Source organism: Vipera berus, assembly GCF_964194415.1.
Source record: "Vipera berus genome assembly, chromosome: 2".
Taxonomy (NCBI): domain Eukaryota; kingdom Metazoa; phylum Chordata; class Lepidosauria; order Squamata; family Viperidae; genus Vipera; species Vipera berus.
In genome coordinates, this window is record NC_138203.1 from 93,588,388 (window position 1) to 93,660,476 (window position 72,089).

The 72,089-nt window shown below is 40.6% G+C and overlaps 2 protein-coding genes and 1 long non-coding RNA gene across 5 annotated transcripts in view; all 3 read right to left on the reverse strand.

The window, feature by feature from the left end:
* Nucleotides 1-3,789, reverse strand: part of LOC308661830 — a 9,577-nt gene extending 5,788 nt beyond the window's left edge. The window contains exons 1-2 of the long non-coding RNA XR_014025026.1: nt 2,512-3,789; nt 2,229-2,431 (exon numbers count right to left, since the gene is read on the reverse strand). This is a non-coding gene — a long non-coding RNA (uncharacterized lncRNA). The remainder of the gene's footprint in view (nt 1-2,228; nt 2,432-2,511) is intronic.
* A 9,262-nt stretch (nt 3,790-13,051) lies between these two features.
* TMEM38B (transmembrane protein 38B) lies at nt 13,052-54,093 on the reverse strand. 3 transcript variants are annotated; one of them, XM_081321324.1, is made up of 7 exons: nt 53,966-54,093; nt 45,099-45,255; nt 34,727-34,911; nt 32,976-33,063; nt 18,439-18,556; nt 16,454-16,707; nt 13,052-16,051 (listed from the first exon to the last, which is right to left on the reverse strand). In XM_081321324.1, exons 1-6 carry the CDS (start codon nt 54,072-54,074, stop codon nt 16,495-16,497), a joined length of 870 nt encoding a protein of 289 aa, XP_081177450.1. In that variant the 5' UTR covers nt 54,075-54,093; the 3' UTR covers nt 13,052-16,051; nt 16,454-16,494. The 3 variants fall into 3 exon arrangements, with proteins under 3 accessions (XP_081177450.1, XP_081177449.1, XP_081177451.1); XM_081321323.1 differs by having other exon boundaries at nt 13,053-16,707; XM_081321325.1 differs by lacking the exon at nt 53,966-54,093 and adding an exon at nt 53,789-53,944 and having other exon boundaries at nt 13,053-16,707.
* Nucleotides 54,094-71,642: 17,549 nt separating this feature from the next.
* On the reverse strand, nt 71,643-71,996 carry TAL2 (TAL bHLH transcription factor 2; the record flags this gene model as incomplete). Its single annotated transcript, XM_081318904.1, has 1 exon — nt 71,643-71,996. One exon carries the CDS (start codon nt 71,994-71,996, stop codon nt 71,643-71,645), a length of 354 nt encoding a protein of 117 aa, XP_081175030.1.
* Between the last annotated feature and the right edge of the window lie 93 nt (nt 71,997-72,089).

Here is a 72,089-nt window from a genome sequence, read left to right on the forward strand (position 1 = left end):
CTCTGAAGATCAGAAAAAGATAAGATACGTCGGGTACGCTGGCAGCGAGTTAAAGCAATGGCGGCACCAAAGTCAAGGAAGGGAATGAAAGCATCAGAGAGTTGTAGTGCCAGAAGTGAGGCACGCAGGCTCTCTGAAGATCAGAAAAAGATAAGATACGTCGGGTACGCTGGCAGCGAGTTAAAGCAATGGCGGCACCAAAGTCAAGGAAGGGAATGAAAGCATCAGAGAGTTGTAGTGCCAGAAGCGAGGCATGCAGGCTCTCTGAAGATCAGAAAAAGATAAGATACGGCAGGTACGCTGGCAGCGAGTTAAAGCAATGGCGGCACCAAAGTCAAGGAAGGGAATGAAAGCATCAGAGAGTTGTAGTGCCAGAAGCGAGGCACGCAGGCTCTCTGAAGATCAGAAAAAGATAAGATACGGCGGGTACGCTGGCAGCAAGTTAAAGCAATGGCGGCACCAAAGTCAAGGAAGGGAATGAAAGCATCAGAGAGTTGTAGTGCCAGAAGCGAGGCACGCAGGCTCTCTGAAGATCAGAAGATGATACGGCGGGTACGCTGGCAGCGAGTTAAAGCAATGGCGGCACCAAAGTCAAGGAAGGGAATGAAAGCATCAGAGAGTTGTAGTGCCAGAAGTGAGGCACGCAGGCTCTCTGAAGATCAGAAAAAGATAAGATACGTCGGGTACGCTGGCAGCGAGTTAAAGCAATGGCGGCACCAAAGTCAAGGAAGGGAATGAAAGCATCAGAGAGTTGTAGTGCCAGAAGCGAGGCATGCAGGCTCTCTGAAGATCAGAAAAAGATAAGATACGGCGGGTACGCTGGCAGCGAGTTAAAGCAATGGCGGCACCAAAGTCAAGGAAGGGAATGAAAGCATCAGAGAGTTGTAGTGCCAGAAGCGAGGCACGCAGGCTCTCTGAAGATCAGAAAAAGATAAGATACGGCGGGTACGCTGGCAGCAAGTTAAAGCAATGGCGGCACCAAAGTCAAGGAAGGGAATGAAAGCATCAGAGAGTTGTAGTGCCAGAAGCGAGGCACGCAGGCTCTCTGAAGATCAGAAAAAGATAAGATACAGCGGGTACGCTGGCAGCAAGTTAAAGCAATGGCGGCACCAAAGTCAAGGAAGGGAATGAAAGCATCAGAGAGTTGTAGTGCCAGAAGCGAGGCACGCAGGCTCTCTGAAGATCAGAAGATGATACGGCGGGTACGCTGGCAGCGAGTTAAAGCAATGGCGGCACCAAAGTCAAGGAAGGGAATGAAAGCATCAGAGAGTTGTAGTGCCAGAAGTGAGGCACGCAGGCTCTCTGAAGATCAGAAAAAGATAAGATACGTCGGGTACGCTGGCAGCGAGTTAAAGCAATGGCGGCACCAAAGTCAAGGAAGGGAATGAAAGCATCAGAGAGTTGTAGTGCCAGAAGCGAGGCATGCAGGCTCTCTGAAGATCAGAAAAAGATAAGATACGGCGGGTACGCTGGCAGCGAGTTAAAGCAATGGCGGCACCAAAGTCAAGGAAGGGAATGAAAGCATCAGAGAGTTGTAGTGCCAGAAGCGAGGCACGCAGGCTCTCTGAAGATCAGAAAAAGATAAGATACGGCGGGTACGCTGGCAGCAAGTTAAAGCAATGGCGGCACCAAAGTCAAGGAAGGGAATGAAAGCATCAGAGAGTTGTAGTGCCAGAAGCGAGGCACGCAGGCTCTCTGAAGATCAGAAGATGATACGGCGGGTACGCTGGCAGCGAGTTAAAGCAATGGCGGCACCAAAGTCAAGGAAGGGAATGAAAGCATCAGAGAGTTGTAGTGCCAGAAGTGAGGCACGCAGGCTCTCTGAAGATCAGAAAAAGATAAGATACGTCGGGTACGCTGGCAGCGAGTTAAAGCAATGGCGGCACCAAAGTCAAGGAAGGGAATGAAAGCATCAGAGAGTTGTAGTGCCAGAAGCGAGGCATGCAGGCTCTCTGAAGATCAGAAAAAGATAAGATACGGCGGGTACGCTGGCAGCGAGTTAAAGCAATGGCGGCACCAAAGTCAAGGAAGGGAATGAAAGCATCAGAGAGTTGTAGTGCCAGAAGCGAGGCACGCAGGCTCTCTGAAGATCAGAAAAAGATAAGATACGGCGGGTACGCTGGCAGCAAGTTAAAGCAATGGCGGCACCAAAGTAAGGGAACGAAAGGAAAAAAACATTACACTTAAGGGAAGCTGTGCCAGCTTTCCATTCAAAAAAGCCACCCCACCCAATTTCTGCTCTGTTCTCCTCCATCTCAATCGTTCTGGGCACGTGTCAAAGCTCTTTCCCGGGGTTCCTTCGTAGCAGCAGCTGCAGCAGCGTACAAGTAACTCCATCTGCGATGACGTAGGGGGGGGGGCCTTCCTTCATCCGGAAACATGCAGGTGCAATGTCTTCTGAGCAGGATGACTCCAGCTGAATACATTTACTCTGCAAAAAAGTACAAAAAACATAAGAAAAAAAAAAACAGTGCCCATTAAGAAATGTGACTCAAATCACCCTCTCCTTACCTGTAAACTCCAAGCTCTCACTGTCCCGCCACACAAAGGCAAACGTGGTCTTCTTGGTATCTCTCTTCTCCAAAAGGCAGGCTGATGAACGGTCTTCGCAGAAGGGCTCTACGTCCATCCATCGAGCAGGCTAATTCTAGAAAGAGGGAGAAACAGGTGGTTACAGACTGCTCCTTGTCCCAAAAGAGGGCTAAATGCAAATTGCTAAATTGCTTCATGCAAAACAGCTACTGAAGTTGACCCTATCTATGCTCAGAAAAAAGAGTGTGAACTGAATATTGGAACAATTCTGCATTTCACCAGCCACTAGCTTGCCACAAAGCTACTCAACTACCTTGTCCTATCTCTTTGTTTTGGATTTTGTTGCTAAGATGGACCCTGGAGGTCTTTCTAAATCTCTCCTCTTTACCCAACCCTCAGAGGATTTGAGAATAGGATAATCGTACATCTCTTTGACCGAGCTTCCATCTGAAACTTATTCCCAAAGCTTAATTTGAACTAATTTCAATGGCATAACATTGCTCCAATTTTCAATTGGTATTTTTTTTAATCATGGTAGGCACCTTGATGATTTAAAAAAACAAAAGTACTGGTGCTGCAGGCACAGTGATGGTTACATTTCTGGTTTTTTTTTATGTTATAACTGTGGGCAGCAATTAACCTTAGCGATTTTAAAAGTTTAGGTTACATTTATTCCTATTGCTTAGTAGACTAAGGTTTAAGGTATAACCTGTGTTTAGAGCTATTTCTAATTTTACATTTGTACGTTTCTAAGTTGCTTTATGTCTATCCAGCTTTTGTTTCTTCTACCATCTAAGTGCCTCAAAAAATACTAACAGGTAATCTATAAATAATGCAATTAAAATTGCTCTTAAAATTACACAAGAGAACCGTTCAGAAATCAAAAGCTCGGCAAAAGAGATGCGTTCTTACCTTGTCTCTAAATACCTGGAAAGTGGGGCCCACAAGCACCACCTGGCAGGCAAGCTAAAGGGCCCTTTGCAGTAGACTGCAAAACTCCGGACCTGGGCTGTGGGAAGACATTTCAAAAGGTCCATATCCTGCTATTTCCCACCCAAACTGCAATATTTAGAGTGGAAATTGAGTATGTTTGGGAGCCAACTAAAAGCTGCAACAGGCAGTAAGAAATACAGTTATTTCCCACTGCCTGTTACAGCTTTTAGTTGGCTCCCAAACACATTCAATTTCCATCCCCATCACATTAAAAGGAAAAAGCCTGAACCTCAGTGAAACTGGGAAAGAAAGAAAGACACCCCAAATTCCCCATTGACTACTTATCCTCTGTAACAGCCTGCAGGAGAGATCACCATCCAGCAGTGCTTCTTTCCCCCAAGGCTGGCTCCAAAAGACTGAAGCGCTCAGCTCAGCCAGCAGGCTTTTATAGGACTGGCCCCACCCTTCTACCTGGGCCACACCCACTAGATCAGTGAATGCACCTGCGACTGGGAGAAATTTGCAAAATTGCCAGCCAGACTCTGCAAAGACTCAAGTCTCCTGTTGCCTCCAGTGACCCGCTTTTCATTCTGGTACATCTGAAGCAATTACCATTGAGTTGGTCTTGCCATCTCTAAGTGACCTACACGTGCATTGGCTGTTCCCATTGACTTGCCCTCTCCGCCACTAAGTGAAACAGGTCACTAAGTGAAACACATGTCTTGTCTGTTACCATTGAGTTGGTCTTGCCATCTCTAAGTGACCTACACGTGCATTGGCTGTTCCCATTGACTTGCCCTCTCCGCCACTAAGTGAAACAGGTCACTAAGTGAAACACATGTCTTGTCTGTTACCATTGAGTTGGTCTTGCCATCTCTAAGTGACCTACACGTGCATTGGCTGTTCCCATTGACCTGCCCTCTCCGCCACTAAGTGAAACACGTCACTAAGTGAAACACATGTGTTGTCTGTTACCATTGAGGTGGTCTTGCCATCTCTAAGTGACCTACACGTGCATTGGCTGTTGCCATTGACTTGCCCTCTCCGCCACTAAGTGAAACACGTCACTAAGTGAAACACATGTCTTGTCTGTTACCATTGAGGTGGTCTTGCCATCTCTAAGTGACCTACACGTGCATTGGCTGTTGCCATTGACTTGCCCTCTCCGCCACTAAGTGAAACACGTCACTAAGTGAAACACATGTCTTGTCTGTTACCATTGAGGTGGTCTTGCCATCTCTAAGTGACCTACACGTGCATTGGCTGTTCCCATTGACTTGCCCTCTCCGCCACTAAGTGAAACACGTCACTAAGTGAAACACATGTCTTGTCTGTTACCATTGAGGTGGTCTTGCCATCTCTAAGTGACCTACACGTGCATTGGCTGTTGCCATTGACTTGCCCTCTCCGCCACTAAGTGAAACACGTCACTAAGTGAAACACATGTCTTGTCTGTTACCATTGAGGTGGTCTTGCCATCTCTAAGTGACCTACACGTGCATTGGCTGTTCCCATTGACTTGCCCTCTCCGCCACTAAGTGAAACACGTCACTAAGTGAAACACATGTCTTGTCTGTTACCATTGAGGTGGTCTTGCCATCTCTAAGTGACCTACACGTGCATTGGCTGTTCCCATTGACTTGCCCTCTCCGCCACTAAGTGAAACACGTCACTAAGTGAAACACATGTGTTGTTTGTTACCATTGAGGTGGTCTTGCCATCCCTAAGTGACCTACACGTGCATTGGCTGTTCCCATTGACTTGCCCTCTCCGCCACTAAGTGAAACACGTCACTAAGTGAAACACATGTGTTGTCTGTTACCATTGAGGTGGTCTTGCCATCTCTAAGTGACCTACACGTGCATTGGCTGTTCCCATTGACTTGCCCTCTCCGCCACTAAGTGAAACACGTCACTAAGTGAAACACATGTCTTGTCTGTTACCATTGAGGTGGTCTTGCCATCTCTAAGTGACCTACACGTGCATTGGCTGTTGCCATTGACTTGCCCTCTCCGCCACTAAGTGAAACACGTCACTAAGTGAAACACATGTCTTGTCTGTTACCATTGAGGTGGTCTTGCCATCTCTAAGTGACCTACACGTGCATTGGCTGTTGCCATTGACTTGCCCTCTCCGCCACTAAGTGAAACACGTCACTAAGTGAAACACATGTGTTGTCTGTTACCATTGAGTTGGTCTTGCCATCTCTAAGTGACCTACACGTGCACTGGCTGTTCCCATTGACTTGCCCTCTCTGCCACTAAGTGAAACACGTCACTAAGTGAAACACATGTGTTGTCTGTTACCATTGAGGTGGTCTTGCCATCTCTAAGTGACCTACACGTGCATTGGCTGTTGCCATTGACTTGCCCTCTCCGCCACTAAGTGAAACACGTCACTAAGTGAAACACATGTGTTGTCTGTTACCATTGAGGTGGTCTTGCCATCTCTAAGTGACCTACACGTGCATTGGCTGTTGCCATTGACTTGCCCTCTCTGCCACTAAGTGAAACACGTCACTAAGTGAAACACATGTGTTGTCTGTTACCATTGAGGTGGTCTTGCCATCTCTAAGTGACCTACACGTGCATTGGCTGTTCCCATTGACCTGCCCTCTCCGCCACTAAGTGAAACACGTCACTAAGTGAAACACATGTCTGTTACCATTGAGGTGGTCTTGCCATCTCTAAGTGACCTACACGTGCATTGGCTGTTCCCATTGACCTGCCCTCTCCGCCACTAAATGAAACACGTCACTAAGTGAAACACATGTGTTGTCTGTTACCATTGAGGTGGTCTTGCCATCTCTAAGTGACCTACACGTGCATTGGCTGTTCCCATTGACCTGCCCTCTCCGCCACTAAGTGAAACACGTCACTAAGTGAAACACATGTGTTGTCTGTTACCATTGAGTTGGTCTTGCCATCTCTATGTGACCTAAACGTGCATTGGCTGTTCCCATTGACCTGCCCTCTCCGCCACTAAGTGAATCACGTCACTAAGTGAAACACATGTCTTGTCTGTTACCATTGAGGTGGTCTTGCCATCTCTAAGTGACCTACACGTGCATTGGCTGTTACCATTGACCTGCCCTCTCCGCCACTAAGTGAAACACGTCACTAAGTGAAACACATGTCTTGTCTGTTACCATTGAGGTGGTCTTGCCATCTCTAAGTGACCTACACGTGCATTGGCTGTTGCCATTGACTTGCCCTCTCCGCCACTAAGTGAAACACGTCACTAAGTGAAACACATGTGTTGTCTGTTACCATTGAGGTGGTCTTGCCATTTCTAAGTGACCTACACGTGCATTGGCTGTTGCCATTGACTTGCCCTCTCCGCCACTAAGTGAAACACGTCACTAAGTGAAACACATGTGTTGTCTGTTACCATTGAGTTGGTCTTGCCATCTCTAAGTGACCTACACGTGCATTGGCTGTTCCCATTGACTTGCCCTCTCTGCCACTAAGTGAAACACGTCACTAAGTGAAACACATGTGTTGTCTGTTACCATTGAGGTGGTCTTGCCATCTCTAAGTGACCTACATGTGCATTGGCTGTTCCCATTGACTTGCCCTCTCCGCCACTAAGTGAAACACGTCACTAAGTGAAACACATGTGTTGTCTGTTACCATTGAGTTGGTCTTGCCATCTCTAAGTGACCTACACGTGCATTGGCTGTTCCCATTGACTTGCCCTCTCCGCCACTAAGTGAAACATGTCACTAAGTGAAACACATGTGTTGTCTGTTACCATTGAGTTGGTCTTGCCATCTCTAAGTGACCTACACGTGCATTGGCTGTTCCCATTGACTTGCCCTCTCCGCCACTAAGTGAAACAGGTCACTAAGTGAAACACATGTGTTGTCTGTTACCATTGAGTTGCCTGCTGCCTTGGCCCTGGCCCAGAGACCCTCCTTCTGCCAGAGACCCCCAGATCTGTCCCACTCCTGCCCAGGCCCCCATAGGCACCCTTGATGATGTACAGCTGGCCACGCCCATCCAGTAGGCCATACGCACTCTAGCCACGCCCACCCAGTAGGCCACGCCCACCCACCCCCCCAGAGCAACCACAATGCTGATGTGGCCCTCAATGAAATTGAGTTTGACACCCCTGTGTTGTCTGTTACCATTGAGTTGGTCTTGCCACCTCTAAGTGACCTACACGTTCACTGGCTGTTACTGTTGACTTGGCCTGACCGTCACTAAGTGAAACACGTCACTAAGTGAAACAAGTCTTGCCTATTACCATTGAGTTGGTCTTTCCATCTCTAAGTGACCTACACGTGCATTGGCTGTTACCATTGACTTGCCCTCTCCGCCACTAAGTGAAACACATCACTAAGTGAAACACATGTGTTGTCTGTTACCATTGAGTTGGTCTTGCCATCTCTGAGTGACCTACACGTGCACTGGCTGTTACCGTTGACTTGGTATAACCGTCACTAAGTGAAACACATCACTAAGTGAAACACATGTGTTGTCTGTTACCATTGAGTTGGTCTTGCCATCTCTGAGTGACCTACACGTGCACTGGCTGTTATCGTTGACTTGGTATAACCGTCACTAAGTGAAACACATAACTAAGTGAAACACATGTGTTAGCTGTTACCATTGAGTTGGTCTTGCCACCTCTAAGTGACCTACATGTGCACTGTCTGTTACCATTGACTTTGGTCTGACCGTCACTAAGTGAAAAATGTCACTAAATGAAACACATGTGTTAGCTGTTTCCATTGAGTTGGTCTTGCCATCTCTAAGTGACCTACACGTGCATTGGCTGTTCCCATTGACTTGCCCTCTCCGCCACTAAGTGAAACACGTCACTAAGTGAAACACATGTGTTGTCTGTTACCATTGAGGTGGTCTTGCCATCTCTAAGTGACCTACACGTGCATTGGCTGTTGCCATTGACTTGCCCTCTCCGCCACTAAGTGAAACACGTCACTAAGTGAAACACATGTGTTGTCTGTTACCATTGAGGTGGTCTTGCCATCTCTAAGTGACCTACACGTGCATTGGCTGTTGCCATTGACTTGCCCTCTCTGCCACTAAGTGAAACACGTCACTAAGTGAAACACATGTGTTGTCTGTTACCATTGAGGTGGTCTTGCCATCTCTAAGTGACCTACACGTGCATTGGCTGTTCCCATTGACCTGCCCTCTCCGCCACTAAGTGAAACACGTCACTAAGTGAAACACATGTCTTGTCTGTTACCATTGAGGTGGTCTTGCCATCTCTAAGTGACCTACACGTGCATTGGCTGTTGCCATTGACTTGCCCTCTCCGCCACTAAGTGAAACACGTCACTAAGTGAAACACATGTCTTGTCTGTTACCATTGAGGTGGTCTTGCCATCCCTAAGTGACCTACACGTGCATTGGCTGTTCCCATTGACTTGCCCTCTCCGCCACTAAGTGAAACACGTCACTAAGTGAAACACATGTGTTGTCTGTTACCATTGAGTTGGTCTTGCCATCTCTAAGTGACCTACACGTGCATTGGCTGTTCCCATTGACTTGCCCTCTCCGCCACTAAGTGAAACAGGTCACTAAGTGAAACACATGTGTTGTCTGTTACCATTGAGTTGGTCTTGCCATCTCTAAGTGACCTAAACGTGCATTGGCTGTTCCCATTGACCTGCCCTCTCCGCCACTAAGTGAAACACGTCACTAAGTGAAACACATGTCTTGTCTGTTACCATTGAGGTGGTCTTGCCATCTCTAAGTGACCTACACGTGCATTGGCTGTTCCCATTGACCTGCCCTCTCCGCCACTAAGTGAAACACGTCACTAAGTGAAACACATGTGTTGTCTGTTACCATTGAGTTGGTCTTGCCATCTCTAAGTGACCTACACATGCATTGGCTGTTCCCATTGACTTGCCCTCTCTGCCACTAAGTGAAACACGTCACTAAGTGAAACACATGTGTTGTCTGTTACCATTGAGGTGGTCTTGCCATCTCTAAGTGACCTACACGTGCATTGGCTGTTCCCATTGACTTGCCCTCTCCGCCACTAAGTGAAACACGTCACTAAGTGAAACACATATCTTGTCTGTTACCATTGAGGTGGTCTTGCCATCTCTAAGTGACCTACACGTGCATTGGCTGTTGCCATTGACTTGCCCTCTCCGCCACTAAGTGAAACACGTCACTAAGTGAAACACATGTGTTGTCTGTTACCATTGAGGTGGTCTTGCCATCTCTAAGTGACCTACACGTGCATTGGCTGTTGCCATTGACTTGCCCTCTCCGCCACTAAGTGAAACACGTCACTAAGTGAAACACATGTGTTGTCTGTTACCATTGAGTTGGTCTTGCCATCTCTAAGTGACCTACACGTGCATTGGCTGTTCCCATTGACTTGCCCTCTCTGCCACTAAGTGAAACACGTCACTAAGTGAAACACATGTGTTGTCTGTTACCATTGAGGTGGTCTTGCCATCTCTAAGTGACCTACACGTGCATTGGCTGTTCCCATTGACTTGCCCTCTCCGCCACTAAGTGAAACACGTCACTAAGTGAAACACATGTGTTGTCTGTTACCATTGAGTTGGTCTTGCCATCTCTAAGTGACCTACACGTGCATTGGCTGTTCCCATTGACTTGCCCTCTCCGCCACTAAGTGAAACAGGTCACTAAGTGAAACACATGTGTTGTCTGTTACCATTGAGTTGCCTGCTGCCTTGGCCCTGGCCCAGAGACCCTCCTTCTGCCAGAGACCCCCAGATCTGTCCCACTCCTGCCCAGGCCCCCATAGGCACCCTTGATGATGTACAGCTGGCCACGCCCATCCAGTAGGCCATACGCACTCTAGCCACGCCCACCCAGTAGGCCACGCCCACCCACCCCCCCAGAGCAACCACAATGCTGATGTGGCCCTCAATGAAATTGAGTTTGACACCCCTGTGTTGTCTGTTACCATTGAGTTGGTCTTGCCACCTCTAAGTGACCTACACGTTCACTGGCTGTTACTGTTGACTTGGCCTGACCGTCACTAAGTGAAACACGTCACTAAGTGAAACAAGTCTTGCCTATTACCATTGAGTTGGTCTTTCCATCTCTAAGTGACCTACACGTGCATTGGCTGTTACCATTGACTTGCCCTCTCCGCCACTAAGTGAAACACATCACTAAGTGAAACACATGTGTTGTCTGTTACCATTGAGTTGGTCTTGCCATCTCTGAGTGACCTACACGTGCACTGGCTGTTACCGTTGACTTGGTATAACCGTCACTAAGTGAAACACATCACTAAGTGAAACACATGTGTTGTCTGTTACCATTGAGTTGGTCTTGCCATCTCTGAGTGACCTACACGTGCACTGGCTGTTACCGTTGACTTGGTATAACCGTCACTAAGTGAAACACATAACTAAGTGAAACACATGTGTTAGCTGTTACCATTGAGTTGGTCTTGCCACCTCTAAGTGACCTACATGTGCACTGTCTGTTACCATTGACTTTGGTCTGACCGTCACTAAGTGAAAAATGTCACTAAATGAAACACATGTGTTAGCTGTTACCATTGAGTTGGTCTTGCCACCCCACCTCTAAGTGACCTACACATGCACTGGCTGTTACTGTTGACTTGGTCTGACCGTCACTAAGTGAAACATGTCACTAAGTGAAACACATGTGTTGCCTGTTTCCATTGAGTTGGTCTTGCCACCTCTAAGTGACCTACACGTGCACTGGCTGTTACCATTGACTTGCCCTCTCCGCCACTAAATGAAACACATCACTAAGTGAAACACATGTGTTGTCTGTTACCATTGAGTTGGTCTTGCCATCTCTGAGTGACCTACACGTGCACTGGCTGTTACCGTTGACTTGGTATAACCGTCACTAAGTGAAACACATCACTAAGTGAAACACATGTGTTGTCTGTTACCATTGAGTTGGTCTTGCCATCTCTGAGTGACCTACACGTGCACTGGCTGTTACCGTTGACTTGGTATAACCGTCACTAAGTGAAACACATAACTAAGTGAAACACATGTGTTAGCTGTTACCATTGAGTTGGTCTTGCCACCTCTAAGTGACCTACATGTGCACTGTCTGTTACCATTGACTTTGGTCTGACCGTCACTAAGTGAAAAATGTCACTAAATGAAACACATGTGTTAGCTGTTACCATTGAGTTGGTCTTGCCACCCCACCTCTAAGTGACCTACACATGCACTGGCTGTTACTGTTGACTTGGTCTGACCGTCACTAAGTGAAACATGTCACTAAGTGAAACACATGTGTTGCCTGTTTCCATTGAGTTGGTCTTGCCACCTCTAAGTGACCTACACGTGCATTGGCTGTTACCATTGACTTGGCCTCTCCGCCACTAAATGAAACACATGTGTTGTCTGTTACCATTGAGTTGATCTTCCCGTCTCTAAGTGACCTACACGTGCACTGGCTGTTACCGTTGACTTTGGTCTGACTGTCACTAAGTGAAACACATCACTAAGCGAAACACATGTGTTGTCTGTTACCATTGAGTTGGTCTTGCCGCTTCTAAGTGACCTACACGTGAAATGGCTCTTACCGTTGAATTGGTCTGACCGTCTCTAAGTGGAATACATCACTAAGTGAGACACGTGAATTGGCTGTCACTAGTAAGTTGGTCTTCCAGTCACTAAGTGAGCTATTTGGCCTGCTGCCATCAGGAGCATTGAGTGTGTGAGGGCAGTACCATTAGTTGTATGGTATGAAGCCCTTTGACTGCTTGTATGAAGCCCTTTGACTGCTTGACACGAGCCATGCAATATTTTGAAAACAAAGGCGGTCTGAGAGATTTTGATGGAAATGGCAGCTTTACAACAGTGAAATGTTTTGTTAAAACACACAATAAGCAAGTGTACTTCTTCTTAAAAGTCTGCTGCCTCAGTCAGCTTCACAAAAGTACTGACAGTGGCATAAATAAGGAATAAGGCAGTCGGATTGAAACACTCTTCTTTTTAAAAAAAAGTATGAAAAAAGTATGAAAGCAAAAAAATATATATGCTTATATCTAAGGCAGGAGTGTCCCACCTTGGCAAATTTAAGCTTGTGGACTTCAACTCTTATAATGCCCCATACTGGCTGACGAATTCTGGGAGTTGGAAGTCCGTAAGTCTTTTAAGTTGCCAAGGTTGGATACCCCTGATAGGTTTAAGACGCACAGCTGAACCCAAAAGAGCAAAGTGAAGTGCTTAAGTGGCAGCCTCATAAATGGAGAGAGATAAAAAAAATGGGTAGTTTAATACTATGTGCTAGGAATGAAGGAAAAACAGCCTGACATAAGTGAAGCACAGACTACAGCATCCCAGCTGTTCAGTTCAACAGGCTGGTGTGAGCATTACTCTTTAAAAATCTTTTTCTTCCCTCAGGACACTCACAACAGTTCAAAGTTTCTGCCCTGGTATTCAAGCTCACTGAGATTGGTTGTTCCAATCAAAGGCCCTCTTTTCTCACTCCCAAGACCATGGTTTCTTATACTAGCAGGAGGGGGAAAAAATGTAGTTGCCTAAAGGCAGAGAAACATTGCATGGACACGATGTTAAACTTCTGAAATAAAAAATGAGCACTCAAAACTGCCTTTCCCTTTGCTTTTTATTCAATATCTATTGACATGTATAATTGCCTCATGGCCTTTTATTAAAAAAAATTAAGTAATCCAGGGATAAACAGATCTCCCGTGTTTAAAATCCCCCTCTACTGTCCGTGGAATAGGCTTTCAGCCAATTATTTAGCAAAATGATACCAATTATGACGGGCAAAGTAAAAAGTGGCCTATAAAATGTTGATGCAAACAGTGCTAAATATCAAGTACTGTTTCCTTTATACATGAGATTTTGAAATGAAATGGAAATTTGGAAATCTCATGGAAAAACTGGGGTCGCCAAAGACCCCAAATTATCTATGTTTCTTCCTTGCTTACTATAAACCCAGACTTCTTAATCTAGCCTCTGTTGTTTGGAAGTTGGAAAGAGACCATTTAAGTAATATCACTTAGCTTGTCCTTAATAGCCGTCTGTTAAGATGAGCTTCACTCATGCATGAAATTATGAAAAAAAGATTACTTAGGGCAGGGGTCAATGTCAAAAACATAAAAATATGGGGCAGAAGAATACAGGTCTTTTGCCTTCTTCAGATTCCAGGGATTAACCAAATGTTTAGTGATGGATCTCAATGTTTGTTTGTTTGTTTATTTATTTATTTATTTATTTATTTATTTATTTATTTATTTATTTATTTATTTAATAATATTTATATACCGCCCTTCTCCCGAAGGACTCAGGGCGGTGAACAGGGCAAGAATAAAAAATACAAAGTTACAAAAGTTAAAAAAGAATTAAATATATGCCCACTAAAAACAGTAAATACAAATATTAAAACAACAATAAAAAAACCCCACCAATCCCCCATCAGGCCAGGCCGGCTTGTTCGAATAAGAATGTTGACTTCCCCATCAATGTTGAGAGACCAGAACTGGAGAAGGCATAGCAGAAATCTTTCTCCCTGCTATCGTTCTTATTCCACATTTAAAACAGATGCCTTGTGGTTAGATGGCAGCTCTTCTGGTTTTACCAATGCACCATTGGGTGCTGAATAAATGTTCAGAACAATCAAACTGGTCAAAATCAAAGAGACTTCAGTCCCATAGTTCTCATAGTCTAGGCAAGCTGAAATGTTGTGCTATGCAAAAACTGGTAGCTAAAGTCTTCTTCAGCTCCTGGTGACTTCAGGGAAATATCCATGTAGGTGTTTTTTTTTTGTTTTCTGGCAGCAAGACAAAATGACTTACCAAAGCTTACCTGGATCAATGGCCCTACAAAGTAGGCCAGGCCAGGAAACCAAAAGCAAACATACTAAAATACTGTTGCCCAAGTTGTAGCTCTTCCTCTTGTCTCTCAAGATTATTCACACAGCCCGTTACAAGCCCTGGTAGTCTCTCATCCATGTATAAAACAGATCCAAATTTGATTAGCTTTATCAAAGTTTAATTGCCATTTCAATTAAAAATAAGCAAATGCAAATATTTTAAATGGGACAAAATGTGCTTCCGGTCCTGTAGAGAAAGAACATAAGCTTTTCTGGGTAAAGAAGCAGAATGTGTAAGCCACTAAACTTTTCATGTCCATGTATTTGCTGATCATATTATTAGCACACTAAGAGCCAAACTGTTTCCATTGTTTAATAGCAGGTTTTTTAAATGCTGAATTCAAATGCAAGGCATACCATCTTCTAACTAAGTATCTTACAGTAATTTTAAATACATTTTCACATTAATGTATGCTATAAAGCCTACACTGTAATTACTGTGAGATGTTGACAAGAGTACCAAAGGCATTTCACAAAAAATCTTGGACTAAAAAACATCAAGACATTTGTTCAGCCCAATCATACAAAAAACATCAGTGATTTTACCAGCATGCATTAAAAAAAAATCCTCTCATAAACATCTGAAGCACATTGGCTGCTGGTGTCTGACTCAAGTATTTTCCAAGTTCAAAATAATGCTACAAGGACATTTTAATACACTTTTTGGACACTCTTGTTCTAATCTTCAGCAATAGAAGATTTAGAATGAAAACTGCCCTAAATGATATGACAAATAGTTATTCTTTTTTTAAAAAAAATTCCCTGTTTCTGCTTCATTTTTGATCTGGATAAAAGATTTTTAGTAGTTTATAAAAGACAGATTACAAATGTTAGCCTCAAATGCTTGTGAACAATATCAACCAAAGAAATGGAGGCACTTTGATTGAGACTAGGGTAGGCCACTGTCTGTGCATTATAGGCTGTTAGGTGATTAGGGAAAAGGAGATTTCCAATCTTCCTGGCAGATAAACTGCAATCCCTGTCTTGTCTTTTTAAATCTCTGATAAGATTCCAAATAATACTCTCATTTTCAAAATTATGCATAAACAGTGTCTCAAAGTTACATTACATAAGAAGTTTGGTCTCAAAAAATTTCATTGCCCTGCAAAAAAAATGCAGCAGAGGTATTTACAAATCATTTAATGTCCAAAAATCTTAAAATTTAGTATGAAAAATTGGTGGAAAAATATATAAATTAGCTTGTGATGCAAGCCAAGTGTGAACACTTAAGAAATTGTGCTTTCAAATCAGGTCAGTAGTATATCTAAAATTAAGAAGTGTCAATGTCAGAAAAAGTATACATCCCACAAACCCTAAATAAAAATATTTGTAAATTAAAAGATCGAAAGAACATATTTTTGTCAAGAAAATATCAGTTCAGTCATAAGAAAGCAATAAGGAATATGCAGTCCAAACATACATATGGTGAAGCTTCTCCCAGTGCTATTTAAAAGTGCCCAACTTTGGAGGAACCATACTCTAAAACCTGGCTCTTACGTATTTCCACTATGGGGAAAAAAGAGAGAGAAAATACTTTGACAATTTTTTAAGTTAGGCATTATTTTCTTAAATAAAAAACACAATAAAAATGAGAAAACTCACAGTATTTGATCACAGTATCTTTATCATTCTTCGATGTTCTATGATGCTTTATGTCTTTTGTATTTTGATTTTAAATGTGGTTAGCTTCCCAGTCACTATAGCGAGACGGTCAGCCATCTAAACTGAATAAATTTAATTAGGAAAAAAAAAACCTGACATGATGCATCTTACTCAATTATGAATTTTAGTTTAAAAAACATAACCAACTTCCGAAGCTACACAGAGCCGTAGGGCAGGAATAGCCGCCAAGCTTTCTCTAATCTGGTACCCTTAGGGCTGTGGTGGCTAGAAAGCATAGGAGCTGTCATCCTAAAATGTCCAAATGACAGCAGGATGGGAACTGCTGCAGTAAACAATACGAGCAGTTCATGGACAATATAAGAGATTCACTGAACTACTGTTTGCCCTGAAAACTTCTCTGAAGGACCAGTGCAGCAATCTTCTTGTCACAGAAATTACGTCATGCACAATAGTCATTTCACATCATCAGGAAAAAGAAATACTACATTTTTATGGGCACACACAAAACAAGCCATTCTGGCTGTCCTTAGCACTTTTCAGGTTCTCATTGAGTTTTCTTTGCCTGTTTCTTTTGCACTGCCTCACTCTTCTCTCCATCAAGAAGACAGTCACAGGCTGAGGAGATGCCATTCAAGGGTCCTTTGATCTCATCCATGGCTTGTGAACCAGTTGGCTTCTGGCCAAAGAAGAGGCGAGCCAGTGTTTCCTCCAGGGAAGCAAATGGAGAAGTGGTGCATCCTGTCACCATCATGTTTATCTGCAAGAAAACACATAGTAAGTGCCTCAGCTCTGCAACTAAAACTGGATAAACTCAGCCTAAATAATACCTTTCTGAATTTTTACCCCACTTCTCTTGAAATTCAGCAGTTTGCTTTTAATAAACAAGGTGGGGGAAAGCAACCGTTCTAGAATTCTTTCCAATCTTTTTAGCAGCACTAACCACAGGAGGAGACTATATTTTCTCCTGTGTAACAAAGTAATGAGCGCGGTCGTGTGTCTTTGCTCTCCCCTTGTGTTGCACTTGTATTTGCGGGGGGGGGGGGCGTATGGGCACACTGGAAAGCACATTGAATACGTTCCACTCTGGATGACTTGATTAGGAAACAGACAAAAGAAAGGTTTAGATTAAAGCAGTCAGCAACTTTCAGAGCCACTGCCCGACTTGCCTCTCCCCTAGAGATTCATTGGGCAAATTAAGTCTGGAATAATTTCCCCTGAGATCTCAAGCCACACCCAAGTCCTTTTCAAATGCAATCTTTCTTTTGCCAGTCTCTTCCACCATACCAAAGTGGGGCTCATTCTGTTTGGTTTTTCCAAAATTTACCCTGCTGAGAGGCAGAGTTCGGAATCCCTTGACATAATTTCTTTCCAACGTTCTGTTGAGCTGGTGGAATGAATGAAGAGGCAGGGATGCTAAAGACACATTCTGGCATTGAAGGTTTTTCTTCCCAGGGAGGATTTTATTTATTTTTATTTTTTTTATTTTAATTCCATTTATATCCCGCCCTTCTCCGAAGACTCAGGGCGGCTTACAAGCTTAGCAGTAGCCTTCGTTCTATGTATATGCCTGCTTATTAGGGCTTTCACACACACACCCCAAGCGGCATTATTACAAAGTCAGCTTAATTGCCCCCAACAATCTGGGTCCTCATTTTACCTACCTCGGAAGGATGGAAGGCTGAGTCAACCTTGAGCCTGGTGGGACTCGAACCTGCACTAATTGCAGGCAGCTGGTGTTACTTAAGGAGGCATTAGCCCACTGCTCCACCAAGGCTCATTTTGCCTATTAGTTCTGCTTTCCCAAAGAAAAGAAGATAAATAACTGTAGGAGGGGGGGAAAAAAACTGATTCTGGCAAAAGGAAATACGGGTTAAATGGGTTCTGGTCCAAGCTTGGCTTGTGATCAAGTGGTCAATCATTATGGCCCAATAGAAAAGTAAAGTACATTTACAGATGGGCACTGTCCATACATAGTAAAAAGCCAGCCAAATCCTTAGCAGATATTGTCGCTGGGATCCCAGTTGTGCTGAGAAATACTAAGCCAAGATATGAATTGTCATTAGGAGAAAATATAGTTGGTTTGGCAGTGAACAGAAATACTGTGCAATAATCATACAATACAGATGTGAATCACTCCTTGGAAATGCGAAATTGTCTCACATTAAAGTTATGGCAGTGATGATTTTCTCACACGTTCCTGACTGGTTTCCCTTTTATTCTTTAGGTCCTAATAGAAGACAGATGTGGAACATGCATATGTATAAAAAACGGAATGATGACAGCTATAGTTCAACACATCTGGAGAGTACTGGACTGAAAAAGGCTGACATACATAATCAAAGCGGGAAAGGATCCTATTAGTACTATTATTTAATGTTCAAACTATTGTATCTGCCATATGAAGGTGCCTAATAGATGTTATTATTGTAACACGATAAAAATATGTTGGAACACACATCCACAGAAACCTTAAACCAAAAAAACTTACCTTTGTGATCACCAAAAAGAGGGTGTAAAGTAACATGAGATTGTGCTTTGTTATTGGAAGATAAAAGTTGCACTGCATTGTGAAGAGCACTGCTCCCATCAAACTTACTTTCACAGGACTAGGGGGGGAAAAAAGGAACATACAAAAGGCAAGATGTATTTTTCAATTCTCTATTCTCAAAATACATATTCACTCATCATTGCTGTTAACGGCAAGGCTCATTAACAGGGCTTCCTTCAGACATTTAATCTGTTAACTTGTTTATAGGGACCAATGCTCATTAGCTGGCTGGCAATTCAAAATATGTTTGTTGAATTTTTAATGCAGCAAGAAGTTAAGCCCAACTGATCTCAAAAATACTTATGCCCAAGAAGATACGGTATTGCCATCCAAGATTCTTGGTTCTCTTAGGCCAGGGGTAGGCAACCTCGGCTCTTTTATGACTCATGGACTTCAACTCCCAGAATTCCTGAGTCAGCTATGCTGACTCAGGAATTCTGGGAGTTGAAGTCCATGAGTCATAAAAGAGCCGAGGTTGCCTACCCGTCTTAGGCTATATACTATTAAGAAATAAAGAAGAAAAAAGGGAATTCACATGGACTTCTCTTCTAATAATACACTGTTTTAATTTCTCTTCAGGTTTTTTTTAAACCCTCTATGAATATGTAGAGTATTACGGTAGATAATATGCAGACTTGTGAGACTTCTATACTACTCCAGGCAACAGAACACACTTAAAGTGACACATCAATTGGATAAAATTAAATTTAATCATTAAAAACAAATTAAAAATCGAAACAGTAGAAAAATCCCCAAGGAATGATAAAACAACTTATTTATATGGAATTTTCTCGTGTAGATTAAGATAAGGAGATAAATGAATCACTTGAAAGCAGATATGCTGAAAGGCTTGCTTCTAGTGGTGCTAATCTGGTTTTCCAGACATGTAGGAACTAGAAAAAGAGATCATACAACATACAAGAGGACACACTTGCTGAGATATCCTAGACATTTTTTTTTACATCAGAAGTGTGCGATCTGTCTCAATGATTGTATGTGGTATTGAGTTTGGCTTCAATTCACTTGATCATGCCATGCTTTGGAGCAGGAATAGGGAACTAAATCCAGCAGCCCCAAGCTCTGTTGAACCATGTTAGGTTTTGTGGCTCTGAACCATCTTAAACAACAAAGCTCATATCCATGGTTTAGAGTTACATTTAAATCAGCACTAAATTGTTGCGTTCTGTATCTGCACAAGGTAAAATCCTTTTTAAAATCCTATTAAATTTGTTGTGTTTATTAGAATTACAGTATACCCAACTCACGTAACTGCAACTCTGAGCCATGTACTTCAAACAGCACATACAGGCATACCAACAATATATTGCAAGTTAAAAAAAAAACCCACATCAACAAAACAAAAAAAGAAAATCCATAAAACAATGTCTTGAGTCCATAACATTGCAACAAAATGAGCTCTTTTAAAATATTTCTCTTTTCATCAGCTTTACATCGCTGCTTGTAAATATTTAAAGCTGCTTTTTCTTGGCCAGCATATATTTTTAAAACAGAAAAAAAAACCAACACATCTGTGGTGAATTAAACTGACAGAAATTATAATGTTCATAATAGCTGAAGGATTTAGCTCATACGCCCAAGCATACTGTCTTCCTCTTTTTCTTCCTCTACCTGAGCAAAGCTTATTTCTGGCAACAAATCTGCTTGAATTTCTCCATTTCTCTCTTGTCATTCTTTATTACCAAAGATAGTGCCATGGAAGCAGGGTGCCTAAGTGCTTCAATGCCCCCGCTGCTTTTATCACACTGGAAGTCACAGCCCTGTTTTCAAAATAATCATTTCCACAAAAAAGCTCGTCTGGAAGTCAGACAGACAGGGCAAAGGGACCTTAAAATGCCCACCATGAGTTCATTTACCTCTTCCAGCAGTAGGCCATGGCCGGCCAGCCACTTACAGCTCTGGCTTCCTATGGCAGAAATAAAAGTGGAAGCAATTTAACATTCCCAATTTAGTTTCTGTGAGGCCAAGCTGGATGCTGCAACTCAAGCAGTATGCCCTGTGTGCTAGGAATGGGTTTCTCACAGCACGTTAATATCACTCCTGTAAAAGTTAGGAGGAGCCATTTAGCCACTGAATCCAACTCCCAGCTCTGAACAAGAATTGAAAATCAAGTATCCGTGACCACTGGCTCTCCTGCCTCTCATCCAAAGAAAGGGAGTCCACCATTTCTCTGGGGTAACAGCTTCTACTGTCAGATTGTTCTTACTATTAACCTTCCATTAAAATATGCCTTCCTGTGACTTAAATCCATTAAAGAATTGGTCTTCCAGTCAGCTGCAGTTTCTTTTTCCTTTACCTGAAATTTTTCTTTTAATTGTAAGCTGCTCAGAATGACTGAGATTTGAAATTCAATAGAATAAAGTAAAATAAATGACTATGATTACATTTCCCCCTCAGTCTTCTCAAGGCTGTACATTCAATCCAGATTGTTCAATCCTTCTTCACTGAACTTCATTTCAGATCAGGTTCTCGGATCACCACCCTTCTTGGACCCTGTTTCAGTCCAATAACCTGCCCAAGGCAGGAGTCCTTACATCATCCTGGACAAATGATTAATCTTTTCTTGAAAACTTTCAGTGATGGAATGCCCACAACTCTAGGAAGCAAGCTATTCCACTGATTAATTGTTCTCACTGTCAGGAAATTACTCCTCATTCCAAAATGTGGAATCTACCTCAGATGTGCTTCTTGTCCAGCCCTCAGGTGCTATGGAGAACAAATGAAATCTAATGATCACTAGATCAGCTAGATGGCAGATTAACAATCTGTTCTGCAGAAACTGTAGATATGCCCAATATCTCTCATGTATATCAGAATCCCTTTTTTGAACTCTGAGAAAAAAACCTGTATGGGCTGTACTTCCGGACTGCACAAATCCAAGTAAGTAAGACCAGCTGCCTGCAATTAGTGCAGGTTCGCATCCCACCAGGCTCAAGGTTGACTCAGCCTTCCATCCTTCCAATGAGGACCCAGATTGTTGGGGGCAATAAGCTGACTTTGTACTAATGCCGCTTGGGGGGGGGGGCTGAAAGCCCTAATAAGCAGGCATATACATAGAATGAAGGCTATTGCTAAGCACATTGATTTGTGCTTAGATTGTAAGCCGCCCTGAGTCTTCGGAGAAGGGCGGGATATAAATGGGATTAAAATAAAATAAAAAAATAAATAAACTATTATGTTGTAATTAAGAGAGCAGTCGTCAGGGTGATGGATCATTAGTCCTTTGGGGAGAAAAAAAAACAACTTGATTGGACAGAGTACGCAGAACTTACCATGCCACTCCGATTCACTTTCTGAATGATAACCAAATGTGAGTTTTCCCAGTGTTAGTAATTTTAAAAATTTCAGTCAGGGGAAACTATGCATCATGGCTCTTATGGCATCTTACATTTTATCAGGCCAAAACCCAAGAATGATACGTGGCAATTCTTCCAAGTTGAGTTCTTTATTGTTGCACACCTATAGACAAAAGTCCTTGCCAGACTGAGGGCTCTACTATCTGCATACACGGTATGCTCTTAGGGAAGGGCTGTCTTCACCTTCGTTCTCTCATATAGGGGATCTGAGATGAGTTGCCTGTTGCTCCCCTGGAATGCACACACACACACACACACACACACCCTTCCTGGGGATGCACTTCCTCACTACATGCCATCTGACATACAAAGTCTGCAGACAGCAGCACAGCATGCCCTGTCCCAAATGCCAGTGAAGGAGATTCTCTGAGTGCGGTGTAGTTTTACATCAACATCCAACTGGAGGAAAGCACAGCAAAGCAGCTGTGAACGCACTTCTTCCATATCTGTTCTTATTTTCTTCCCATTACTCTAACTCAGCTCCTCATTAACTTTATTTCCGAAGCATGAGTCATCCTATCCCAATTCTGTATTGCCCACAGAACTGATTAGCTTTCCTTCCACCCCTTTATCCAAGTCATTAATAATAATAAAGAATGTAAGGTCCAATGGTGAAACCTCGTGGCCTCTCACTTGACATTCTAGGTTGATGAGGAAGCATTGATAAGCAGGCTTCAAGTACAATTCCCAAGCCGGTTATATTGATCCAGTTAATTGTCATGGCAAATATATACGGCATTCTCTCATTTAAGATGGTTACCCAATATAAAAATAAAGTATGGTCTGGGCCAACTAGCATGTAGATCACTGGATGCTTTTTCTTCTTTTGAAGATATTAACCGAAAATGTTCCTTCATTTCCTATCAGCTAGCATTTCACCCATTCTCCAGTTTCTTAATGATAATGCATAAAGGGGGTTGTCCAGTCCATCAGCAAATTCCTTCAGTACTTTAGGTTGCAATTTATCTGGCCCTGAAGATTTATACTCATTCAAAGTGAATTCACAGAATAGAGAATGACAGAATTGAAAGGGACCATGAAGGCCTTCTAGTCCAACCCCCTGCTCAGGCAGGAAGCCCTATACCATGGGTCCCCAACCCCCAGTCCATGGACTGGTACCAGGCCGCAGCATGCCAGCAACCAGGCCGCACGAACAAGTAAAGCCCCATCTGCGGGATGCAGGCAGCACACAAAATCACATCCCTTCTGGTCCATGGAAAATCCTCTCTCCATGTAACCAGTCCCTGTTGCCCAAAAGGTTGGGGACCTCTGCCCTACACCATTTCAGAAAAAATGGTTGTTCAATCTCTTCTTAAGAACTTCCAGTGTTACTTCTAGAGGCAAGTTGTTCCACTGATTAATTGTTTTAACTGTCAAGAAATTTCTCCTTAGTTCTATGTTGCTTGTCTCCTTGATTAGTTTCCATCCATTGCTTCTCATCCTGGCTTCAGGTGCTTTGGAGAATAAGTTGACTCCCTCTTCTTTGTGGCAACCCCTTAGATATTGGAACATTGCTATCATGTCACCCTTAGCCCTTCTTTTTATACCCAATTCCAGCAACTGTTCTTTTTTAGACTCCAGTCTCCTGATCATCTTTGTTGTTCTTCTCTGCACTCTTTCTAGAGTCTTAACATCTTTATTACATTGTGGTGACCAAAACTGGATGCCGTATTCCAAGTGTAGTATTACCAAGGCATTATAGAGTGGTATCAACACTTCACATGATCTTTATTCTATCCCTATGTTAATGCAGCCTAGGACTGCATTGGCTCTTTTGGCACCTGCAGCACACTGCTGGCTCATATTTAAGTGACCGTCCACTAGGATTCCAAGATCCCAATAATTTTTTCCTCAATGGGATTCTATCAATCTTGTTCTACTTCTCTACCCAACTTTTCGCAATTGTCTACAAGGACCTCTTATATATGAGTCAAATAAGGAAACGTTCAGACTTTTCTTAATTATTTATTTATTTGACTGGGCCAGTCTCTCTTAATCCTCAACACACAACCGTTTGTTTGGCAACCTTTTGAAATTGCAACAGCACTGGAAAAAAAATAACTTACAACCAGTCCTCACACTTACGACCACTGCAGCATTCCCCACGGTCACACGAACAACCTTCGGGCACTTGGCAACTGGCCTGTACTTACGACAGTTGCAGCGTCCCAGGGTCATGTGATCGCCATTTGCAATCTTCCCAGCCAGCGTCTGACAAACAAAGTCAATGGGGGAAGCTGAATTTGCTTAATGACTGCATGATTCACTAAACGGCAGTGATTCACTTAACAACCATGGCCAAAAAAGCTCATAAAATTGGATGAGACTCAATTAACAACCACTTTTTTTAGCGACAGAAATTCAGGTCATAAGTCAAAGTATCTGCACCATCAAGTTCTTTTTAAATTTCTAAGCAGGAATAAGACACTTTTAACACCTCCTTCCTTTCTGTTGCTTCTGTTTCTTTGATCAAATTGTGCCCTTCAACCACAAGGACTGGACTGCAATCCTGGTACTCATCCCCACTGGCACTCTCACACCTATGGAATCGCATTCCCTAGAGTAAGAATTATGTCCGTCTCGTGTATCTTCCACACTCTGAGCATTAATGTACAAAGGACGTTAACTTTTATGTTCTCCATTACATTTCACCGAGTGGTTTAATAGGTCCCATCATGGCAGCATTCCCATTTCCTTCCAATCTTTCCTGGAGGTCTATAGTAAAGGGTGTTGGTGAGATGCAATCCGCTTTGTGCCAGCAATCCATCATCCAGATAATTCAGACCATGGTACCAGTAACCAGATGGCTCCCATCTGCATAATTTCCAACGCTTGTCATACTCCTGCAGTATTCTTTTTTTTCCCCTTTCTGGGTTTTTTTTCATAGACTTAAAAGTATGAGGGGGGGGCTGGGGGAGGTAGGGGTATTGGGTGGGTTAGGGTATAGGTTAGGGGTGGGGGGGATGGGGTTTATGTTCAAAAATGTACTTCAAAACTTTTTAATTTGGGTATTGTTGTAGATTGTGATACTAAAGAAATTAATCTGATGTTGAACTTGATAACAGCAGCACGGTTACTGGTGGGACAATATTGGAAGAAGGATAGTTTGCCTTCTATAGAAGAATGGGTACTTAAGGTATCGAATCTTGCAGAAATGTCTAAGATTTCTGCTTATTTGAAGGATCATTCGCAAGAAAGATATATTTGTTTGGAGGAGATGGATAGATTATATTCAGAATAAATATGGGACTAAAAAGTTCCATTTAGCTTATGAGTAGATTTTAGATTTTTATTAACTTTAGTATTAGTATTGATTATATTTTTGTTTAAGTTATTATTATTATGTTTTTAATAATTTGAATGTATCAATGTTAAAGGGGAGTTAAAGCACATTATGAATTTGGTTAATTTTATGGATAATTTTAGTTAGAATATGATTATTATATTTATGACCCTGTATTCAGCTCTGGGAAGTGGGGGGGAGGTGGGGGTTGGGGTGGGTGGTTTTTGGGGATGTTTTGTAAAAAAATGTTTTTGTAAAACTCTTTAATTAAAAAAAACAAAAAAACTTTTTAATAAAATAAAAAAGTATGAAAACATCTGCGGGGTGCCCAGTTTATGAATCCTCATCCTAGAGCTTCAGAGTCGTGCTGATATAGTTGTAGCTGCTCTTGACAGTGCGATCGATTCCCGAAATGGATTAGCAAGGAGAAATAACGATAAGCTAGAAGCTAAAATTTGGCAATTCATTGCTCAAATCTTCATATATTTTCTTCAAATGAAATTGTGCTCTTGCACTTGCGGCCAATATACGCCGATTTTTATTTCAAGGCAATGCACAAAGTTGACGCAAGCATTCTAGGTCATGCCCGTAAACTGCAGGCATTCGTCTTCACTTCGGTTTATTAAGACATTCACCAAATAGGAAAGGTTTTCTTTCCTTGCTCTCTTCTGAAGTTAGCTAAGCACCAGCTGTCAACTTAAGAAGGAAAAGAGATTTGAGATTAAAGATTCCCCTTCTTAAATTTCCCTGCTGAACTCCGCTGCTAAGTTCCTCTTACTCTCAATTATTCTTAATATTGTTCTGAAGTTGGACCTTCTCCATCTCCATCCTACTTCCTCCTACAAAGCAGGATGTTCATGGATGGCAAAGATAAAGCCGGACTACTAAAAAGCAAGATGTTCGGAATCGAAGGACAGATCATCTTTACCTCCCATTGCAATTCCTTCCCCAAAGTGAAGCTTACACGTTCATATATTTCACTAATATGAAAGATTAAGATCCTTTTGCAAAAATGCTCTCCATACATAAGTAAAGGTAAAGGTTCCCCCGCACATGTGTGCTAGTCATTTCCGACTCTAGGGGCCGGTGCTCATCTCCGTTTCAAAGCCAAAGAGCCAGCACTTGTCCGAGGACGCCTCCATGGTCATGTGGCTGGCATGACTAGACGCCAAAGGCGCATGGAACGCTGTTACCTTCCCACCGTAGTTGTCCCTATTTTTCTACTTGCATTTTTACGTGCTTTCGAACTGCTAGGTTGGCAGAAGCTGGGACGAGTAACAGGCACTCACTCTGTTACGCGGCACTCGGGATTCAACCCACCAAACTGCCGACCTTCTGATCGACAAGCTCAGCGTCCTAACCAAGAGAGTGTATTGTTCCAATAATCTTTTCCTTGCAGGCTATCTGCCAACGTCCCTTGAAAAGAAATCATTGACCTATAGGAAAAACTTAACGCTAAACTCCAAAAGCAATCTAGGGGGGGGGAAAAAAATTGTTCAAAGATGAGGACTGATTTCATAAACTTTAAGTCTAGGCTTAAGATCTTGCTTCCACCTTGCACTCAGATGATAGCTTTGATGCTTCTACCAGGGATTAATGCAAAAAAAAGGGGGGGGAATACTTAATGTCTCTACTGAAAGATCTGGATTTTTCACACTTGTTTACCAAGCAAAATTTAAGAAGTTGCTACAGTATTAACCTTTCAAGTGGTAAACAGCTCAAGGCCAATCTCTCCCACTGTGATCTTAGTCGATCATTCAGCTCTTCAAGGGAGGTCTTTCTGAAGATGCACCTTTCTGAAGTATGTAGTACTTCTCTTGCAGAGCTTTTTCGTGGAATTGTGTTGGGCCCTCACTCTCTTGGTGCTCAGGAAAAGAACATTTGTAAAGATACATCTCTTTCTCCATATTAAACCATTAAGTTGATACTAACGAAATAAAAAGTTAACAGTGGGTTAGGATGCTGAGCTTGCCGATCAGAAGGTTGGCAGTTTGTCGGGTCGAATCCCGAGTGCCGTGTAACAGAGCGAGCGCCTGTTACTCGTCCCAGCTTCTGCCAACCTAGCAGTTCGAAAGCACGTAAAAATGCAAGTAGAAAAATAGGGACCACTACGGTGGGAAGGTAACAGCGCTCCGTGCGCCTTTGGCTTCTAGTCATGCTGGCCACATGACCACGGAGACGTCCTCGGACAAGCGCTGTCTCTTCGGCTTTGAAACGGAGATGAGCACCAGCCCCTAGAGTCGGAAACGACTAGCACGCATGTGCGGGGGAACCTTTACTATATTAATATTAATATTTTAAGCTTTTAACATTTTATATTTTGTTTTAATTTTGTTAGCTGCTTTGAGAATTCCCTAGAACGGGCAAGAAATAAAAAGAACCACATTCTCCATAATAACTGAATTAGAAACTGCGGTTTAATCCTATTTCCTAATCAGGATCTGATACTAATCACTTATTTCTGTTATGATCCATCAAGTCAACTCTGATTCCTGATGACTAGCCCCTGCACTTTTCTTGACAGCATTTTCAAAAGTGGCTTGCTAGTACTTTCTTCTAGGACTGAGAATCACCAGGCTGTGCCTAGGGCAGAATTAGAATTCACAGTCTCACAGCTTCTAATCCAGTACTTTACCTACCAGATGAAATTGGCTCTGTATCAGTATATCACAGAAAATGAAAGGCCCTTTGTCACTGGTTCTGCAAACTGATAAAGAATAGCAGCAGTGGCTAAAAAGAAACACCGTCCCCTCCAGCAGAAAAAGAACAGCACATTTGATCCCCTTAGGATGAGTGTAACTTGGTTAAAACACTAACCACCTATTAATAATAATAATAAGTAAGTTGGAAGGGACCTTCAAGGTCATCTAGTCCAGCCCCCTGCTCAGGCAGGAAACCCTATACCATTTCAGACAAATGGCTGTCCAGTCTCTTCTTAAAAACTTCCAGTGTTGGAGAAATCACTGCTTCTGGAGGCAGGTTGTTCCACTGGCTAATTGTTCTAACTGTCAGGAAGTTTCTCCTTAGTTCTAGGTTGCTTCTCTCCTTGACTAGTTTCCATCCGTTGCTTCTTGTCCTGCCTTCAGGTGCTTTGGAAAAGTTGGCTCCCTCTTCTTTGTGGTAGCCCCTGAGATATTGGAACACTGCTATCATGTCACCCCCTCACCCTTCTCTTCATTAAACTACACATACCCAATTCCAGCAACCGTTCCCTATATGTTTTAGCCTCCAGTCCCCCGATCATCTTTGTTGCTCTTCTCTGTACCCTTTCTAGAGTCTCGACATCTTTTTTACATTGTGGTGACCAAAACTGGATGCAGTATTCCAGGTGTGGCCTTACCAAGGCCTTGTAAAGTGGTATTAGTACTTCACGTGATCTATTCCTAGATTAGTCACTACTATAATCCCTCTAAACCATCTTGTATGGATCAAGACTACATCCGGCCTATGACTTCTTTCCGACTACTTTCTGAGAATATCACTGTACTTAGTAGCATTGCGTTCTAGTCCCCAGGCTTTGACGAGAATAGAATTGTCTTAAGACACGTCCCTCTAAGTGGAGTAGTATAGCTGTGGTGGAAGATAATTAAAAGGCCAGCTGAATATAGAGAGGGGTTCTACTCACAGCAGGCTCTATCGGGATTTTGCCTACAGAAATTCAGATTCAAGCAGGATTGCTTCTTAGCTGAGCTCTCTGCTTTAAATGTCATAGCCATCTACAGTATTCTTATTATTGTAATCAGTGCTGGACTGATTTTATAGTCTTAAAACCTTAAAGCAGTAGTGGTATAAATACTTTTGGTGAGAGTAATTGCATCTTCTCCCCTTCTTAGCAAAGTAGGCAATGTTAAAACAAATTCATAGTGATGATTTTCTAACTATAGTTTTATACTTGTTCCTTGGACATAATATTCCTGAGGGGGGAAAAATCATTCAATGAACTATTCCAGCAGTTGTCTGATGTCAAGTGTAAATTAGATCTAGGGATAGATTCATAGGTATGGTATCAAAATACTAAGGACAATTTTGAGATATTTAAACAAATCAGGGGAGCATGCAAAAGAGAGATTCTTGTAATAATGATGAATTCCTTCACACAGACTGGCTACATTTTCAAGTCATGATTTCTATATATCCTAAATAATTCTGTCTTAGAACCAACCAACCTTCAGAACTGACCAAGGAGAGACAACCCTAGTCTTAATCCTAAGTAGCAACCATGATCCGCCGCACGATATCATTGTTGCAGAAATAAGAGGATACAATAACCGTAACGCTACCGTATACTTAACATACAAACAAATGGGAAACCGCCAGCAGGCTCAAAGAAGAGTTACATCTGATTACAAAAGGGGGGAACTTCTCAAAAATGAAACTAGAAGAAAAATTTGTTTAAGAAAGCCGCATCTCTCCATAATCTGAAAAAACTAGAAAACCAGAAATCTAGAAAATCTTCCACAGAATAAAAATACGTCAGCCAAATCTAGAAAAAGGCCAGCCTTTCTAGTAGTATGCCTGAATCTATGGGAATTTAGAGGCAAGGAAAGGAAACAAAGAGAAATTGATTGGAGAACCATGCAGGGACTGACTGGCTTCTGGAATTCTTTCTAACTTCTTCACCAGCAGTGGCCATAGAAAGTGTCTATTACTTATTCCATGTTACAAGATTGTGTGTGTGTGTGTGTGTGTGTTTCTGCTGTTCTTGGATCGCAATATTGCATATTTCTATGTATGTTTGCTTTGGGATGCAGAGTTTCAGATCTGGGTTACATGACCAAGAAGAAGCAGCTTCCCAATTCCCAAGTAGGATTTCCCCCCCACCCCGCCCTGGAATGTATTTCTCTACATCTCTAGCTGGATGCAGCTCATTTTCAAGCGGTTTTTTTTTCTTCTGAGATATATATATATATGTGTGTATGTATGTATGTATGTATGTATGTGTGTGTGTATATATATATATATATATATATATATATATATATATATATATATATATATATATATTCACCATAGCACATTGTTCATCTTCTGGAAAGTTATGCTGTGGACAGGTAGATGGAGAGACAAGTTCAAACCTTTACATAACTTCATCTAACATTCCATTTGGCTTGGAACAGACAGAAAATGTGCTATGAGATAAGGAGAAAGAAGAGGAAGCATTTAAAAGGTATATGACAAAAAAAAGGAAGGGGGGAAAATAAGATGATCTTTAGATGTATCTGAAGAAAAAAAAAACTAGGAAGGCGGTCAGACACTAAATGATAAAGGAAGGAAATATATCCTCAGAGAGGACATGGTAATTACCAAGAAGCTGAATGAATTCTTTGTCTCTGTGTTTACAGATGCTTGAACAGAAGCCGCTAAATTTTAGTTAAAAAAAAAAAGCATAGCAGAAACTAGCAAATTCAATGACCTGCACATTCTATAAAAGAAATGAATATGCCAGCCAAGTGGACAAATATAATAGAAAATAATCAAGCAAGCACAGAGGTTACAGGGCGGATAGATACCTGAGTCTGAACTGACTTTTTTCAAGGAGAAAGCAACCAAATATCTGAACTGCAGTAAGAAGAGAAAATATTATAGAACAATTTGAGAGATTACATTGCATAATGATGAGAGCTAGTTAAAAACTCAAAATATTAAAAAAAATGAGCAGTTATATGTAAAGGATCAGGTAAGAGGACATCCTGCAGATTATAGGCCAGTTAGTTTAACATCTATTTTCTGCAAATGGGTAGAGGTTTTTTTTTTTTTAAAAAAAAAAGAACAACCTATGAATATGGAGGAACAAGCCTTGTTAAAGAATTGGCAAAGATATATCTTGCTTTTGAACAGGATGGAAGTGACCCGTCAACACTTAAGATTTTCAAAAGGTTTTTCACAAAATGAGTTGTCAATAGTTGCTGCCTTTTTTAAAAAAAACTGCCTTTAGAAGAGCAAAGGATGCAATAAAATGGACACATTTCTAAATGGAGGATAATAAACTGAGTCTCTCAAAAGATTTGAGTTTTTCACTTATTCAGAACAGTTCTCGATTTGTGGGCGATGCTAAACCATTCAGAGTGATAAAATGCAAGAGTGTCTGTAAAGAGTTCCAGGAGGATTTCATTAAACTGGGGAAATGGTTAGCTAAATGGCAAATGCACTTTAAATTGCGTAATTGTAAAATGAAAGCATGCTGGGGCAAAAAATAATAAAACAGGGGGGAAAAAAACCCAACCCTAAATTCACCTGCACGTGGCTGGAACCTAAGTTTTCTACTTTTCACTAGAAAAAAACATCTACAGCATGCACGGCGCATTTGGGTACAGTTCTATCACCACAAAGAAAAATGATACAATGAAGCTGGAAAAGATGAAAAGGAATGCTATCAAAATGATTAGGGCAGACATGTCAAACACAAGGCCCGGGGGCCGGATCCGGCCAGCGAAGTGGTTTCATGTGGCCCGCGAAGCCATCCTGGAAACAGTGAGGGAACGGCCCCCACTGCCTTGGCCCTGGCCCAGAGACCCTCCTTCTGCCAGAGACCCTCAGATCTGTCCCACTCCTGCCATAGGCACCCTTGATGCGAACGATGTAGAGCTGGCCACGCCCACCCAGTAGGCCACACACACTCTAGCCACGCCCACCCAGTAGGCCACACCCACCCTGGCCATACCCACCCGGCCCCTTGAGGGCAACCGCAATGCTTATCCGGCCCTCAATGAAATTGAGTTTGACACCCCTGGATTAGGGGAACCACAACACTTCCCTTCCATAAAAGGGTAGAATGTTTGTTAGTCTTCGATTTGGAAAAAGGTGACCAAAGAGGGATGTATTTGAGGTTTAAGTTATGCAAAGTGTGTGTGTGTGGGGGGGGGGAAATGGACAGGGAGAAATTATTTTCTTCTCTTAAAACACCAGTGCCACGATCCAAAGAGTTAATTGGAAGATTTAAAACAGATGAACGGAGACACACATAATTCTGGGAAATGCATGTCCACAAGATGTGGGAAGAACCATGGGATGACTTTAAAGAGAGATAAAGCAGGGGTGTCCAACTTATACAACTTTTAAGACTTGTGGATTTCAACTCTCAGAATTCCACAGCTAAGGTTTGATACTCCTGGAGTGGAAGAATACTTGATCCTTTCAGAGGCATCTGGTTAGCAGGATGAGAAGCAAAAGGTTGTTATATTCTAGAGGAAATGTATTTGCCAGCCTCAACGTTCTCCACAACATACAACCTAAAGAATGCATTGCAAGACATTCACTTAATTCAAGAACTGCGCCACAGTATTTGGCTATCATTATTCATCTGAGGAGCAGTACAAAGACTTTGGGGATAATTATCTGAGAGTGCCAATTTGCCCATTTTTCAGTAAATGCAGAATTCTGCTAGGTTGCCAGTTGCAGTTTGTTTATATGACAGCGAGATTTTGATTTAGTAAATAAAGAAAGGAGCACATTTCCATAGTCTCATGTTATAGTCTCATTGTCACTAAATGAATTAATAGAATTCAATTATGCACACTCCAAAAAACTCCCACAGCTGATGTCCCTGAGATTCCTGGAGTTATCTGGCCCCACCGCTATTCAATTTCTGCAGTTATAAGGACATAACAGTGTTCTGCAATATGCCAAGTTTCAGTGTCATGTGCTTAAAGGTTTTTCAGATACCAAACTAGTGTGGAGAAATATCCTCTCAAAGGGAAAGAAATTAGAATTTTATAGTATTGCTTAAAGTTACATTAACTGAAGAGCTACTTTTACAGATCTTCCAATGGAAAAAAATGTCCCCAGAACTGCCAATTGTTATGTGCTTTTCACTGACTTACTATGACATCTTCAGCAGTTCATTAGTTTCAGGCTTCCATACACCTCTCACCAACTGTTCAAAGTTGGATATTAGACCACCACCAGCTCCTGTAATTCAATACAAATTATTACATGCTTAAATTGGTTCAAAAGATCTTACGACACTCAATCCCACTTCTAGTTAGGACAACTGCAAATCCATCACATTACTTTCAGAGGCACAAGACAGGGCCCTTTAAGTTATAGGAAGAAATGAAATGACCTATTTTACAGTTATTGAAATTGGATCCTCAAATTGAGACTCTTTAGAAAGCATCCTATTTTGAGATGGAAAGGTTTAATCTTTGTTAGGGGGGAAAAACGGAAGCAGCAGCTTCACTCTGAAGTCTAGAATCTGTAATGGCCTTATACTGTAAGAAATCAGTAAGCTTTAAAATAAGGCAGGGCTATATCTCACTTGGCGCAAATAAGGAGAACTAATTGCTTATAACATGAGACCAATGTGCCTGAATTAAGAACTTGAAAGGAGGCTGCAGAAGGACTGAACTTTTCTCAGCCCTGTTATAATCCAATAGGCAAAACAGGTCAACAGGCTATTTTATGTCATGGAGCCCACTCCCAACGGACACCACCATCACCCTTTTCTTTCCCAGCTTTCGTTTTCAATGGGGGGGGGGAAATTGGGACTTCACAGTACAAAAACAATCCATCCAGCCCAATTTTGCACCCAATACAGTATAAATCCTCCTTGTGATCAGCTTATCAAATGCAACTACCAGGCTGGCCTGTATCCTAATCCTACATGGCCCCATTTGGTTAGAGAATACAGTAATGAGTAGAAATTGCTTCAGACAGGAAGCTTTAGGAGATATTTGGAGAACTATCCTCAGTTCCTCTAAGGAAGTCAGAAATGGCCAAATGTAAAATGCATCTATTACTGAAGAACTTTGAATCTAGTGTATGCCCAGATTGTGTAAAAAGGACTGTTTTTGGAAAGATGCTTATATACTTGACATCAGAAGCCATAAACACACACACATACACACACATACATACAATGCTATATATTATTTCAATTGTACCTTCATTTATATGCTATGCTCGCTTTTTTGTTGCAATTGTTTTAAAGTAACAACAATTTACTTTAAAAAGAATAGCTTAACACAGGTAGCATCCTCACATACAAGTTAATTTTACACACATTTACTAGGCAGAGCTTTCTGCTGAACATTTAACACAAAGGCATAGCACCAGATATGTGAAAAGGCTCTTGGCTTTAAGTTCTTCAACTTATTTATATTCAGATATAGATGTGAATTACAATGTATATGAAAAAGAGAAGAGAAAATTGAGAAAAGGGATTTGATCAAATTAGAAGACATAGGGAAACTATCCAACATTAACTGAAAGGAAAATAAGATAATTCGGGAGGGAGGGGGGGAGGAAGCAAACTGTAAAGCTGGATTTGAGATAGAGAAAACTTGTTTCTATAGGTCAGCAATGTTAACCATTACAGTAGATTTTATCAAAAGGCTATGAAATAGCACCATAAAACTAAGACTGCATCTCTGGACATGTTGATGCTTCCTATAAAGGGAATTTATTTCTAATTAGCCATTTTCAGAGGGCTGAGAAGCTGAAAACAAATAACCCTTAACAGTTTTGTATGGAGTCAGCCTTTCTTCTCCAAATGGTCCCAGATACTCTCCATAAAACCAAATAAACAACAGCCCAAAAATTAGTTTTAGAACAGAGAGGTTTCAGATATTACCTCTGGCCCAACCAACTCCTATCATGATTAGCCAGGCATCTGCAAAGCGTTTATGCGCGTGAACAATTCCACCTGTTATCTTCCAGGTTCTTGTCACTTCCTTCATTCCTGCAATCATCAGTCGTATAGGTGGAAAACATAAACAGCGGTAGGCTAGATCATGTGGGCAGTAAAATATAAGATACCTAAACAATCAGGAGGAAAAGGTTCAGTCTCCCAAAGATGCTTATAGCAAAAGAATGCCAACTATGCAAGCATGAAACACATTCTCAATTAAGAAACCTTCTTAAACATAAATAAGAAATAACAGATAGTGTGAGGCTGCACGCTCTTTAAATATGTATTGCCGGACTTTCAATAAATTAAATTTCAATATCTATTATCTTAGGATACCCGGCAAGTTAAACATTCATTTAAATATTGCTGCTCCTTATATGCTTTTTAAAAATGTTGGCTTTATTTCTTACTACATAGTGATTTTTCAAATTTTATGTCTGGGAAAATTATATAGTGGATACCTAGCCTTAAAGGTGGGCTTAATATATAATATTGATGCCTTGTTTTTTTAAAAAAATATTCTTTAGTTATGACTTGAGAGCGTAGAATATGTGCACACATACACACAACCTAATTATATAACTGCAAGACCTCATGACCTTACATGCATGTTCTTAAGCTTTACACTTTAGCTTAACCCCTGTATATAAAGAACTATGCCAGACACATCTCTAAGTCATATATGGAGTTTGTGACAGAAAGTTTAAGTACAAATAAGAGAAATGGAAAAAGAAAATGCAGATGCAGGATCACAATTCAATGGGGAGGGGACAAGAAAACAAAACACAGATTTGCTTCCATTTTTCAGGTGCTGCACTTCACACAATTCTTTTATTCCTTACTAGTAAAGGAATGAATTTATTTTGCATTAGATCAGGGGTGTCAAACTCAATTTCATTGAGGGCCGCATCAGCATTGTGGTTGCCCTCAGGGGGCCGGGTGGGCGTGGTCAGGGTGGGCGTGGCCTAATGGGTGGGCATGGCTAGAGTGCGTATGGCCTACTGGATGGGCGTGGCCAGCTCTACATCGTTCGCATCAAGGGTGCCTATGGGGGCCTGGGCAGGAGTGGGACAGATCTGAGGGTCTCTGGCAGAAGGAGGGTCTCTGGGCCAGGGCCAAGGCAGTGGGGGCCGTTCCCTCACTGTTTCCAGGATGGCTTCACGGGCCGCATGAAACCACTTCGCGGGCCGGATCCGGCCCCCGGGCCTTGTGTTTGACATGTCTGCTTTAGATTATGAAACAGTTTACAAAAATACCCCCCCAAAACTAAGCAAGCCTGATAAGTCTACTTGAGTGAAAACCTACTAGTTCTAAGGAAAAAATCATGATTGCTTCAGTTGGGAGAAGCTTCAAGGAATAAAAAGACGCCATCAACGCTTCTTCAGCTTTTCCCTAAGTGCAGAAAGGTTTAGTGCAGTCAAAATGTATATCAAAATGTCTCAATATCAACTGCTGCCTTTCTGGAATTGAGTTCTGCTATCTTTCTTTTAGATGACTTGATGCCGTTTCCCTCAGTTTTATCTCTCTCTCTCTGTCTGCTCCACTAGTATTTGGTAATCAATAAACTCGTTCAGTTCTTCTCTGCCTCCGCCACACCGGTCTCTGCCAATTCTATACTTTTTTGTTTTGCCCCATTTTGGAATCCATTCTCCCGTAAATTCGAGCTTCCAAACAATCCTGGTATTTGGGACAGCTAATAATTCCCTTTCATCCAGAAACAGCATCGTTTTAATTACATAAGGTTTAGATTTATTTTCCCCCCCCATTTAAAGCATTAATTGTAAAGATGCAACTCTGGCAAGATGCATAAACAAAAAGAAGCAGATAAGAAAGAAAGAGAAGGAAGATGACAATTGGTTGAGCAAGAAAAAGCTACTCAACAGGTTACTGACTTCTGGCTATTCTGGCCAGGAGTTGTTCGTTCTTTCCTCTCTGTTCCCAATTCCTTTTTCTTTTTTTCTTGTGATTTTTAGATTGTAACTTTGAAGGTGGGGCTACCTATCTTTATAAGTTGCTGGGGGGAAAAAAACCTTACAAATACTGTATCTCAAGTGTCTACCAATCAGATCTTTATTTCGGACATAGTTCAGCATAAATCCTTCAAATGAATGCATGCTGATTTTGAAAGAGGCTCTTGCACAGCTTTAGGACAATCTGTACTTCCGAAACTACCAGGGCAGCATTGATGATTCCAGTTTTGTTCTTATTATTGACAAGTATAAATTATAAAACTATACAACAACTTGCTTCTGCACAGGTAGATTAAACTCTACTGCAAGTCCAACTCAACTCCTGGTCTTTGTAATTTGCTTGAATTTACAGAAATGGCTTGTTCCTGCTTTGTTGGGGAGGATGTTTTTAACTTCCTAACCTTGCTGCAGCCCTGGGATTTCTTATTCATTTATTTACTGTAAAAATTGTCTTAAGGCTGGCTGCCCAACTCTGTAACAATGCTGGGTAGCATACAGTAAAAACAATCATACAATTAAAAAGACAGTTTCCCACCACTGAAAGAAGAAAACCTATCACAAAAAGACGAAAATGCAACTCTTGGATGTATAGTTCAAGGCCTGGGGAAAGTGCTAAGATTTTCAGAGCTCTTTAGAACATAAGCTAGGATTGGGCCAAACGTATCAGTGTTCATTTATTATTTATTTATTTATTATGGGACTTATATGCCACCCTATCTCCTGAAGGACTCAGGGCGGCTAACAACAATAAAATACAGAATACAAATACAAATATTTTAAAAAAATTAAACTATCACAAAGCCCCACTAAAACCAATAAAAACATTAAAAACATAATTAAAAACCCTTATCATCAGTCCAGGTCGGCCTGTTGGAAAAGGTATCTCTTGAGGTCACGACGAAAGGACCGGAGATCTGGGGCCATCCGGAGCTCCCGGGGGAGCTGATTCCACAAGGCAGGTGCCCCCACAGAGAAGGCCCTCTCATGATATACTGGCAGTGGCACACCGGACTGTAATCCTAATTGAATTTCAGTGCCTCTAGAGAAAGATCTAAGCAACTTTCTCCTACTGTCCGTCCCCGTGGGTATCCATAGGTTTAGCCATTCAGTTCCTCTCAGTTTACTCATGCCAAGGAAAGCTCTCGTGCTCTTTAAATCAGTGTTTTTTTACACTTGGCAACACACTCGAGGGCCACACAACTCCCACAATTCCACACATCTGAAAGAATATCTGTAGCTCAGGGTTGAAATGAGGAGTCCTACTGATGCTCTCTGAGCGTGGTTGTTTTCTTGCAGACGTTTCATTACACAAACTAGGTAACATCATCAGAGTGAGTAACTGCACAATCAGTGCTAGGTAACATCACTAGGACTGATGACGTTACTTGGTTTGGATAATGAAATGTCTACAAGAAAACAACTAAGCTCAGAGAGCACCACATCTTACATCTGACAAGTTTTTTTTTAAATGAAGTAGACATTTGTTTCCAAAGTTCCCTGTAAATTAAGGGAAGTAAACTCAACATATTAGAATGCATCAGGTTGGGGAAGACTAGCTTACTGGTTTCAATGAAATCAAGCTACTGGTTTGCCTTAACCCTTTTGCCCACCCTTTTGAAATGTAGCCTCTTCCATCCTACCACAGGCCACGAATGGCTCTAAAGCCCCAAAGGCTGCACAACCCTGCTGCACATCATGTGTTTCCTAGGTTTATAGAGATTTCCTAAATGTTTAAAAGTGGTGTGTGTGTGTGGGGGGGGTGTCTTTGCTCTCTAAAAGCATAAAAGATTCTTGGCAGCTATACTGAGGAGGGTCTGTTTTGTGAAGTAGGCATTTCTAATATTTAAACTGACACCTGAAATCAGCAACTGGTAGAATGGGGAATGTAGATTTACAAGTTATCAAAGGCAAAAAAAAAACTAGTTAGAGAACTATTAGTGCCCATGGGGTTGTTGAGTTATCCAATTTGGAGAACAAGAAGAAGGTGGTCTGACTAGCCATCGCCTACCTTTTTTCAGAATGACCTGGAAGTTTAAAAGGTCATTTTCAGAGAAGCAGAAACGTGTGGAAAACCACGTTGGCAGAAAAATCAATAAGGCATAAAAGAGTTATGAAAAACCTTATACAGTAGAATAGAGTTCCCCAAGGTATGCGGCTTTGCGGACCAGTGGAGGGTGAGAGGGGATGGTTCTGCACAAGCGGCCGGCAATCATACACAGCTCCCTTTGCGCGAATGCTGTGTATGTGCACCTGCCGCTCATACGTGCTTGCCTGCTGCATGCGCAAGTGAGGATGTGCGCATGCTCACACTCGCCGGCCATTTCCGTGGCTTCAAACCCCTCACTAGTGGGCCGTGGCCCACAGGTTGGAGACCTCTGGAGTAGAAGATACATTTAGTCAAATCTGGTCATGATATCAGATACATCAAAAATATTTTGCTACTATTTTTATCCTTGGCTATATACATGTCATTAAATTGACAGGGATAGGAATGATTCCATATGTTTCCATTTCCTTTTAGAACATCTTAACCTTAACTTATATATTTCTAATTACCGTATACAGGTAGCCCTTAACTTATGACCAACATTTCTGCTGCTAAATAAGATATTTTTTAAGTGAGTTTTGCTCCATTTTACAATCTTTCTTGCCAAGGCAGTTAAGTGAATCACTGCACTTGTTAAATTACTAACACGGTTAAGTTAATCTGGCTTCCCGTTGACTTGGCTTGTCAGAAGGTTGCAAAAGGGGATCCCCAGAGACGCTGTAACAGTCATAAATATGAGCAAGTTGCCAAGCATCTGAATTGTGATCACATGACTATGGGGATGCCATAGTCCGAAAAGCGGTCATAAGTCCCTTTTTTTCAGTGCTGTTGTAACTTTGAACAGTCCCTAAACGGACTGTTGTAAGTCGAGGACTACCTGTATTTTTCTTTTGAATGTGTATAGTTGTATAGTTTTGATGTTTAAATTATTATATTTTCTATATTCAGTTTGGAATTCAGGTAATAAATAAAATACTCTTCTAAAAAATGCCCTATGCAATTAACTAGGGGTCAGGTCCAGGGTATGCAACTTGGGGGCTAAAGGCAACACCAGATTTGCAAGCTCTCTCTTCTAGAGTAACCGGAGAGAGGTAGCAGCAGCAGCAGAAGGAGACGACCGTGTGTTTCAATTTGCATTGAAAAAAGATCTGCAAATTGAACAACACAATTCATCGCACAGTAAAACCTTGCTTAAAACTATGGCCATTGCCCTGATTTCTCCATTAGTTCACAAACGGTAGTTGTGTTAACCTAAAGACGGACATGCCCCTTTTGAAAAGCCCATTAGCTCAAACTACCTGCCAGTCAATATGATGCTGTATTGGTTTATGAATTCATGTCACACACACCCCATCCCCTCAGGGGAATAAAATAACCTGTATTGTCATTTGCCTGCATACACAACAGCACACATTAAAAGTGATTAAAAGGCAACAGTTGGCTTCAACAATGTTTATGGAATGTCTACGGAATCCAAACTGGACTGATTTCTCAGCCCACACAAAATTGTTCCAAATCAAGAGTTGCTTATAGGTCATAATTTTCATATCTATAATCTATGTCAGAGATCAGTAATGTATTCAGGTGAAGGGTGTTTTTCAAAATTCTTTGATGATGTTAAAGATACCAAAAAGAATTATACAATTCATTTTTAAATAGAGCAGTATTTATGAAATCTAATGTAGTAACAGTGAGATCTTGCAATATTTGTATAACTCAAGGGATCTGGACCAACATTTAATAGAAAAACTGGAATTTTGGAGATTCTTGAATGCCATCTAGTGGTGCTCGGCTATTATACTAGCAAACACTATGCTGTTGATCCTCAAGCTATGTGAAAGAAAATTCACTTTATTATTTTCTGGGGCAGCAGGTTAAATTCCATATAAACGAATCAGGCAAGCCAAATATGTATACACTGCTAACATTCAAGCCAAAACACATTTATGCATATGAATTTAAGAAAAGTGCTTTGTATGAATCCTTATTCAGCATGACTTTTTTTTTTCCTTGATAATGAGAATGATTGCTTGTAACAATATATTAGCATGTATTCCTTTACTCGTCGTATATTTACCCAATTTTTGGACATCACTGCTTTCTAAAACAGATCACCTCAATTAAAAGAAAAAGACCCTGACCTCAGAGGTAAAAATTAGGAAATGTTTTTTTTCAAGATCGAATTAAGGGACAAGTCATAAGCCAGTTATTTATATTTGTTTCAGCCTACATAAATCTTCACTTGCTCTATTGGGAACATTATGAGGCTCCCCTTGTAGAGGGATGTGATCAGATGGTTGCCTTTCGACTCCCCATAGAGCTGAAAGTCATAGTGCGACATTTAATAGGAATTAAGTAATGTCTGTGGAGAGCCCAAAGGTGCTTTTTCAGGAGGCAACTGGACTTTCTCATTTTTCTTTGAAGATGTTTCGTTTCTCATCCAAGAAGCTTCTTCCGCTCTGACTGGATGGTGGGGAGTGGAAGGATTTGTATTCCTTTGCAGACAGCTGGTCATTTGCATCCTTTTAGAGAGTGGTTGAGAGCACTTGGAGGTTTACCTGTGTCCTCAGGGTCACCTGAGCAGTGCAAATGGGTGTGGAGCCTTCTTGGCTGCAGGATGTTTTTCTGCCCTGTGTCCCTTCACTGTTGAAGACAGACAACGTTATTGGGGATGAGTCTGTGTCGTCTGCATCTCGAACTGACCTATAAAGCCCTAAATGGCTTGGGTCCGGGTTATCTGAGGGAACACCTGCTGCCGGCATCAAGTTCCCTTTGTCCAGTGCGCTCCCACAGGGAGGGTCTTCTCAGGGTGCCACCGGTAAGATTGCCGGCAGACAACACCCAGGGATAGGGCCTTCTCAGTGGGGGCGCCTGCCCTTTGGAACCAGCTGCCAGTGGAGCTGAGGACTGCCCCCAACCTCCGTTCATTCCGCCGGGACCTGAAGACCTGGGTCTTCGAGCTCTCTGGCCCAGGCTGAGAATCATTTTTAATTTTAACTGGGGTTTTATTTATGCAGGGACAAATATAATTTTTTTAAATTTGTTTTTAACTTTTGTATCTTGGTTTTTTAATCACCCTGTAAACCGCCCTGAGTCCTTCGGGAAAGGGCGGTATATAAATGTAATAAAATAAATAAAAAATAAAATAAATGGTTCCTGTGGTCTGCAATGTTTTCGGGAAATCCGTTCATACTCCCACACCATTCAAAGGGTGTTCAACCCAAAGTGCATAACTAAACGCCTATGGAGATTCTCAGTCATCCAGGTCAGGGTTGTTCCAAAGGTGCTTTTTCAGGAGGCAACTGGGCATTCTTGTTTTTATTTCTTCTTTGTTTCACTTCTCATCCGAGAAGCTTCTTCAGCACTGAGTGGATGGATGGTGGGGAATGGAAGGATTCCACTTTCAGTTGCCTCCTGAGAAAGCACCTTTGGGGCAACCGTGACCTAGATGATTGGGGAATCTCCATAAATACGTCTTGGAAAGGAACGGGATGCAGGGTCTCTGCAGCTGCTTCTTACCATGACATTCTTGCAGAGAGGCAGGGAATGAAGATGTCCATTGAGCTTGGTCTCTTTCTGACTGATTAAGTTAGAAAATTGAGCTTCACAACCATTTAAGTCTCCAATCGGTAGCCCTTCATACGCAAAGATCATTCTCCCGTAAGCACATCTCACCGTATCTACAATCCGGCTTCAGCAGCTTGGGATAAATCTCAACTTGTCAATCATTTGTGACAAGACTAGCAAAACATGGATTCAGATACCAAGTTAGTTTTTTCTGTTTATGAAAATGGGAAGGAGGCAACTCTGGCTATTTCCTCTTTACCTCATTCCTAATACTACCATCACCACTGACGGAGATTCCCCAGCATCTTCAGGCAGCCAAGAACATACTGACATGTGTGGATAGATAGACAGATGATAGACAGACAGACAGACAGACAGACAGACAGACAGACAGACAGACAGACAGACAGATAAGAAAATAATTTGGAAACCCCATGGTATTAGCAGAAATTGTTCACATAAAAGAAACTTTGAAATCAAGCTACGTGTTTCGCAGAAGAAACTTTGTCTGTCAGGCCACAAACCAAATGGCTTAAGAGGCAAAGCATATTCTCGCCCTGCCATTAAGTACTAGCCCATATTTATTAGTGCTTGAGCTAAGAACCTTCTGTGGCGAAAGGAAACTGCACTAAACAAAATGTACTCAGCAAAATGCAGGCGGCAAGAAGTTAATTCAGCAGTTTATGTTGCAGCAACTGCAAAAGGCTGAGATGCAAGCATTCCAACACCATTCAATACTGCTAATGAGGTTTATTACTTAATGAGAGGCCCTAAAAAGAACAGCATGTATTTTATTTATGGGTAATAGGACATCAGTGTCAATTGCAAAGCAGGCTAAATGCTATTGCTGGGTCTCTTGGTTTGTTAAGTTCACATTGAAGTGTGCATAATCTTTGCTCAGGGTATCTTGTGTGTGTGTGTGTGTGTGTGTGTGTGTGTGTGTGCGTGTGTGTGTGTGTGTGTTCTCTATTCTTTGTGCCTTACATGTTAAATTTCAAGCAGTCACAGGAAAGGCAACTGCCATAAAGGTAACAGATTGCTGGCTTCCATTTATAGTCTAAGAATGGATGTAGGCAGCCTGGCTGACCCAATTTTCATTTATGGAAAGCTAAACACCACTGGGTTTCAATTGGAACTTACTCCTAAGCAGCCTGTAAGAAAAGCATCAATGAACACACTTTAAATTCTAAAATCTAAAACCAGCCTTTTTCCCCTAGCATTTTGTTCTACATTTTGCTTATAGACAGATGTACCCATCCATCATGTGAAAATGGCCCATCTCCCATCAGAAATATGAAGTATATCTTTAAAAAGAAAGTACTGCATCTAAAATACCTTCAATGCACTTTTTTTTTAAAAAGTGAATTATACTGGTTAAACAATGTTGAGTTGCTAGAAATGGAGAGAAGGAAGGAAGGAAATAGGGAGGGTCTTGCTGGCATTGGACTACAAGTAATCCTCGACTTACGACTGTAGTGAAGTCTGCCTACCAGTCATAAATCATGACAATGTCATGACCTTCTTTTGATGATCATTAAGTGAATACTGCAGTCGTTACGCCATCCCAGTTCACTATAGGTACAGTTTTACCAAAAAAAAAACAACAGAAGTAAATGTTGGCTTTCGGCAAAACTGTCATAAGGCACAGTCAAGTGACCACATCTGACTGTGGGGGTGGGGTGCAACCATCAGAATTTCAAATTTGGGTCATAAGTAGCTCCAAGCTAAGTCCTTTGTAACTTTGAATGGTCAATAAGCGACCAAGTCATAAGTTGAGAACTACCCATAACAGATTACACCAACCCATCAGCGTTATTCAATTATTTTTTTCATTTATTAATTTATTGCCATACAATCACAGGATTCTTGGAAGTTTCCAAAATTTGTTTGCAGGGGGACACACACACACAAGTATATATATTTATGATAGAGACAGAGACAGAGAGAGAGAGATAAAAAAAAATCCTAAAGCAATTAAAACCCAGACGCAATACAGTAAAGGATATTTGTTCCAAAAGCCCTCTGGAAAAGCTCTGTCTTTAGCTTTTTCTGGAAGGCAGATACTGTGGGATCCAAATAAACACCCAAGAGGAGGTCATTCCAGAGGGACAACTCCATATAATGCTTCAGTCTCCCTCTCTCCCTCATAATAGTTCTATGCAAAATTCACGGAATATATTTTCACAGTCTGGAGGTTAACTACATATTGTTAATTGTTGCTTTTATGTCTGTCATTGTATATCAAATGCTTATTCTTTTACACATTCCTAATTTCTTTCTTAGAAATCCAAAGTGCTTAATAGTTAAGAGTTAAATGATTACTAATTAAGAGTAGTTAGCAGTCATTAATTAAATAATTAACAATTAAATAATTAATAATCTTTCAATTTATTAAAATGTCTAGACAGTTCCTTATATTTAAAATCAGACACTGTTTCAATTATCCACAAATCTATCCATCAGAAGACTTTTTGTTCTCTCGAACTAAAAAAAGCTTTCTCTAGGATGAATGGGTTTTTTTCCCCCCTTCCAAATTACTGAGAGAGCTGTAAACATATTTATGCAAATTTGCTCGATTAACAATCATAAAATTCACTGACAGATTCCTTTAAGCAGATGACAACTTTAAAATGAACTCTTTATAGCGTGGCTTGAAGCCATATAAGCAATAACTTTGAAAATATGTATTATTTATCAAAAAAAAATGCGCCATGTATTAAAAGTTGCTTACCAGACGGATGAGGCAAGGAAGACACCTGTGGTGTTGGCAAGAAATGCAATGGGAGGTTCTGCTAGCATCAGCGAAGATAATATGGACCCACCAAAACAGTAAAGCATAGCACTAAACCAACAGGCAAGTGGGCTGCCATATGCGACTTCAACTACTCCTGAAAACAAGAGAAGATACAAACAGCTCTTTATAAGGAATTTTCCTTTTAATTTTGCTGCAAAAGGAGAAAAGCCAACACACGGTTCTTTAAATTCCCTGATCGGCTTACTGGGCTAATGGCAATAGCACTTAGACTTATATACCGCTTCACAGTGCTTTACAGCCCTTTGGTTCACAGAGTCGGCTTATTGCCCCTAAACAATCTGGGTCCTCATTTTACCGATCTCGCAAAGATTGGAAGGCTGAGTCAACCTTGAGCCGGTCAGGATCGAACTCCTGGCAGTGAGCAGTGAATTAGCCTGCAGTACCGCGTTCTAACCACTGCGCCACCCTGGCTCCACACATTGTTTAATAGTGCCTTGTTTCTTAAGCCACAATGATCCTGCTTTGCAGACCAGAGCAGCATGTTGTAAGGAAAATAAGGGGTCTGAGAGGGGGAAGCTCTCAGTGAAGAAACATTAAAAACAGGAACCTTTTTTGGTTGGTAATCAAAGCCACGGGAAAGGATGTGATGGAGGGATATAGTAACCCTATAAAAGGGCAGAATAGCTTAAGAAAAATGGTGGAAGATATGGGTTAGATTCAGTGAAGGCAAGGAGGGGAACACAACAGAGTCACAACCTTCCTGTTAGTGTATACTATAGATCAGTTTTACTCCTGACACTGCCTTATGTTCCTCAGCTGGTTTCACTTAAAAACCAACATTTCTAATGTAGAAATTAAAGGAGTTTTAATGTTATTAATAAAAAAAATAAACTAATGCTTATTTAAATGCTGCCTTCAGATCTTTGGCTGGAGTGAGATGAATAGAAGAGAATAGAGCTGGAAGGGACCTTGGAGGTCTTCTAGTCCAGCCCCCCCACTCAAGCAAGAGAACCTGTACCATTTCAGACAAGTGACTGTCTAGTCCAGACATGTCAAACTGCCGGCTTACGGGCCGGATGCCTCACGCCGAAACTGCGCCCACCCCATTGCCGTCAATGGGGGAAAAGTCACGATCCGTCACGTGATGTCACATGACATCGCAAGTTTGACATGCCTGGTCTAGTCTCTTCTTAAAAACCTCCAGTGATGGAGGGCCCACGATTTCCGAAGGCAACCTGTTCCACTGGTTAATTGTCCTCACTGTTAGGAAGTTTCTCCTTAACTCCAGGTTGCTTCTCTCTTTGGTCAGTTTCCAATCATTGTTTCTTTGTCTTGCCCTATGGGGCTCTGGAGAATAGTTTGACCCCCTCTTCTTTGTGGCAGCCCCTCAAATACTGGAATACAGCTATCATGTCACCCCTAATCCTTCTTGTCTTTAGACTAGCTAGCCAAATCCAAGTCCTGCAGCCGTTCTTCTGAAGTTGAACACAACGTGGGAGATCAGTTTACATGAATTTGATCAAAGTGGTAGAGCCCTTGCTTCAGTTTGCTGCAATTATGAAAGGGATCATAGTGCTACTCAGAAGGTCAGGGCCAGAGATGGTCAGAGTATACAAATAACTCTAAGTCAGGGGTCTGCAACCTTGACAACTTTAAGACTTGTGGACTTCAGCTCCCAGAATTCCTCAGCCAGCTACACTTAGACAGCTACTTCTGAACAACATGGATCTAGCACTGCCAGAAAGTCAGGCTGCAGGGGAAAGAAATTCAGTCCAAATTTGTCCTTGATTAAAAACTAACTACTGCAGAATTTATTAATTATTAATAAATAATTATTGTTAATGCAGGGGTCTTCAAACCTGGCCCTTTTATGACTTGTGGACTTCAACTCCCAGAATTCCTCAGCCAGGCATGCTGGCTGAGGAATTCTGGGAGTTGAAGTCCACAAGTCATAAAAGGGCCAGGTTTGAAGACCCCTGCATTAATAGTACAGCTTGGGGGGGGGAGGGAGAGATAAAATCTTGATTGTTTTGAAGACAGCAACAATTGGGAGGGAACTAAGAAACCTCTCTGTAGAAAGTATCCACTCCTCAATCATCACGAGTCACGAACAGCTTGGTCTGGAGAGCTTAGCTAGCAGGAATGCATATTATTTGATCTACTGCTTGAAGGTGTTACCTGATATAATTTGTATTCAAGGGACATAGAAACTGGAAACCTTGAATTTTAGAATCTGAAATTATGCTGTTCTTCATAAAGCAGAGCAGATTGGGGGAGGCGGGCATATTCTCTTTAAGGAAAGTTTAAACAATTTAGACTCGATTAATCTGAAATTTCAGAGGGAATTCCTTTGAAATCACACTAATGTTTATAATTCAGGTTTCCTGATATACGATTGAATCATCCATTGATACATACAAAGGGATTTTTTTGATGTGGGCATTTCAATCATCATAGCTCTTTACGGGGCAGTGATAACTCAGATAGGAATAGATGGGGACTGTTGGGAAACTTTAGAGAAAGGTTTGAGTTGATTCTTTTTAAGAATGGAACCCCCCGGTCGGTTTGATTTGTTTATACATAAAGTTTCTTCTTTAGATTAAATGGTTTCCAGATGTAGCCTGCCTCATTGTGGCTGGGAAGTTCTCCAAGTCAATAATACAGGAAGTGATCATTTCCCCACTTATTTCTTATGAAAGGTAGGTTTTTACTGATTAGGCAGGGGTAGTCCTTTGTGGATTTGACAAACACAAATGGGTTTCTTCAGACAAAACTATGTAAATTCTGTTGGATTTATGATGAGAAGAATGATTCAGGGGAATTTCAAAATATTTATATTGTGTGATATAGTTACTACAACTAATCAGGCTATGCCTAATAAAATCTAAAAAGAAAAATCAAATGTTGGTTTCGTGATAGGTTGCTGAATGTGCCAAATCTACACAAGTAGATGAATATTTTCAAGATATGTAGTTGTTGATGTTAACAATCAAGAAAAGAACGCTGCAAAGACAGAACTATAATGAGCATGTGGAACCTAAGAATCAAGACTAAGGTGGGGAAGTTCAGTGCAGTAAAAAATGAAATGAAGACCTCTTAGATATTAACAAATCGAAATGGACTAGAACTAGACACTTTCAATTAGGAGATTATGCTGTTTACTGCAGGAGAGTCCTCCATTTACAACAATTGGGCCCAGAATCTCGATCGCTGAGTGAAGCAACATGTCATGAGACCAATTTGTACAACAACTATGATCCTGACTGCAGTCCATAAACACTGCACAGGTCATTAAGCCTTAGTGCAAGGGAGAGGGTCGAGGCCTCTTAGGTGTGGTGGGGCAAGGAAAGAGCCCAGAGCTCTAAGTACATTCACAAGACCCAGGCCCTTTCCCCAACGGGGAGAACAGTAGTACGAATGATGGTGTTTCCTAACATTTTTGCCAGATCTGAGGGTCCGTTCCTCCAGCATGCTGAGAAAATCCATCATTGCGCTGGAAAAACGGGCCTTAAATTTGGCAAAAATGCTAGCAAATGTTCTGGAGGACTTACGACTATGTTGAAATTCTAGAGATGTCCACGACAAAAGATACCTCAGAAGATATACTGTATATATAAAAACCTTTCAAGGTGAAGTTAGATCAGTTATTAGTTATTATTAAGTTGTTATCCTTGAGAAGAACCAGCTTCCCAACCTTCTGGACGGCTAAGGAAGACACCTAGCGAGACCTCATTGGAATAAGCACAGCCAAAATTTCCCCTCCCTTTTTGGAGGGTCTACTACAGGTTGGGAATGGGAGCAAAACACTTCCATTTTTCCATACTTACAAACTGTACAACTCCAAAACAAAATTCACTGCAATTTAAGAGAACAATCCCAAGTGCCAAAGGCTGCAGGAAGCCCGAGTAGTACTTCCCCCTGCAATAAACCATGGTTTGACATCTCAATCTCCGGTTTACATGTAACACTAGACCAGAAATCTGCAAGTCATGTGTTGCTTTAATATAATCTGTGAACTCAGACTGCTGTCTCCAAAAAGAAACTTGATAGGTTTTACTGTTTGCAAGTACTCTACTGCAACAATAAAATAGCATAAAAGAAACATATAAATCTTATCACAACTCTTTAAAGGAATGTAGCATCGGGAATCTTTCAGTTTGTCTGAATGTTTCAATCCTTTATGCCAGCAGTTGCAGTAGGCAATTAACCCCAAAAATGTAGCATATCTTTGGAGTTTACTTTTTTATTTTATTTGCGTTTTAAATTGACTGGTGGTAGACTGCTTTGATAAGACTACATTTGGAATACTGCCTCCAGTTTTGGTCACCACAATACAAAAAAGATGTTGAGATTCTAGAAAGCGTGTAGAGAAGAACAAAGATGATTAGGGGACTAGAGGCTAAAACATAGATGACCTATTGCAGGAACTAGGTATGTCTAACCCAGGGGTCAGCAACCTGAAACAGTGAAAGAGCCACTCGGAACCGGTTCCCTCACAAAAGGAAAAACTGGGAGCCACAAAAAATGTGTGCACACGCGCGTACATGCGCGCATGCACAGAACAGGGTTTGACTGAAGAGTGGAGCCAAGGTGAGATATGCACCTACCCTGCATATTTGAATTGATTGGTTGAACTTTTTTAGTCCCACTTTTCAGTTTTTTGGACTTCACATGGCAGAGGACTGGGAGCCGCAGGAGTCGGCTGAAAGAGCCACATGGGGCTCCGGAGCCGCGGGTTGCAGACCTGTGGTCTAACCTAACTAAGAGAAAGATTAGAGGTAACATCTGGTTAATTCAGCCAAAAATAAATAAATCAGTCTTTAAAAATTTGGTCAGCCTTTTTATGCTGGAGATTAGTAAATAGCAGAAATATTAGTGCAAATGCTCTGGAAATGTCTCCAGAGACGGTTCCTTACCGATTAGTTATTATTGGTGAACCAGATCATTGAGATGAAGTTATGGTTTCGAGACCTTGGCGTGTTGCTAAATTGTTCTTCTAAAAAAGTGGAATTTTTCTATTTATGAAAAACTTTGGATTTGTGCCCTTTTTTAAAAGCCCCCAAACACTGGGAAATGCGACTACATTTTGCATTTTTGCAATTTACTGGGGATGGATCTTTACAAGCTGCGAATAAATTTATGTGTAAGAGTGCTGGGGTGGCATCCAAAGAGACAGTTTTTATCCTTTCTTTCTAAAAAAAAATAATAATAATTTCCATCAATTTGGAAAAAGTAATGTTAGAAAATGAAACCGAAGATGGAAGTGTACTGTTGCCTTGCAAAAAAATTGTACATGCCACAAGGCAACCTGGGAGTACTTTAGAAACTGAAATGGAGGCCACTGAACATTATTTTACACAATAATTACATTAGCATAAAAACAGCGTCCACAACAGATGGCAATACCTACCCAATGATGTCCATCTTTAACATTCAGTTTGTATTTTATTGCTCAGATAGCTTAGTGCCCATATCAGAATGGTATTCATAAAACTCAAGAGCTGTAATTTTTTTAGAATTTTTTTTTAATTCCGCCTTCCTTTTTATAAATAACTCAAGGTGGTGAACACACTTAATACTTCTCCTCCTCCTATGTTCTCCACAACAACCCTGTGAGTTGGGCTACAGAGAATGACTGACCCAAATTCATCCAGCTGACTTTCATGCCTAAAGTGGAGATTAAAATGTCACATTGCCATTGTAAGTTTCAGTTACTAGTAAAATAATTGTTACTTTTTATATCCTTGCAACCTCAAATATTAGAAGTTTTAAAATTTAAAATAATAGGTAGTAAAATAGAGATAATTGATTTTTGCTGCATTTTTCAATTCTGTGTGTGTGTGTGTGTGTATGTATGTATATATATATATATATAGAATAAGGGACGTGGTGGCTCAGTGGGTTAGGACGCTGAGCTTGTCGATCAGAAGGTCGGCAGTTTGGCGGGTCGAATCCCGAGTGCCGCGTAACAGAGTGAGCGCCTGTTACTCGTCCTAGCTTCTGCCCACCTAGCAGTTCGAAAGCACGTAAAAATGCAAGTAGAAAAATAGGGACCACTACGGTGGGAAGGTAACAGCGTTCCGTGCGCCTTTGGCGTCTAGTCATGCCGGCCACATGACCACGGAGACGTCCTCGGACAAACGCTGGCTCTTCGGCTATGAAACGGAGATGAGCACCGGCCCCTAGAGTCGGAAACGACTAGCACGCATGTGCGGGGGAACCTTTACCTTTACCTTTATATATATATATATATATATATAGAGAGAGAGAGAGAGAGAGAGAGAGATCTTGTCGCAATGTGAGATGCCATTTTTCTCACATAAATTGACTCTGAATTTATAGCTGAACTTTGAGCTCCAGTCCATGATAACAAGAAGTAAGTCACTAAAGGTTTCCAGCTTAGGTGACCAAGGGACAGAATCAGGAATGGGACAGATCATTTTGAGAAGCAAAATTCAATTTAGATAGATTATGACAGAGGATATGTGTATGTGTGCACACCTAATATTATTATTGTAGTGTTGACAACCAAATTCCAAGAATCATTGACCTTTACTAAATCTTGCAATTTCTGCCTTTGTTTCCCCTTCTCCAAGAGAACATTTATTTAATTTAGTAAACAAATTTATATTACTGCCCAAGTTAGACATAGATGATTCTGAGTGTTTGGCAACATTTAAAAATTCATCACACTATAAAACTTTTTTTAAAAAAACACCACCCCTGCCCATGGCAGCAACAACACAACAAATCAGTCTGCTCCATCTTCATTCATGATCCCTAGACACATTGACAAAACATTTTTAGGGCCTTTCCAAAAAGCAACAAAATGGGGACCAACCCTACCCACAGTGTGTGTGAAAATATGCATCCAGAACAATGCAGGTAGTCTTCGACTTACAATTGTTCATTTAGTGACCATTTGAAGTTACAACGGCACTGAGAAAAGTGACTTATGACCACTTTTTACACAACCCTCAGAACATTCCCCCATGGTCACGTGATGAAAATTCAAAAGCTTATCAACTGACTCATATTTATGACTGTTGCAGTGTCCTAGTGTCATATAATCACCTTCTGCCATCTTCTGACAAGCCAAGTCAGAGGACCCAGATTGTTGGGGGCAATTAAGCTGACTTTGTAATAATGCCGCTTGGGGGGTGTATGAAAGCCCTAATAAGCAGGCATATACATAGAATGAAGGCTACTGCTAAGCTTGTAAGCCGCCCTGAGTCTTCAGAGAAGGGCGGGATATAAATGGAATTAAAATAAATAAATAAATAAATAAATAAGTCAATGGAGAAGCCAGATTCACTTAACAAAGGTGTTATTAACTTAACAACTGCAGTGATTTGCTTAACAGGTTTGGCAAGAAAGATCGTAAAATGGGGCAAATTCACTCAAGTGTCTCACTTAACAACAGAAATGTTGGCCTTAATTGTGGCGCTAAGTTGAGGACGAGCTGTAAAGGAGGGAAAAAATGAGTCAAATCAGAGCAACTATATTTAGCTGTTTGAGAGATGAAGCAGGCAAATGTACGACTATTCATATGAACTAACTCCCCCAAATTTGCTGTCTTCTGATGTTACCTCAAGTTACCTTGTCATTCTGCTAAAAAAAAATGAAGCTAATACTCTGCATGCATTAAAAATAGAAAATTATCTCACAGATTATTTCCTAGTGGATGTTACATAAAAATAACTCCACTGAGTTGGTCAAACATCTCTCTTGCCCAATATTCTACTTCTAAAAGTAACACCAAGTGCCTTTGGTAAGCCATTTACTTAATACTGAACCTACTACACAAGATAATTTCCACTTAACACTGCCGGATAATCGTTGCAGATCTTTTAATCCTCTCTTTTTTAAAAACATTCAAATAAATAATTAATAGCTTACAAAAACTATGTGAAGTTTTACTATCAAGAAAACATGACACACTCCAATAAAATAAAATCCTTCCAGCTAAGCCACTGACTGATAGGTGTTAAGGGTTTTTTTCCCATCAAATGTATATGAAATTATTTGTGATCCAATTACACAGCCTATATTGCTTTCATAATATTACTGAAGTCCTTTTAACATCAGACAAAAACTTGTATTATTCCCCCCGAAGCAGTTGATTAGTTGTTTTTTTTATTAAAAAAAATAAATAGAGTACAGTATTGGGGTGTTAGTATGCTTTATAAAGAATGTTTTATAATTTTGTTAGAATTATAATTTGAACCTTTGTAAAACTGTGAAAGTCACGGAAAACAAGGTATACCTTTTTTTTAAAAAGGGGGGGGATTTTCTACGTGTTTGTTCATCAATACATTTCATGAATGTCGAAGTTCATACCTTCATTAGGCTGCGTATTAAGTAAAAATAGCCATTTTGTCCATCCATAATAACCAATCCTCCAAATTTATTTATTTATTTATTTATTTATTTATTTATTTATTTATTTATTTATTTATTTATTTATTTATTTATTTATTTATTAATGGGATTTATATCCCGCCCTATCTCCCGAGGGACTCAGGGCGGCTAACAACAACAGAACTTAAAGGTCTCTGTACAGTAAATTAAAAATAAAAATTTGAAATAAATTAAAATAAATCAAATACCAAAAAAATATAAAAAAATAGGAAGTTTAATTTTTATCTGGAAAAAGTGTTAACTACCTTCAGCCTAAGCTAGTAGTCTTCATATGAAACAAGGGTGAGTTGCAAGCCCTTGGTCGCACCTTAGGAAACCTTGTTGACTCTGGACATGCTCAGGAGCTATGGTTGCTCCTTCCGGAACTCCTAGAACTAAAAACAAGTTTTCTACTCCGGACCTCGGCCTACTTACTCACTCACCCCGCTGCTCCTTCAGAGACAGGATGGAAGCGGCGTAATGCGCTAAGTCAAAGAAGGGAAACATGGGCAACCGAGAGAAGCGCAGCGGCAAGTCCCCCAAGAGCTCCATCGCGACAGCTTCTGGGGCGCATGCGCCAACCCTTGTCAAGCGGCGTGCGAAAACGCCAAGGTAAGCTTGCACGAGAAGGGGGCGGAACCAATTTTAAAAAGGCGGGGTTGGAGGCGGACTCTAACGCCCTCCCCGTGCTTCACGGCCTATTGGCGCGTGCCAGAATGTGGAAATGGGAAAATTAGAAATCCGCCCATCTTTGCTCCTAGGGGCCAAACCGCCCCTCAGGAGGGAGGGCGGAAGAAAGAAGGTCGCGCCACGAGCGGAGGAATGATTGGCTAGGTTCGAGTCTGACGTCGTCCAAGGCTGAAAGGCGATTGGCTGAGCTTTGTTAGGCGGGCCGAGAACACAGAATTGCCGAGAGTTAGTGATTTGGCGGTAGCATTTTGGGCTACGGCAATCGGTGGAAGCGCTTCTCGTTGAGATCCCTGAGAAGTAGCAAGAGTAGTTACTAACCGCCGGTCTAGGTTCAGTCTATCACTTGTCTTGGAAACGAAGTGAATATCGCAAAATCGAGATAAAAGGAGCAAAAGCTACAATGTAACCGTACTTAACACTATATTAAAAAGGGCATTATAGACTTCGCTGGTCAACCTATTAAAGCACCTGAAGGCAAGACATGAAGCAATGGATGGAAAATAATCAAAGAGAGAAGCAACCTAGAACTAAGGAGAAATTTCCTAACAGAACAATAAACCAGTGGAATGGCTTGCCTCCAGAAGTTGTGAGTGCTCCACCACTAGAAGCTTTTAAGAAGAGACTGGACAGTCACTTGTTTGGAATGGTAGGGGGGGTGTCTCCTGCTTAAGTAGAGGGTTGGACTAGATGACCTCCAAGATCCCTTTCCAACTTTGTTATTCTATTACTGGGTAGATGCCTTTTGGACGTTCTGGGCTACAAATTGCAGACATTGATACCTGTCCCGTAATTGCTTTGGTTGGTATTTCTAGTCCAGTGTGTAAAGGTTCTCTCTGTTCTGCAAAGTCCAGACAGACTCCTACCAAGGCACAGCAGAGCACTGAATAAAGTTGTTTTAGTGTTCTGGCAATTCCAGATAAGTCCCTGCAGTTTGTTTTTTTTAGTAAAATATCTGAAGTCGTTTCCCATTGAACCACTAGAACTCAGTACTAGACTTAGCCTGGTATTTCACCCCCAATTCCAAATTGGCTCTCATGAATAAAAGGTTAAGTTCCTGGGAAGTGATGTGTTCTAACAAATGCAAACCAATTCTCAGCATGCCAGCTCAGATGCAAGCTATCTGGTAGAGCTTTCACCTAGTTCAGGGGTAGGCAACCTTGGCTCTTTTATGACCCGTGGACTTCAACTCCCAGAATTCCTGAGCCAGCTGGATCAGGAATTCTGGGAGTTGAAGTCCACGGGTCATAAAAGAGCCAAGGTTGCCTACCCCTGACCTAGACATTTGGCTGGCTGAAACAACAGTGAGGACGGGCTATATCAGGGGTCTTCAAACTTGGCCCTTTTATGACTTGTGGACTTCAACTCCCAGAATTCCTCAGCCAGGCATGCTGGCTGAGGAATTCTGGGAGCTGAAGTCCACAAGTCATAAAAGGGCCAAGTTTGAAGACCCCTGGGCTATATAGTTTTTTATCTCTTCAGAAGCCCCTTTTTCTCATCTGTCAAACACAGTAGCTATTAGCTGGTGATAACTCTAGCTTTATAAAAAAATGCATTCATTACTGAGCTCAGAATACAAATAGGTCATAAAAAGTATAAAAGATATGTTAACCTTATTTTTGTCACTTCATTAATACCATATTTTGGGACCTGTGCAGTGGCCAGGAGTCCCACTGAAGCCCTACCTAGTCAGATACATTCTTTGCTAAACTATACATGTACCTTGCGAAACTACATATGTAGATACAACATAAATTATTGTTGAAATGAACAATTAAAATTTGGAATCTGCGTGCTTCCAGAACAGGCTCTTAACATGCATAAATAGCAGTTGGCAGTAGCATAATAACTTCTTGTACAGATATATTTAAAATCCTATTTCTGCATTAAAAATTGAAGCTACTTCTTTAAGATATGTAGTCCAATAAAATATTTGTCAATGACCATAATAATCATAACATAAAAAATGCTGTAAGTCAAATGTCACGTTTGTTTTTAGAGGAAATTCTCTTAATCTTCTTGAGCACTGATTATAGGTCATTTAGCAGATTCGTCTGTAATCAGTTTGATTAATTATACTTATTCTTTACCCAGCAATGTTAAGCAGGATTCTTTCTTCCTCCCTTTATTCAATAAGTTGCAATGCCAGCCTCATCCATAACTGAAAAGTGGATCTTGAATAATTATATCAGACATTAAGTTTGCAGACATCATAAAAGCATAAAATCATGTTCTTTGCAGTTCTGCTTGATTTCCACTGAGTGGCAATAGATGTACACATAGGAAATATAAATCCAATTATATCTGACTTCTGCTCACAGGTGAAGCAAGACTGAGGCAGAGGATCAAAGAAAAACGTGAACACTGCCAGCTTGAGATCAAATATGGACTAAACTCTATCCTAGCAGTTGAGATAGGATAAGGTAAAGGTAAAGGTTCCCCCGCACATGTGTGCTAGTCGTTTCCGACTCTAGGGGCCGGTGCTCATCTCCGTTTCAAAGCCGAAGAGCCAGCGCTTGTCCGAGGACGTCTCCGTGGTCATGTGGCCGGCATGACTGGACGCCAAAGGCGCATGGAACACTGTTACCTTCCCACCGTAGTGGTCCCTATTTTTCTACTTGCATTTTTACGTGCTTTCGAACTGCTAGGTTGGCAGAAGCTGAGACGAGTAACTCTGTTATGCGGCACTTGGGATTCGACCCGTCAAACTGCCGACATTCTGATCGACAAGCTCAGCGTCCTAACCCACTGAGCCACCACGTCCCTCTTGAGATAGGATAGTAACTTGCTTATAATAGATTCCTGGGCAATATATTTTAATTGGCTCAGCCAAAACTCTAAAGCATTCTTCATCTGTAAAAACAGGCCTGCTGGATCAAGCCAAGGACCATTTTATTTAAGCCTTTTGTTGTTCACAGTAGCAAGCCAAATACTTATGTGGTGCCCACAAGTAGGAAATGAAAAGCTACCCTTCTGCATTCCTGAAACTGAATGCTTGGAGCCCAAATCTGAAGGTGAGTTGAGTCTTCAGGATCAATAGCCCTGAGCAGATACAAGTTCTATGAATAATCTGTATTTTAAAAATCCCCTTTAAAACCATCCAGATAAATAGCCAACACCATGTCTTGAGCTGATGAATTCTTAAGGGTTTTTGTGCACCATATGCATAGTTTACCTGTTCTAGATCTTATTCCAATCAGCTTCATTGGAAAGCTCCTGGAATTAATGTGTCAAAAGACAATAAGATGCCTCTTTCTCCATTTCTCCATAATGTGTGATGTTACACAAATCAGTGAATTTCGTGCCACAGCTGTCTTTTTTTTAACCTGAAGAATCCCAAATATTCTCAGTTTCTATTGAAAGAGCTATGTTTGGTTCCTCTAATTTTAATGCCCCTTATTATATACTTTTTCAAATGTGGTAGCCAGACTGTATACAATGTTGCAGATGCAATATACATTGTATAAGGAATTACAGCTTTAATAGTTTTGTTTTGAGTCCATTTCCTAATGATTATGCTGGTATAAAAAAGAGAATGAATGAATAAATACCAGCATGACATTTGTCATTTTCACAGTATCCAGCCATGCATGGAATCACAAATTCCACATGATACCTACTATAGCTCCAAGGTCTCTTCCTTCATGTTAATCCCATCATTGTACAGGTAGTCATTGACTTACAATGGTTCATTTAGTAATCATTCAAAGTTACAACGGCACTGAAAAAAGTGATTTATGATCATTTTTCACAGTTCTGACCTTTGCAGCATCCCTATGATCATGTGATCAACTCTCAGATGCTTGGCCACTGGTTCGTATTTATAACTATTGCTGTGTCCCAGAGTCATGTGATCACCTTTTGCGACCTTCTGACAAGCAAAGTCAATGGGGAAGCCAAATTCACTTAACAAACATGTTACTAACTTAACAACTGCAGTGATTAGCAAGAAAGGTTGTCAAATCAGGCAAAATGTCTTACTTACTTAAATGTCTTACTTAACAGAAATTTGGGACTCAATTGTGGTCGTAAATTGAGGACTACCTGCATACATAAACAAAGGAGTTTTTTCCCCAGTGTACAGATTTAAATTGGATCATGTTTGCCACTTGATTTAAAGAGAAGTATTAGAATTTTTTCTGCTTGTAAATTTTATTTCTTTTAATAATTACTCTTCTTCTGATAGATTTAATTTAATTTCTTGTAATTCAGCCATCAATTGATTGTCTGGGTTGTTCCAGTTGTCCTATTTTAGCATCCAACTACAGTACTGTTCTTTTTGTTTGTTATGTTCTCTTTTTTTGCAGCTTATTAAATTAAAAGGTCCCTTGCATAGGTATAAATGTATAAGTATATAATATGAGAGTCAGTTTGGTTTAGGCACCAGACTAGAAACCAAGATACTATGAAATTTACTTCCACTGTAGCATGAAAAATCAGCCGGGTGACTTTGGGCCAGTCACTCTCTCTCAGCCCAACTTACCTCATAGGGTTGTTGCTGTGGAAAAATAGAAGGAGAAAAGAGTATAAGGTATGGTAGCTGCCTTGAGTTGTTTATCAAAATAATAAAGAGGAAAAATAAATATTGTATGTATACATACAATAGGTTTCAGGAGCTCTTTGTTGTCTGTTTATTAGTGGTAGGCAAATGAAAAATAACGTGAGGCATATAGTTGATGTGTTGGAATTTTTGGAAAGGAACAACCAGATCCCTGCGGCGCTAATTTTTTTAGATGCTGAAAAAGCTTTTGATCAATTGAATTGGCAATTTTTGATGAAAGTTTTAGATAAAATGAATTTTGGGGATAAATTTTTGCAACCAATTAGGGCATTATATCAAAAACAAACAGCTCGAATAATAGTTAACAATAGTTTGTCAGAAGTATGTAGTATTGAGAAGGGTACAAGGCAAGGGTGCCCGCTATCGCCTTTGTTATTTGTGTTAACATTGGAGATATTATTGGTAAAAATACGAAATTCTGAAAGAATTAAGGGTATACGGATTAGAGATCAGGATTATAGATTGAGAGCGTTTGCAGATGATCTGGTTGTTACAGTGACCCAGCCGGAGAGCTCTGTTGTGGACCTGATGGAGATAATAATGCAATATGGGAAGGTTTCTGGATTTAAAGTTAATGTACAAAAAACTAAAATTTTGGCCAAAAACATGACAGCATCGCAAAAGGCCCTTTTAGAAGGGTTAACTGGATTTGAGATTGTCAAAAGGGTCAAATATTTGGGGGTGCTTTTGTCGCCCTCTAATACAAAATTATATAAAAATAATTATGAAAAATTATGGGGAAAAATCCAAAAAGAAATGGAGAGTTGGGAAAAATTGCAATTGTCTTTGTTGGGGCGAATCGCAGCAGTAAAAATGAACGTCCTGCCTAAATTCTTGTTTTTATTTCAAATGATACCGATTCTTAAGAAAGATTCTAATTTGGAGGAATGGCAGAGAGGTATCAATAAATTTGTTTGGGCAGGGAAAAGGCCACGAGTCAAACTTAAGATCATGCAGGATACTCGTGAAAGAGGTGGTCTTAAAATGCCTAATCTTAAATTATATTATGAAGCTGCTGCGCTAGTAGGTATAAGTGATTGGATTAATTTGACACAAGAGAGATTATTAAATCTTGAGGGCCACGACTTGTTGTTTGGTTGGCATGCATATTTGTTGTATGATAAGAAGGTAGATAATGTGTTTAGAGTGCATATTTTAAGACAGGCATTGCTGAGAGTGTGGAAGAAGTACAGACATAAGCTAGACTGCAAGATACCATTGTGGGCAATTCCAAAACACGCAATAGAAAATATACATGTTGGTTTCAAACATGATGTGACTACGTACAAGGAGATTCTAAACTTGGAAAGAAATGTCTGGTGTTTGAAACCATATAGTCTCTTGCGAGATGAGAAGATTGTTCAGAATTGGTTTCAATATACTCAGCTACGGGCCAGGTGGAAAGAAGATCAGAAAAATGGTTTTACAATGACTGATGAAAATCTGATAAAGCAAATCAGAAATCAGGGTCCAGCACATATTAAACGGATATATCTTGCATTGATAGAGATTGACTCAGAAACAGAACTTGTTAAGGATTGTATGATAAAATGGGCCCAAAATATTCAAGAAGTTATTACAATGGACACGTGGGAAAAGATTTGGGTGAGGAATGTAAAATTTACACAAGCTCAAAATTTAAGAGAGAACTTTTATAAAATGTTTTATAGATGGCATTTAGATCCTAAAAAGCTTGCAAGCATGTATCCGAATTATCAACCAAAATGTTGGAGGTGTGGTGATGAAGATGCAACATATTTTCATGTATGGTGGACTTGTAAAAAGGTTAAGGCCTTCTGGATAAAAATCTGGTGGAATATGCAGAAGATTTTCAAGCAAAGGATAAAGTTTTGTCCGCAACTCTTCTTGTTGGGAATAATTACAGATGCTACGGTTGTGGACACTAAGCTGATGTTGAATTTAATTACGGCAGCAAGACTTTTAATAGGTCAGTATTGGAAGAAAGAGGAACTGCCGACTATAGAAGAATGGACTTTAAAGGTTTCCGACCTGGCAGAGATGGCAAAGATTTCGGCTTACTTGAAAGATCACTCGCAAGAACGTTATATTATGGAATGGAGAAAATGGGTTGAGTACATCCAGAACAAATATAGGGTTAAGAAGTTTCATGTAGCATTTGAATAAGTCTTCCTTCGCTTTTTCTTTCTTTATTTCCCCTTTTTTTTCTTTTTTCTTTTCTATATATATTTAATATCATTAAGGTTTGTATTATCCTGTATAAGCTAGAGAGTGGTGGATTTTAGAGTTTATGGTTGTTAGTATATGGTTGTTTATGATTTTTTTTTCTACACCTTGTATTTAGCTCGGGGGGGAGGGGGGGTAGGGAGGGGGGGAGGGGGAGGGGGGACTGTTAAAGATAAACTGTATGTTAAAACTTTTCAATAAAAAAAAGGTTTCAGGAGCTCTTTGTTGTCTGTTTATGTTTGAAAATAATTGGGTGAACAAATAAAACTGATTCTGTTGTTGCTGGCAACATCTGCCTCATCGAAGAGAAAAATGTAAGGTGATAGTTTTCAGAAACAAACCTCCACTGTTCCCACGCAAAATCCTACCCAAACTCAGAAGATGTTGTCCTTTCACAAGATGTCAGCCTTTGTGGGTGGGGCAAGTTGCCATCTTCCCTTTATCCCAACGAGAAATATGTGAACATCTTTAAGGAAGACTGAATGCTCAGTCTGGTTTGGGGTCCACACTGATATGCATGCTGAGAGTTGACAAGGATTAGACTTCTCATTATTTTTATGCTAAGGAAAGAAAAAAGAACATGTAAACAGGAAACAACGTTAACATTACGCTTCTCACCATGAACTGACCGTCACAACTTCCCTACATAATTGAACTCCAGCCTGTTTGGAACACCCTCAATATCATCAGAGGCTTTGTCTTCCAAAACAGAAGTTGCTTCCTTATTTAACAGCACATTGTCCTCCCTTGCCGCCACCATCATCTTCTACCACCTATTCCTGGTGTGGGTCACTGTCTATAGATCCCAATGTAGTCTTTGGGATGGTGAAGTCCAAATTAACATAATCAGATTAACTGCATGGGCCCATACATTTGAAAAGGACAAGGGGAGGGGTGGGAGGAACAAAAGGAAAAAGTATTTCAACAAAGGGAAACCCTAAAGAGGACAGAAAGGGTTTATTGCTGTTAGGCTGCGGCGCTGAATGCTTTGCACCTGCATGGTGAACAAGTCCTCTTCTAGGGAAGAACCCTTAGATGGTATTAAAACATGGGAGGGAGGGAAAGAAAAGAAAAAAACAGGCTGAATGCAAGAGGGACTGAATGAATCATCCTGCATCCCATTAATTGATTTATCGGGATAGGAAATGTGCAAATGGCTGTCAGTGGTAAAACGGCCGTGTGATTTCTACTCAGCATGGAGAGGAGATCAGCCAAGTAATCTGGTCTATTGAGATAAGAGTTTCAGAGCCTCTGCAACAGAGTGATAAGAAATTGCCAGAATCCCAGTAGACATTTAGAGCTGCATTTTTTGGCATTATTTTTTTTTCCAAATGGAGCTGAAATAATTCTATTTCTAATTATCATCATAATCATTTATATTCACTGAGGAAATAACACAACCTCTAGAACAACAACAAGAATGACATTTTCACTGGTGATAGTTGAAAATTAAAGTTCCAGCCAGGAGCTTAGAAATTATCCGAATAAACTCATAAGGCAGGACAAAATCATTCCTTCTCCTCTGCTCTTTCTTTTACTTGCTTTGTTTCTGGGACTTAAAAGATAACGCTTTTAAAATGCCAAAGAATGAGAAGGACTACAGAGGCAAGGTGGCCTGCTTCAGGCAGCAGATGTTGGGAGACCAATAAAAAGAGAGCAGCTTCTGCTGATAATTTTTTGAGTTACACCCCAAAAATCTCAGGCATCAAACGTATTTGGAGAGTTTCTGCAGAATAGCTCTAGTTACTTGCTAATTTTGGAATGGCTGACTCTGTTTGGTTATGAAGAATGACTGATTTAACCCCACTTGAAAAGCTGAGTAGCTTTATTACTAGACTGCTGAGGGAACAATTGTGCAATTTACTTTGGTAACTGGCGATGGCACCCTTTTGTGAATAAGCAAAAAAGTAATGGGACAGTCTTTCTCTGGTAGTGTCTGCTTATCCCACTACATTTAGCAAAGTGGACGTCCTCAGGGTACCTTGGGTGAAATAATGTCACCTAATGGGTCCCAGAAAGTGTATCTTCCTTGTCATGGAGCCTCCCCTATGGAACAGCTTCCCACCCAAAATATGGATGGTCCCAATGCTTTGGGCTTTTTGCAAGGCTCTGAAGAGTGGCTTTTCCCCCAGGCAGCAGGACTGGGTTGTTAATAATACAGGGGCTTTGGTGTGGATGTATGTGATTAATGATTTTGGGATTTTACTGAGCTTCAGTGTGGCATTATTTGGGGTTTAGGAATTTGTTTTGAGTTGATGAAAAACCTTGTTTTTATTTTGTTCACTGCTTAGGCATGTGTGTGTGTGTGTGTGAGAGAAAGAGAGAGAGAGAGAGAGAGAGAGAGAGAGAGAGAGAGAGAGAGAGAGAGAGAGAGAGAGAGAGAGAGAGAGAGAGAGAGAGAGAGATGTATAAATAAAACAATCCTAGTTATCCATTAGGTGAGACCTCTAGGAAGAGATTTCCAATATTTCAAATTTGCTTTCGAGCCTCTAAAGATTGGCTGCCTCTATATTTATAGAATAAGAGAGCCAAATAGATTGTATTAGAACTGAATGGATTGTATTTCCATGGCATTTCTTCTATGTTGGTGGTTATTTTGGGGGGGAAGACTGCAATACCTACCACCTCCACTACTTCATACTCTCACAACAGCCAAGGGAGAAATCCTAAACAGGAAATTATGTACTTAAAAGAAAGGGAAAGAAATACTCAACAATATTAAGCTGCATTGGGAATAATTTGAAATCCATGGTATGTGTGGTCTAATCACAGTTCCTGATTGACCTCTGCGTTTCTGTTTGTCATTCTGCTTTTGTGGCTTTACATTTGTTTCAGACATAAAACGTTGTTGCAAAAGGCAAGCTATCAAGATGCAAAAATATACACCTCATATTTAAATAATTTCGTGTATCAAAACTGTCACAAATGGTAAAATCGTCAGCAGATATTTTAAAGACTTTCCTCATGCCTTCTTAACAAAAGCCAGCTTAAAAACTTTTTATGGGTTATATTTGAATCTTAGCATAGTGTATGTAATCACAGTGTTAGATAACCTGTTATCTAATACAGCGGCCCTCAACCTTTAAGGCATCAGGGACGGGTTTTTCCACGGTCTGGAAGGGGCATGGTTTTGTGTGCTCTCTGCATCCCACGGATGGGGCTTCGCTGATTTGTGCAGCCTGTTTTCTGGCACACCATGGACCAGTGCCGGTCCACGGACCGAAGGTTGGGGACCCTTGTTCTAATAGCTTGTATTAGATATTCTTTCAGCTACTATTCTAGGGGTGTTCATATCAGATGGGTTATTAATAGCTAGACAACGACAGAAAGAGAGAGATGTTCTGATGATTCGTGTGCAGAAGATACCTTTCTGTGAATACTGTGAGGTCTTGGGAGGTGTTGCATACATCTGAAAAAAATGGAAAATATTTATGAAGTTATGTTTATCTTGAACCTTGACATACTTGGCCTTCTCTTACATTGAAATCAGTGGCTTAATGTTCCCTTTCAATTCCATGATCTGGACAAGATCCCAGCTTTGGAGGTATGGCCTTCCTATAGCTATGCAATATTTTACAGTTTTTGCTAAGCAGCGACAAGAAACGTGGCAGTTGCTTGTTAAAATATACAAGACTTGACCATTGCACACAAAAAAGGTGGCTGTATCTAAAATATTAAAGTTCATGTTCACCTTCCTCCTCCCGTTTCTGGTTTACGCACCTGCTGTTTTAAAAGTACAACCATTACTATGAAAAAGGATGTCCGAGGTGACTTTTAAACAACCTCTGACCTCAGGGGTCAAAGGTTAAGCTGTCTATTCTCCTGTTTTCTTTTTCTGATGGCATGATAAACGAATATATCAGATGTGTGCTGTTTGCTCCTATCCTCACGTAGTCATCTCCAACAATTCTCTGGCGGCTTTTATGTACTTTTCTCTCCAGTACGCCTTCTGAAATGTCCCCCAGATAAGTTAGATACAAAACATACCTTGTTTGCCTTTATGGCTGTTTGCCACCTACAAAGGAACCGAGATGTTTGATTTCAGGGTGCATAAGAGTTTGACTAACAACTGGATTTTATATGTTCAAAAACTGTGAAGGGAAGAAATTGACTGTTGTTTGTTTCTTCACCCCAGCAACTATAGGGAGAATGTGGGTGCAGCCTTCAAGGCAGAGTGTCATTTGAGCCTCTATGATATCCTCTTTATGTTCCATTTTAACAGTCTGATCTCATGCAGGCTTCACCAGTGTAATATCAGATGAGCCTTTCTAGTTCTTGATTTCTAATATTTGAAACATTTTGCCCGCTGAAGAGATCTGGAGAACTCAAAACCTTCCTACCGCTGAAGTGGCCTAAAATATGGTTTGTTCTGTCATGGATTTACTTTTCTTATGAACAATAAACTTCCATTTTTAAAAAATAAAACAGTAAAGTGGGGAAAAGTATATTCATCTAGCACTGGTGACTGAAAAACTTTATAAAAATCTCATACTTAACTAGCTTATTCATTTCTTCCCAGTTTGCCTATAGTTGCAGGGACCCTATGATTTTTTTACTACTATAATGGATTTTTACCGCTAGTCCTCAGGATGCAACCATTTATTCAGCTTTACAACGGTGCTGAACAAATGGTACTTACCACAGGTCCTCATAGTTCCAGCTGTTGCGAAGAGCCATAGTCATATGATCATGATTTTCAAGAATCCCTGCTATCTTCTCACAAAGTCAATGAGGAAGTTGGCAAAAGTCAGAAGTTGTAGTCACCTGAGATTCTTACTGAAAGATCTACGTCAGGGGTCTTCAAACTTGGCCCTTTTATGATTTGTGGACTTCAACTCCCAGAATTCCTCAGCCAGCGTGCCTGGCTGAGGAATTTTGGGAGTTGAAGTCCACAAGTCATAAAAGGGCCAAGTTTGAAGACCCCTGATCTACGTAGTCCTCTCTGAATGACAGCAACTGGGGCAACCAGAACTTCCAGTGCTAAATGACCTGCTCATGTGACATTATTTATTTATTTATTTATTTATTTATTTATTTATTTATTTATTTATTTTTATAAACCGCCCTTCTCCCGAGGGACTCGGGGCGGTGTACAGAGTAAGGTAGGTATACAGATTGAACAATAGTGAAAAACAATAGTAAAAACAAACTGGGACCCCAATTAGAGCTATCAGGCCAGGCTGGACTGCTGGAACAGGTAAGTTTTTAAGTCGCGCCGGAAGGTGCGGAGGTCGGGGGCAAGCAGTTCCAGAGTGCTGGCGCACCCACGGTTGGCAAGCAGTTCCAGAGTGCTGGCGCACCCACTGAGAATGCCCTCCCCCTGGGGGCCACCAGCCGACATTCCTTGAGCGGTGGCACCCTGAGGAGGCCCTCTCTGTGGGAGCGCACAGGACGGTGGGGTGCAGACATTGGCAGAAGGTGCTCCCGTAGGTAGTCCGGACCCATGCCATGTAGGGCTTTGTAGTCTTTGACTGCTTAGTGATAGCAGTTCTAGTCCCCACTATGCAACATATGCAGACTGTTTTTTGTTTTTTTTAAATTACACAATAGTGGTTTGATGTTATTTTTATTAGAATATGCATTTTGGTAAAGTTTTTCTTGGTTTTGCTCTTGAATTTTCCTTTGCGAAGCAAAGTTATAAAACATACCATTTTAATCCTTCTTATTTATTTATTTATTTATTTAATTTTCAGATTGTCTCGTTACGTTTTTCAAGAAAAATTTGGTTACTGTACCCAAAGTGGGTTTCTACCACAGATGATCATCAAGATCGGTCAATGGTTGTTTTCAATGTATTTAATGTGTAATGTAAAGTGTTAGCGCTATTTAATAAACATTATTTGAATATACAAATTAGCACTCTTTAAATTTCATTTGGTATGTCTACAGAGTTTATATTTCTGAAAACTGATTATTAATCTAGACTACTTTATGGTGTTCATATTTGATTGCTTAGCAGATTCAAAAGAATCTGTTTTTGTTGCCCAGGATGGAGAAATGTGAAATGTGTAGATAATTGGTTTCTGCCTGACAAAAGTAAGAATCAGTAGTGCTTTCAAGGTAATGCTGTCTTCTTGCTTGCTTGTCCACTAAACCTGTATATTTCTTTTCAAAGAATTGCAAAATTACAAAGCAGCCAGTGTTTTTTTTCCTTGTAAAATATAACTTAATATTTACTTGCTTCTGTTATTTCCAATAGCAGAGAGAAAACAGAAAATCAGTTCAACTCCTATTAACAAAATGTCAGTTAAGACATTGCATTTTTAATATAAGAAAGACTGATTTTGCAAATCTTTTTTTAATATATAAGGATTAAATAGGGAAATGTACAAGAAAATATATAAAGGATTCTTGGTCAAACAAAGGGGGCTTACAAAACATAAAAAGTGCCAACAAAATAAATCTTTGGTAGAGAAATTTAGTTAAAAACAGACATTGTATATTAATAGAAAGAAGATATACAGTAATAACAGGATACTTAATAAATACTACATTTACTTTTCTCACTATAACATGAAATATTTACCTTTTGCTTTTGCATCAGAACATTGTTTTGCTAAGAGAATTAATATTTTTTTCATTTGCTTAGTGTATTTGGAAAGTTTGAATTGTCAGAAATAAAAGTTAAAATGGACAGTGCCAGTACAAACATGGATATTTTGAGACATGACTGATATTATTTAATCAGCAAGTTGTACCATGTGTAGATCCAACAGCAGTTTTAGAATTTCTTCATACATTCTTTGCATTTTGCATTGTTGCCAAGAGTACCAGAATCTCATGAATCATTGTTATGTTTTCACACATCAAATCCTCATTTTAGCTATAGTCACACAAGATGTGACTACGGTGTGTTTAGATGATGATGATGATGATGATAATGATGATGATGATGATAATAACAACAACCACCATCTTTTTAATTATTTCCAACACAACAGAATGCTGAAAAATATATAAAAAGACTTCAGATTCTGTCGATCAGCAGAGTAACTCTCTGAAAATTGAACAGAACATAACTGTATTTTCTATGACAAAAGAAAAATTAACTTCCAAAATGAAAGGAATCCTCTCCAGAGAGAAAAAACGGGACAAATCTACCCAGTGCATCTGGAAGGAAGACAGAAATGGACTCAGTAGGTTGCCAATGGTTCCATTCTATTCTCCCTCCATTATGCTGTCTTTCTTCCTTCTCATTCTTCCTTCTCAGACCTAGAGACATGTTTTGAAGATTTCTCTCTTTTGTTCTTTTTCAAATACAGACATCATAACTTCTGAAGTCACTATTCAGTTCTCAGGGTTACATCTTTACTTCCAATGCAGAATTGTTAACGTCTAATTCTGCAGGATTTACTTTGAAATAAAGTGTTCTGCACTAGCATTGTTGCTGTCTTAAAATATAGACCTTGGGCCCCTGGGATAGTGTTTTAAGATCCTCACAATTCTGGTCATGTTGTAGATGAAGGCTCTAAACTTGGGGAAAGAATTTGGCACTAGAGCCCTGATAAACATGGCCCTTTTTGAGGCGACCAGAATTCCAGAAAACCTCAAAAGGGGAGCTCCTTAAGCCATTCCCAGTCTTTCCCACACCCCACTCCACTAATTTAAACCTTTTTGCTCCCAATGTTCAGTTAACAATAACTCAAGGAAGGAAGTCTTTGTGGCTCAGTTCATATATTGCACTACTAAGCCATATTTTCTTCTTCACCAAACTGAGTTGAAAGAAGCATCATTATTTCCTTTGCCCACAATGCTAAATCATAAGTTATGAGTTAGAAAATACACAGTGATTGTTCATCCCATATCCATGTTAAAGGTCTACAGCTAGTGAAGAACACTAGCTGCTAAGCGCCTTAGGAGTTCCAAAAAAACCTCTTCCATTATGCCTTGCTATTACTCCTACCTCTATTATATCTTGCTACTACTACAATAATTTTTGCCCCATCTTGAAATGAGGTAAAATGGGAGTTGGAAAAGAGCAGATAGTATAGTCTGCGCAAGCTGTTTATTTCCTTCATAGTAACCCTACGAGAGCCTTCACAACTTGATGAGCACCCAACATTAGGGACTCTTATGTCTCCTTTGGCATTCAGCTATAATCTTACAGACAGTAGCTTCACCTCATTGCCTGCTCAGCCAAATACATAAACTAAAGGTCAGAACCGTCCTAGGCTCAATGTCAGTCTAATCCCAGCTTCTGAAATGTCCTATCACTTTTGAAGGGCAGAGTTAATTTTCATTCTTTTTAGATACTATTAGACCGCTTTCATATGGCAATTTGGCACTACCTACTAACAATCGGGATGGAGAAGTCTTCACAAGTGTGGACAAAGTTTGTGACATCCCTATGTCAATCAGCGGGTTTTGGATTTTTTTCCTAGGTGTATATTGTCAGGGGTGAATAGTTTTTTTCCTTTAATGATTGGATGCAGAACAATGTATTTGTTCATTTCTGTATATTCTGTATATTTGGTCTATGACTGTATTTTAATAAACTAAACCAAACTCATTTAGCTCAGCTGGAATGTAGTAACAATAGTACTGGTGAGGTAGAACAGTGTTACTAGTATAAAAAAGTTGTTGTTCCCTCTATTAATTTAGTGCTAGGCTAAAGCTTACCATGCCTGTTATTTCCCATCTCCTCAGAGCATATTTTTTAAATAAAGTGATTATAGGGGGTTTAAGAAGGTGATGACTGAGAATATATGCTCTAAAATGTATTAGGAGTGATTTTTTCATTAGCTGAAATTTAATTCATTTATTTGCATGCTACCCATTAATACAAATGTACAATTCAACCTGCATGCCTTTACAAATATGCATTTGTATCCTTAGCCTTCATAAATCAAATGGACCTATGAACAAATAAAATCTTGGCATGAAAGAGGAAAGAAATATGCCAGGGAGCAGAATATTTATTAGTAATGGGCTTTAGATCACTTTGCAGGGGGCAAAGTGCTTTATCAATAATTTTGCTCAGATTTGCCCTCTAGATTAGAAGCATTAGTTCACCTCTGCCTCTCAACTATACAGTTTTCAGGATGGATATATAGAGAAGGTTGAGGCCCTTGACAGGAGCAACGATATCATAGTTGCAGTGACAGAAATGGAAAATGATAAAATAAAAACCCATCTAGCTAGAAACACACATGCCACAGAGTTTCATCCCTCCTCCCCCATTTAAAGGTTTTACTTTGTTGTTTAACTGAAAATACATAATATTGGTAGCTAATTTTAGAGTTTGAATAGTGGTGTTTAACTCAAGGAGACTTGTGATTTTTCACTATGAAGTCTTTAAAAGAAAAATCAGAAACTTGGGTGTGGCTGTATCCAATGATCAGAATTAAGTGAGTAAATGACCGCTAGTTTGGGACAATATATGTAGAAGGTTAGGTGCAGTAGAATCCCTCATGGAAAGAAATCCATAAGTGATGCATATGATCCTATATTTATTTCAAAGACAATTAAATAGTGCCTCTGATTTATAAAATGCCACTAACAACAAATGAAACAGTTGTTTTTCTATTCAGCTGTGCTTTTAAAGTTATTTAGTTATTTTTATCTGTGCAAATGTTCTGGAAAGTCTAATTGCAGCCAAATTTAAGAGTTTTTTCCTCACATCACAAATCCAGTTGAAATAATACTTAAATCCATATTTATTTAAGGTAGGCATCTTTGAATATTTCAGAAATAACTAAATTCCACTGTTGGTTATATCTGAGCAAGCATAGTGGGCACAATCCACTCCCACCTGCTCAGATGTAGTCCCTATGCATTTTGTTTTAGTTAAATTTTTATCTACCTCAGGTTTCGACAAATACTGGAGGAAAAATAGTAAATGAAATGCACACATCCTAACATGAAGATTGCACTGACCTGGGCTTTGTGGGCAAAGGAGAAGAGGACCTTAGCAGTGCTCAACTAACTTTGATATTAATGTATCTTAAATGATTTTTTTAAAAAATGAGTAGCCTTGCCTCCAGAGCTCCAGATATTTTCTTTCACAATTTATAGTTGTGTACAATACCCAATTTATAGTAGGCAGTATTATCACATCTCTTGAAATGGATACAATGAGATGCTCACAGTTGTAGTTGTAGATGTGGCTGCTCAATTTATGTGGTTTCTCTCCTTAAGAAAGGAAGTAGGGAACAAATAGGTTACTCACTATGGTGTTACAGGAAGTGGAAAGGGATTTGTTTGCATAGGAGAAGATGCACCACTGCAGAATTTGTTTGACTTAGGTCTTCAATTAATTTTTGTCAATTCAGCAGCCAGATCAACGGAAACTGAAATTCCCAGAGCTCCTAGCCAGCTGTTTTAAAACTTACACTGTCACTCAGCCACCAACTACTGACCCTGGCAATTTTCACTGGTATGTCACAATAAAGGGCAAGGTCCATTGGCAACATTCAGTAGGCCCAGTCAAAGTCCCTTGGACTCAAAGCCCTTTATAGCCAATTAGGCCATTGGAATTCTTTTTAATTATTGAAAGCCATGTTTTTCCTCAGGAAAGCTTACATGAAGTACGTTTGAGTTTTAAAAGACCAAGATGGACCAAATAAATAAATAAATAGATAAACACTGTATGGAAGCAAACAACTACCACAAGTGGTATCAAGGGGAACTATCAAATTACAATCAGGATGATTTTCGTGACTGACTGATTATGGAGATGATGTCTCTGACCAGCATTCTGGGATGTTGCTGCTTGTATTGGGAGAAGGGACCTCAGAGTCTTCAAGGAGAGTCAGTTCTTCCATGCGTTCCAAGTGTGGATTCTGCTGGAACAGACCCAGTATCCTTTCTCGTGGATTCACACCTGTTTGCTGCAGCCCTTGGTCCCCAAGGACCTTGACGAGGAAGTTGATGTACCTCATGGCTAAGCGAAGAGTCTCATTCTTGCTCAACTTTTTGTCAGGAGGATGGGTGGGAATCAGCTTTCTCAGCTTGGCGAAGGCACTGTTGACATTTTGTTGCCTCCACCTCTCCCTGCTGTTGGTGAAGATTTTTCTGGTCATCCTCAAGACTGGAAGAGCTAGGAAGAGAATGACAGGAGTTGGGAGAACATTAGAAAAGACATAATAAAAGGACAAAGCAGTTCATTCAGCTGC

Bases quoted from the DNA above. Each gene is read 5' to 3' on its own strand.
- TMEM38B (XM_081321324.1), bottom strand. From the start codon at position 54,074: ATGGAGCTCTTGGGGGACTTGCCGCTGCGCTTCTCTCGGTTGCCCATG. The intron at 34,912-45,098 runs GTAAGCAACTTT...CTGATTGTTTAG, and splicing joins TTCCTTGCCTCATCCGTCTG to GTATCTTATATTTTACTGCC. The intron at 16,708-18,438 runs GTAAGTTTTTTT...GTTTTCTTGCAG, and splicing joins TCTTTTTGGTGATCACAAAG to ATAAACATGATGGTGACAGG.